At 43.5% G+C, this 71296-nt stretch overlaps 2 protein-coding genes across 3 annotated transcripts in view; both read left to right on the top strand.

Annotated features, from left to right (window-relative positions):
* The window catches only part of Yipf1 (Yip1 domain family member 1), a 40213-nt gene extending 22564 nt beyond the window's left edge, over positions 1–17649 (top strand). For both annotated transcript variants that reach the window (XM_028786619.1, XM_028786626.1), the window contains exons 7-10: positions 1118–1284; positions 1641–1823; positions 7415–7539; positions 17323–17649. In XM_028786619.1, coding sequence (XP_028642452.1) covers positions 1118–1284; positions 1641–1823; positions 7415–7504 — 440 coding nt within the window. In that variant the 3' untranslated portion in view covers positions 7505–7539; positions 17323–17649. The remainder of the gene's footprint in view (positions 1–1117; positions 1285–1640; positions 1824–7414; positions 7540–17322) is intronic.
* A 7153-nt stretch (positions 17650–24802) lies between these two features.
* Positions 24803–69653, top strand: Ndc1 (NDC1 transmembrane nucleoporin). The gene is made up of 18 exons (XM_028786178.1): positions 24803–25194; positions 25824–25944; positions 28695–28796; positions 31387–31561; positions 32299–32437; positions 35330–35438; positions 36386–36437; positions 39267–39402; positions 40717–40809; positions 42571–42652; positions 45094–45249; positions 45929–46168; positions 46255–46376; positions 48490–48540; positions 50398–50461; positions 51327–51427; positions 64361–64521; positions 67234–69653. The coding sequence occupies exons 1-18, from the start codon at positions 24826–24828 to the stop codon at positions 67295–67297; spliced, it is 2337 nt and encodes a 778-aa protein (XP_028642011.1). The 5' UTR covers positions 24803–24825; the 3' UTR covers positions 67298–69653.
* The last annotated feature ends 1643 nt before the right edge of the window (positions 69654–71296 follow it).

Below are 71296 nucleotides of genomic sequence, written 5' to 3'. Positions count from 1 at the left end.
TTCATACCTGTGCTTACTTGTTTGATTCTCCTAAGAGACTCATAAGGTAATCTTCCTTCCATTTGCAGACAGGAAAACTGAAGCAGGAAGTTTATGTAATTCTCTACCCAGCTTTGCTTTGCCTAGAATTAGAACCTACGGCCTGGAGGGCCCTTTGTCTTAGACACCACATTGCCTCTCAATAAAACTCTGAATGCAGTGTCTGATATCCAGCCAGTGCTTAATAAGCAGTGGCTACAGCCAAGGTAGAATCTCCTTCCCCTCCTTACCTACCTAATGAAAAGGAATTATGTCAGCAAAGCTACATGTGGCTCAATAAGGCCATTCCAACATGGGAAAAAAAAAAGAGACCTGCTATGGAACCTCCGAGGCATCTGAACAACATGCTTTAATCAGAGTCCAGCTGTAATTACCAGGAGGGGCCTGTTTTTGTGGGAGGTGCTAATTTAATTATTTGCCAGTTTTCATGTTGGAAGGGCAGGTGCCTTGGTTTAGCATGCTCTAGGATTGTCACTTCAGAAGGAAGGGCAGTCCTGGGAATGCTGCTCTTCAGGAGAGGACAGAAGACCAGGAGAGCAGCCAGCAGTGGTTCCCAGGAGCCGCTAACAAGCGCCTCCACCCCCGACAGAGTTATTTATGTGGGAAGAAACTAGCGTGGAGATATTTCAGGCCTCCGAGCTGGAGCTCCGTATTTTAGAGACGGATCACTCGGTGGCATGCAGAACAAGTTAATTTGCACCCAGGGCATTTTAATACATTTGCTAAAGAAATCAGTGTCAGCTCTTGTTTTGCTAGGGAGGAAAAACGTGTTCTTCCAAGGGGGTAGTTGGATTTTATTTGATCCAAAAGCTAAGTATCTTTAGACACTTTTAGTACGGCTCTCTGAAGTATTTCAGTTACATAATTCAGTTGTTTCTATTAGAAGTTTTTAGTCACCAAGTCCATTATAAAACCATATGGGAGACACTAGTCACTACCACAAAGACACATGCCAAGGATTCATTCGATCAACAAATGTTCATAAAGCACCTACTGTGTGCTGGGCCCAGGAAAAGTATGTGAACACCCTGACAGTGAGCTTGCTAAAGGCTTGATGGGACTGCCCTGTCGTCCACAGTGTCCATCGCAGCAACTGTCATCTACGCCTATGCCTGGCTGGTTCCTCTGGCCCTCTGGGGCTTCCTCCTGTGGAGAAACAGCAAAGTGATGAGCATCGTTTCCTATTCGTTTCTGGAGATCGTGTGTGTCTACGGCTACTCGCTCTTCATTTATATCCCCACAGCAGTAAGTACCACACGGACGAGTAGGCAGAGCCTTGCTGTTTTGGGCGGAAAATTAGAAAATGCAACAAAGTATTCCACAGGGCCTTGTTATTTCCAGCCTAATGCTCCCACGCCCCTGGAGGCTCCTTTTGAACTTAGATTGCAGGATGAATGGGTGCTGGGAAGGCAAGAGCTTTGGCTGTGTCGGGAGCTCTTGGTTAAGCCAGCATCTGTCTGCATGCCGCTAGCGTGCTCTGCAGAGCCACATGGCAGTACATGCCCAACTGCTGACTACCGGCTCAGGAGCTTTGTGAACATATGTGCTGGGAATGAGCAGACACCTCAGAGGAACTCGCCTCACGCTCTCTCCTTTCCCAGGTACTGTGGATCATTCCCCAGAGAGTGGTTCGTTGGGTCCTTGTCGTGATTGCCCTGAGCCTCTCAGGGTCTGTGTTGGCAATGACATTTTGGCCAGCTGTTCGTGAGGATAACCGGCGTGTCGCCTTGGCCACCATTGTGACAATCTTGTTGCTTCATGTGCTGCTCTCTGTGGGCTGCTTGGTATGTTCTTACTGTACCTGCTTGGTACTCTACTTATTTATTTATCTTGGATGTACAAGTGCAGGCACGTGCAAGCCACAGTTCACGTGTGGAGGTCAGAGGACAACTTTCAGGAGTCAGTTCTTTGTTTGCACCGTGTGGGTTCTGGGGATCCTGCAGACACCTTTACCTTACAAGGTATCTCTCCGACACTGTGGGTGTGTATCATGCACAAATGTCAACATTTTTTTCTGCAAAATCCTTAAGCTTATTAGACATTGGTGTTTTTAAAACTGACCCTATGAACTAAACATCAAGAATGTCCTGGAAGGGAAGGTGTGGTAAAAGTGGGGATTTGGTTGTAATGTCTGGGTTTCCTTGTTTCTGTGATGTGGCTAAGATTCAGTGTTTAAACCAGGCAGTGGTGATGTACAGCTTAAATCCCAGTACTCTGGAGGTAGAGGCAGGCAGATCTCTGAGTTCAAGGCCAGCCTCGTCTACAGAGTGAGTTCCAGGACAGCCAGGGCTACACAGAGAAACTTCTGTCTTGAAAAATGAAACAAACAAAAAAGGATTCAGTGCCAGGGAGGTGTGAGTGCTCATGTCTCTGTATGGGGCTGGGGAGCAGGGTGTGGCTCTGGTGACTTTTTGGTTTCCTGTGCACACCTAGACAGATGCTGGACATTAAAAGTTTCACAGCTGGTTAGAATGAAGAAGAAAAAAAAGATTTCATGGGTGGAAAGCTTAAGACTGGGGTCAATTACAGACAACTGGGCTGTTTTTAAGGTGCATAGTGTGTGAAGGTTATTTGAGTCCCTGTGCCTGGGGACCTTTTGGGAACCACATGTGCTTTTGAGTCATGCAGGCCCGGTAGGAGACCAGCTTTGTCATGCGGTGGCTCTGTGAGCTTGGCTGTGGCTCTGTGCTCCTGAAAACTACTGCTTCATCTGTCATGTGACTGGCATCTTCCTGCCACAGGTTGACCCCAGAATCAAACAAAGCAAGGCACAGGAAGAATGTGCTACAGAACAGATCCACTGACTGCCTAGAGAGCTGGTCTGACTGTGGGTCCTCCTAAGGAAGTGTGTCCAAGCTCTTGGGGTGTGGCAGTGTCCCTCAGCCCTTCTGTCCATGCAGGAGCATCCTTTCTTTCCTCAGTAACCGCCTAGCTATACTGCCTCCCCTGACAGCTTCCCACCTCCTCTGGGTTTTTAACATTCTTAGGTAGGCTGAGAAGGGGAGAAGGAGGAAGAGGAAGAAGAGGAAGAAGAGGAGGAGGCAGAAGGAAATGCTGTTTTATAATCAGGAAGCACTAGAGAGGAGCAGGGCACACTGAGTAGGGAAGCAGGGATCTGGCATCAGGGATGATATCATCATCATCATCATCATCAGGGATGACATCATCATCATCATCATCATCATCAGGGATGATATCATCATCATCATCATCATCAGGGATGATATCATCATCATCATCATCATCATCAGGGATGACATCATCATTATCATCATCATCAGGGATGATATCATTGTTACTATGAACCCATTTCTGGTGCTGGAGAGATGGCTCTGCTGTTACCACTTGGTGCTCTTGCAGAGGACCTAGATTCAGTTCCTAGCAGCCACATGGAGGCTTACAGCCGTCTGTAACTTCAGTTCCAGGGGGTTTAAGTACCCTCTTCTGACCTCCCCGAGCACCAGGGACACTTGTGATTCACGTACAGTGATACAGGTGAAACACCTTTACACATTAAATAAATAAATAAGTAAATAAATAAATAAATGGGGAAAAAAGAAGAAGAACCCATTTAGGAGGAGTAGGGATATGGCCTAATGGGTTAACTCGCTTGCTCTACAAGCACGAAGACCTGAGCCTGAATTCCCAGCACCCACATAAAAAGCCAGGGATGTGGGCGTGGTGGGTGCACACCTTGAGTCCCAGATCTTGGGAGGCTGAGGCAAGCAGATCTCTGTGAGTTCCAAGTCAGCCAGAGCTACATAGTGAGACCCTGACTTATAAGAAAAAAAATAAAGCTGGACATGGCCACATGTGCCTGTCACTCCAGCCCTGGGGCTTGGAGGCAGGTTGATCCTGGGAGCTCACTGGCCAGTTAGATTTGCCCAGTGGCAAACTCACAGCTCAGTGAGGGATCGTATCTCAAGCCAGTAAGGTGAAGGTACATGATGTTCTGCATGTTCTCTGCGTGAAACGTGGCATGCATGAATCTGCACACTTTTTGCATCTCTCTCTCTCTCAATGCACGCATGCACGTGCGCGCGCACACACACACACACACACACATACACACTACCCAAATAAAGTCAAAATAAAATTTATAAGAACTTGTTTTGGGGTTGGGAATGTAGCTTTGTTGATACAACAGAGAGTCCTGGGTTTGTTTCCCTGTACCACAAAAACAGAGTGTTGTGGTATGTACCTGTAATTCTCTTGTTTGGGAAGTAGAGGCAGGTGGAGCCAAAGTTCAACATTGTCCCCAGCTGCCTAAGGAGGTGGAGACTAGCCCAGGCTAGAAACCTTACCTAAAACAAATATAAACAAAAACTACATGGCACCTGTGTCAGGACCTTCAGGATCTGCCCATGACGCATCAGAACACTTCTGAAGGCAGAACTTTCCTGCCCATTGTGCCGCTCAAGATTTTCTGGACGAGAGCCGATGAGATGAGCTGGTTCAGTGATTAGAGGTGCCTGCTGCCAAGCTCCATGATCTGAGTTCAGTCTCCAGAACCCACACGATGGAAGGAGGGAACCACATTTCTTTCCATTGTTCTCTGATCTCCAAGCATGCACTATGTCCTTGGTTACACACACACACACACACACACACTCACACACAAATATCATTTAAAAGTAAAATAAGTAACTCTCTAAAAGAGAGCATTATTATGAAGCAGAAAGAGCCCTGACCTGGGAGGTGCTTCATAGTAAACTGAGGCACCATAACTGTCACGACCTCAGTTCGTTTCTTTCCGGGCTTCCGTGACAGGTGACAGGCTGTGGAAACCCCACCTTTACATAAGTGTCAGAGGCATAAGCAGATCCAGGGCCACTCTGTGCAGTTTATAACCTAATGCTCTCACAGGAGGGACCCAAGTCACACAGCTCATACATGGACCAAGGCTCTTGTGTCAGACGGTGGCTGTGCCCTTCCCTCTCCCTGGACCGTCTCTGACCTGACCAATCACATTGTATAAGCCTGAGAAGTTGGTGGAGAGGCAGAGGTAGGAGAAAGTCACCTTCTTCCAGCTCTGAAAAGTCTCCTAATCAGGGCGTGCTGGACTCTGGACCAGAAGTATCTGCTGGGAGAAGGGCTGTTCTTGAGGAGAAGCCACTGTGTTCTCCTGAGCAGACAGCCCTTGATGGCCAAATGTTAAGCCAGAGCCCTGTGTCTGAACTGTCTTCTTTGTGTTGGACATGGTTCCTCCTTTCTCTTCTGGAGAAGGGGTAATCAAAACAGAGGAGGCTGGGGGTCCTGTCCGACTCACACACCCACACTTTGGTTATAGAGGAAGTTGGGGATCCTGTCCAGCTCCCACACCCGCACTTTGGCTATTGCTGTGGACGCATTTTTCTTTCCTTAGATACAGGAACTGACCATGCACATCGTAGCATTGTCTGTCCTCTTGGGAGGTTTGGATAAGTTTTGCAGCATGAAAATTCTGACAGGTCTGTCTGGTTATCCCAGTACTCAGGAGGCTGAGGCAAGAAGGTTTCCACGAGTTTATGACCTGCCTGGGTCTCATAGTGAGTTCCAGGCCGTTCAGATGTATAAAACAAGACCTTGACTTATGAGCAGGGGATTGCTGGGAGGATAGCTCAGCTGGTAAAGGGCTTTCAGAGGAACCTAGTTCAGTTTCCAGAGCCCACATAAAAGGAGTTGGCCATGGTGCATGCTTGTAACCCCAGAACTGGGGAGATGGAGACAGGTGAGGCTCAGTGTTAGCCTGCGTTGCCTTCGTGTGAGGGGGACCTGGTGTGATTTTCGAGGAGGAGGAGGATAGTATCAGAGGAATAAACTTGAGGTTGTGCTCTGGCCTGCACACACATGTACATGTGTACCTACACACCACACACAGGTAAACATACACGTAGACACATACATACAGAGGAAGAAAGAAAACTGTCCATGTAGTCCGAAGACATTATTATTATTATTATTATTATTATTATTATTATTGTTGGAAAGTGGTGGGAGGAGTCGGCGGGGGAATCACTGGAGCTGAGGGCACCAGCTGAACCAGACAGCCTAGCCGGCTTTCTCCGGCTCCCCTGGGAACTGTGGATTAGTGCTTTGGTTTCGGTGCAGTGATGTATGTGGCAGCCTCACATCTGCCAAGGTCCCTCGGTGACTGCACTGGAAAGTGATCTCCAGGTCTTCACTGAACACACCTGCCAGGGACACTGAAGGAAGCACAGAGCGTGGGTCCTTGGTGGGTTGTCGAGAATCAGACAAGCCTACGTTTGAATGATTACCACTGAGCTCAGAGAGAAGGGTACCTACTGACCACAGTGCCTCAGGCTGGGCTGAGCACAGACCCTGTGCCACATCACAGGCTGTGCAGAGGCTAGGAGACAAAGCCTTTTAGAGATTTGTTTTTTTAACAGACAAAACTGAGGAGGAAGAGAGGCTGTCTAGAGGTACAGTGTTAGTAGCTAGTGCATATGAGGAACTTAGTCTGCTCATCTCTGAGCCCCATAGAGTCCTGAAGAGCATTTCCTCAAGTGGCCTGGAAGAGAGCCACTCTGTCACTGGCGGTCCCTCCGGAGGAGCCAAGGATGATATAGATACTCTGGCCTCTGTCTTCCTCATGTCCCCCAAGTAGAAGAATTTCTTTCCTTTGTGCCAGAAAACAGCTGCAAGAAAAACCTTCAAACGTAGGTTTGCTTCGAGGCTGTGATAAGCTGGAGGGAGTTTATGGGGGAAAAGCAGACACACTAAAGAAAGATCTGTTAAGTATGAAGGTTGGAACTGGCTGGGAAGCCCAAGTGTGTTGTGTTGGCGCCCTCTTCTGGCTAATAAGGGCAGAGCTGCTGAAAATGGCTTTTTACCTTTGCTTCTTCCTGAGCCACCAATGCCAAGGGAATCCTGAGTATCTAGTGGCCCTTGGTATAGTAACAGCTTCACCCTCCCTTTGAAGGGGAGCTCAAGGCTAACAAGATGGGTGTTTTTCTGGGCTAACCTTATCGTCCTCCGACCTTAAGGCAGGAGGGAAGATCTTCCTTGCTGCCTCCTCCGTCCCACCACCTCCTCCTGGTTCTTGGCAGCTAAGGATGTGAGTGGAAGCTCTTGCCACACTCCTATTTAAGTCCTGGCTCCACTGCTCACACGCCATGCTCACTTATCCAGGGACAGCCTCTGTTTCCACACCTGCCCCGTGAGATCATTGTAACAGCCCCTCAAGGTCGGTGGGAAGAGTCAGGCATGCAACATAAGCATAGTGCGTCCAGTGAACGGAGCTAAGTGTTAAAAGGTTGAGTCAGGGAGACACACAGAGAGGTGGCTACAGTTTGGTGTGATAACAAATATGACTGGGGAGAAGAGGCCCCAAAGGCTATTAACACGGCTCCCTCGTGCGTGTCTTTCCCTGCAGGCTTACTTCTTTGACGCTCCAGAGATGGACCATCTCCCAGCAGCTATAACCACTCCCAACCAGACAGTAGCAGCGGCCAAATCCAGCTAACGAGGAAAGCAAGTGGTGGCATTTCATCTTGCGTGGTATGTCACAAATGGGAAGGTGCATCAGCTCGGCAGGAGCATCAGGGACCAAAGGCTAGACCCCGCAAAGGCTAGAACCCGTGTCTTTCTGCACAGCATTTCTGTTGCTGAAAGGTCCATTCCGAATGTGCCTCTTCCCTTACAGAGTTGAGAAGTGTGAGCTCGTAGATGCTGGGGTAACGGGGTCCCTGCTCTGGGCATCACACTCACCTTCTCTGCTCCCACTACCTTGTCAAGCAGCACAGAAGGGTTTCTTCCATTTCCTAACTGTCCCAGTGATTTCTCTGCATTCTGTGATGTCTCAGGCTGGTCTCTGAAATCCGTGTTGCCCTCTCTTGAAGAATCCCTGGATTTCTCTGAAGGCTTCTAGGTTTTTGTGCTTCATGTGTTCAGGGCCTCTGAAATTATTCCTTTATGAATGGTTAGCTGAGCAGGTTAGAGTACAAGGAAAATGTCCAGCTCCATAACGTATTCCTTGCCTCCTGTTCTACTTTCTTAGTGCCTTTTTTTTGATTGACAAGTTCTCATGTAGCCCAGGCTAGTCTCTAATTCACTGTGTACCCAAGGATGACCTTGAACTTGAACTCTTGTACTTACATCATCCTCCTGCCTCTGGTTCTCAAGTACTGGTGTTATAGGTCATCATGTCCAGGATGCCCTTTTTCCTTTTGCCTGTCTTCGAGGACTGAACCAGAACCCAGGGCCTTGTACAAGCTAAGCAAGTACTTTCTCATACACGCCATGATGAACTTTGGTGGGGAGGGGCACCTACTGATTAGGTCACAGTTACTCGTGCCAAGCATATCTGATCTGGGTCTACACCTAGATTTTAGTTTTACAGAGCAACACACATTAGTGAAGGGGTAAGGAAGGCTGAGAATGGACATGCAAGATTCTTTTGTCTGTTTCTTGACTTTAGCATGTTGTTGAGCTTTTTCATATTTAGTGACTTTTCCAGCACCGTGCTACCTTATTCCAGATGATGGAACAAGATGGGAGAGTTCCCAGTTTGTTTCCCCCCTGCTGGAGAGCCAGAGATATATGTGTTGTCAGTGCCGTTTACACACTTGCTGAAGGGAATTAAACCTTCAGTCAAAAAGAAAAGATAAGGCTGTAGCTGGCGGCTTCTAACCCTAGAAGAGCCTGGTACTTCATGCAGGACAGGGGAGGCTTCTTGTGTAGCACCAGCGCTGGTACTGACCCTGGCACAGCGCTGTCTGTCATGACTGTTCTCGCCTAGACTCCCTTGCCACCTCGGGGCCACTGTCCTCAGACCAAGGCCTGCTCCTGCCTGACACAGACTGAAGCAAGGGTGCACTACATCTGGCAACCAGCTGAGGCCCCTCAGGGGTGACGGGAGCATGGGAGTCCCCCAAGTTTGTGTCCCCTCACAGGTTCTGGGTCCTCTCTGCTTCCATGCTCACACTTGGCCGATGCCATTGCTGGAATGCACACACCAGCAGTTCCGTTGTCTAGAATGCTCTTCCCTTCCCACAGTATCGGCTTCCTGGTGATCCTGACACTCCCTGTATTATGTTCCCCTTTGGTGCTCAGAGCACTGTCTGCATGTCCGTCTGTCCATTCGTTAGTATGTTCAGTCATTTAGCCATCCATTTGTCCTCTGTGTACCAGTGTGACTCCCGGGTTAGCGTCGGCTCTTTGAGGACAAGGGGTAGATTTCTTTGTCCACCACATAGCCTGGTATACAATGAGTGCTCAATAAATGTTTGTATGGGACATACAACTGTGGGACATACAACTTTACTCTGCTCTGTAAAGGCTGGCTGTCCTGTCTCCCAGGGCAAAGGAGATATGCAACCAGCAGCCAGTTAGTGGCCACATAGAAGGAGAATGAAAGTTTATTTCTACCTGGTACTTACAAGGTGCATTTGAGCCATAACTCATCTATAAAATAAGGACACAGCCCATATGAGATCGCAGTCAGGCTTAGAGACCGTGGCAAGTAGGCACTCAGTGGTAAACTGAAAGCCATTGTTCCACTGACAGCGGCTGCTCCTTATTGAATGTGGGAGTCCCCTTGACTCTGCTTTGATATTTTAGTTCCCTTTTGTGAAACGTGGGGATTTTCTTTCTTCACTGAGAAATTCAGTTGTAAGCCCTTCAAGTTAAGATATTATTAAAGGTACCTCCTGTGACCTTGGGAACATCTCCCTGGCTGACATAGTCCTTTCTTCTCAAGGATATGCAGTTTAGAATCAAAGATGGCCAGAGTAGGCTGGGTCTTCCTCCTCAGCTGTATGAATGGAGCCACGGCCAAGAGAGTGCAATTCCTTGCTCACAGCCCTGAGTTTGGTGGCAAACACGCCTATCACACCCTATTGCACAGAAGGTTCCCCAGCCTTCTCTCTCACTGCCATCTCTTCCCAGCCTTGTCCGTCTGCTTGCGTAGATGAGGAATGTGACTATGTGTAGTTGACTGTGGTCACCTGCTGCTGAGAAGCAGAACTGGGACCAGAACCCAGGTCTCAGAGGGGCAGCCTCCATCTTTGCCCATCCTTCCCAACATTCTTTCTACCTCTGAAACCTATGGGCCACGCTGCTGCCATTCATAATGTGGTGCCCTCTTGTTTGGTCTTGAGAGCTGTAGTTCAAGGCACCTGCTTCTTGACTACTTGTCTTGCTCATGGTGAGTCTGATCCTGTGTCTGTTGCTGCCTTCCCCCAGTTTCTGTGGGCTGGGGAATCTGGGCACAGCTCCCCTGGCTCCTCCTGACTTTCAGGTCCTCTTATAAGGCTGTGGCATGTGTAGGCTGGAGCTGGGGCTCATCCAGAAGCCAGACTTGGGGAAGAACTTCCTTACTCCTAGGATCGTTGGTGGGGTTTAGTTCCTTGTGGCTGATGAGAATGAGGGAGCCTTGCAAGCTGTTGTCTGGAGGCCACCGTCAGCCCCTTGTCATATAGGTCCCCTCTTCATATGATTGCATACTTCATCAAAGCCAGAAGTGGACAAGGGGTCCATAAGAATCTGTTAGCAAGATGGAACTGACTGCCTTAGATAGCATAGACCCGAAAATGAGTCTTTCCCTTGCTTTGTTCTGTTGGTTAAAAGCAAGTCACAGGTCTAGTCCACAGTGGAGTGGGGAGGGAGTTATATAAGGGCATGAGACATCCACCGTTGAGTCCCTCTTCCATTCCTTACCCAGTGCAAACGAGTGATGTATGCATTACTATTATGACATACTTTTGTCAATCCATATGGTAACTATTGAAACTTAAGTTTTTGTGGAAATGTAAATAGAGGTTCTAGTATTCTCTTTTCACTCTGTCAGTGGGTCAGTGTGGCTCACTTAGCATCAACCTGTATCACGTCACTCATTCTGCAGATGGACTCCTCGGATGTTGCTGGAGATAGCCTTGCAGGGCTGGACCTGTCCTTAGGCCAGAGTTCTTGGGGATGGGACAAAGTCTTTGATTTGGCCTCCCTAGCAGCAGGCCTGGGGCCTGGTTGGAATGAACAGCACAGGTGAGTAATGCATGCTAGGAGGGTGAACCAGCCTTTGTGAGGTGAGGGCATACCTAGATGAGGGCACACAGGGATGGCAGTTTTACATCGAGCTCAGACATTCATTGCCTCTCATACCCTCACTGGGGCAGTTCGATGGGACCTAGAAAGCCAGATCTCAAGGCAGAGAGTAGTTAGTGAAGTAGGTTGTTAGCTGAGCCCTGTAGGGTACAGGAGGGAGTGACACAGGCTTCACAGGAGAGTCTGGTTTGAATTGGGTTCTGACAGTAAGTGCAAGCAACTAGTTCCGAAAGATCTGTCCACTTCTCATGGCTTGGGGAAGGGAACCATCTGGGCTGTTCAGTGGAACACGGTGGTACCTCAGAGGCAAGCATTTCTGAGAAGAAGACACTGAGTCCTGCTAGAGACGGAAAGAGAGAACACAGGCAGCCACTGTCTCTGGAGTCTAGACTGCCTACCATCAAGTGCATGAGTGCTCCTGACTCCTGAGCAGGGACTTAAGGCTCTTTTTTTGCATCTTAGTACAAAGGAGCCGGATGCACTACTCCTGGTGCTGTGACCCTCTGGATAGTTAGTGCAGGGTCTGGGAAGAGATTTCCAATCTGGTCTGCACAGAGCTGGCACTCTGGCCTGTGCATCCAGTCTGGTCTGCACAGCGCTGGCCCCTCTGGGCTGTGTGCAGATCTGTGAGCTGGGGTAGCTCCATTTAGGTGTCAGGTCTCCAAATGAGATAGTGATGAACAGCTTCTTGGCTGCCTCCCTGGCAGAGCATCCATCGCTTTGCCAATAAGAGGGGCTGTTCAGAGGCCCGGGCACTGTGGATTTACGAGCTGGCTATGCCTTCTACTGTAAGCTCTGGGCTTCTAGCTTTCACTGAAGAAAAATGACTTCGAATCTCAACAGTAACTTTCCCTGCATAAATCTGTGCATGGGAATGGCTCAGCCAGAATGGGTTCTTGTGAGAACATTAACCTCTCCTCTCCCGGGAGCACTGGTCTCCTAGGGGAGCCTCTAATTACTGGTAAGCAGGAAGCTGCCCCAGACTAAGTCAGGCGGGGAGTAGAGGGTCTGCATCTGTCCTTTCTTGTGCACTAACTTATCACCTGGGCTCAGTGATGGGTTTCCCGTGTCAAGACCCTGGGAAGTTCCAGAAGCTATGTGGGAAGGCCTGCTTTGGCTTGTGGGATTGTATGAAAGACCACATCTGGGCCGAAGTACCTCCCATGGGCAGTGGCAAATACGAGTACACAGAGGAGAGCAGCTAGCACACAGTCAGACTGCACTGTGATGAGGGCTTTAATAGATGAACAAAGGGTTGCTGAAGAGGCCTTTGTATGGAAAATCCTCCTGACTGGACACATGGGCTTACAAGCTGCCATCCTTCCTCTCGCCCATCCCATGAGCACTTATTTTTTATTCTTTTGAACATGCATGCATGTAGATCTGTGTGTATGTGTATGCATTTGTTGTGTGTGAGTGTATAAATGTGTATGTGTGTGAGTGTGTGTGCATGTGTGAGTGTGTGTGTGTATGTGTGTGTGTATGTGAGAGAGATGGCACAGTGTGGGAGGCCAGAGGATATCCCTAGGGAGTTGCTTCTCTCCTTCTACCATGTGGGTCCTGGGGATTGAACTGATAAAGACAACAAGTTGCTTTGTCCTCGGAGCCATCTTGCTGGCCCAAGAGTTCTTATTTCATAAGTTGAAAGTACAAACCATTTCCCCAGGTTTCTATACTTTAGTTCTTTTATTATCAAATCAGCTTTTACTTTGTACTGCAGGCTATTTCCCTCCCATTGTTAAAAATATGTTGTGTATGTGTGAGTGAGTGTATGTATGTGAGAGTGTGTGTGTGTGTGCAAGTGTGTGTGTTGGTATGTGCCTTTAATCCAAGCATTTATGGGGGCGGAGGCAGGCAGATATTTGTGGGTTCAAGGCCAGCCTGGTCTATGTAGCAAGTTCTGTGCCAGCTAGACCCTCTCTTGAAAATAAATTTCTATTTTATAGTATTTTAGTTAATTCCTTGAGAATGTATTCATTTATACAGTGTGCTTTGGTCGGATTCACCCTTCACGGCTTCCCTAGCCCCCGTCAGGTCTACCCTCCCGGAATCTCCCTTTATGTCCTCCAGTCTGCATGTCTTTACCCCGTCAGCTCCACTGTGTCCTGTCCTTTCCACAGCAGACATGTTAGCGGTGGCCTGCTGGAAAATCTTCCCAGTCTCTGGACCGCTGCTTTCTCATCTTTGTTCTCCAGTCCCTTTTTGAGGTAGACTGGAGGACCTGGGATGCTAACTGGGTCAGCACAATCATTCTCTTGTTGACAGTAGAACGTTTTCACTGAGAGGTTGAACAGGTAGCTGTGGACCTCCAGCCTGACAGGACAGTTACTGTCTTGGAGTCAGACAATTGTAGTTATTTGCACTCACAAGACCCTCATAAGGTTGGACTGGCTAACATTCCCATGTGGGGGGAGGGGGTGGGACTCACAAGGCTCCACCCCTCCCAAAGAATATCTAAGCAACCAACAGTGGCTCACAGGAGAGTCTCCTTCCATGGTACAACTGGCTGACCACTGCCCACATTTCTCTAAGTAACCTGGTTAAAACCATGGGTTCACCCAACTAGAATTGGGGTGGAGTTGCTTCTTTTTTTCGTTTTTTGTTGTTGTTGTTTTGTTTTTGTTGTATTTTTTCTGTGTAGCCCTGACTGTCCTGGAACTCACTCTATAGACCAGGCTGGCCTTGAACTTGGAGATTCACCTACCTCTGCCTCCCAAGTGCTATGATTAAAGATGTGCCCCATCACTGCCTGGTTCACTTTTTTATTTTTATAGTGCTGGAGAGAGAGCTCAGCAGTTAAGAGCACTGGCTTCTACATTCTAACATCATATCACACATCCCACAGAGCGAAGCCCTTCTAAATTAAAGAGACACTTCGGTGGAGACCTCCGATTGGAACACTGCAGGCCAGGCAGTGGTGGTGTGGGTGCGATTCAGACTCTTTTGTGGTCTAGTCCAGTACAGACAACTGAACATGACACTGCCCTGGGAAGCCCTCCATGGAGGTTTGGTATCTTCATCTGAGGAGAAGGTTGTGCATTTGAAACACTTCCTGCCATGTGCCCCCCTCTCCTGTGCAGCCCTCCTTTCCCTCTTTCACAAATCCCCAGCGAGGTACCTCAACTTTGCTGCCTCCCAAGCTAAAGTGGTTCTCCAGGATACTAGTGGCCCAGTATGCTTCTCTGCTGTGACAAATGGCATTGCCATTCACACTTGCCTCTGACTTCATACAAGGGCAGAGTCCTGCAGTGCTCTATTTCAGCCATTTATAGTCATAATTAATTAAGTCATGCTATGTGAGTTTCTCTGTCCTGTTCCTTCCGCTGCTAGGCTAATTTTCTTGAGAGTTGAGAGCATACCTAGCTTATTCATCGTTGTGCCTGTGGTCTGGGATGGGACCTAGCACATGGGTCTTCAATACGATTAAGAAATCTATACACAGAAGCTGGACATGGTAGAGCACACCTTTAATCCCAGCACTCAGGAGGCAGAGGCAGGTGGATCTTTGAGTCTGAGGCCAGCCCGGTCTAGTGTGACCAGGCCAGCCAAGGCTACACAGAGCTATGATCTTGCCTTGTTGGGCGGGAGGTGGGGGGGAACAAAAACAAAACAAAGTCAGACAAAACAAAAATTCATTCATAGGTCTGGGGTTTTATCTTCAGTATCAATAAAACAAAACAAAAGTTACCCAGTCACCAGACTTGAAGGAGCAGGCTGTGATCCCAGTTACTGAGGTAGTGGAGGTAGGAGGAGTGCAGTGTTACAGACAGCCTGGGCAACTTTGTGAGAAATTGAGAGAAGTTAAAAAGGCAAAAGGGCTGGGGACATAGCTCAGTGGCTGAGGACTTGTCTTATATACACAATGCTCTAAATTTAATCCCAGATGGAAAGGAGGAGGTAGAAGAGGATAAAGAAACCTACCCCTCAGTCACTGTGAGGGTTCACTTTGGTTGTCAGCTTGGTAGGATTTAGAGTCACCTTGGAAACAATTCTGGGCATGCCTAACCATGTAGATTAGGGTCCTTGTGGCCAGTACTGTCCCTTTGTGTGCAGTACTGTCCCTTTGTGTGCAGTACTGTCCCTTTGTACACAGTACTGTTCCATTAGCTGGGATCCTGGACTGCATAAAAAGCAGAAACCAAGCTGGGTGCCAGCACTCCTCTTCCCAGCATCCTGCCTGAGGATGCAGTACAACCTGCCAAACCTCTTTTTCCACCATCCCTGTCTTGCCAGGGTGGACTGTGTGCTCTAGAACTGTAAGCCAATATAAACCATGCCTCCCTTAGGTTACACTGCCCGGCATTTTGTTATAGCAACAAGACAAAGAATTAAAACACCCATCCAGGCTATAAATCCCAACACTATCACACTTTCCTCCCCCTCATCTTCTACATTGTGTGGGACTGTATAAGGGTATCCTGGGTCATGGTTGAGCAGGTACTTAGAACCCCGAGATTCTCCGTGGAATTCTGCGTGAGAACTGGCAGGAGTTCGGTCCCTCCCATCATCTAGGATCCTGAAAACAGTCACATTTCCATAGAGTCACATAGGCCAGGCTTTAGGCCTCAGGCCCTAGAGATTTACATACTAATGAAGGCCAGAGGGCAGAGCAAATTAAACATTCCTCCCCCAGATCCTCCCCTAATCCTCCCCCTTCTCCCTCCCTATATAACTCGGGACTGCCCTGAGTTTTGAGGGGGTACGCCTAGATCCATCTATTATCCGTTATGACAATAAATCTTTTTAGAACCAAGGACTTCTTCGTGTTACTGGGGCCCGCCGCCGCCAAGGCCCTTAGGCCGCTGGAACCATAGGATCCTCTTCCCTGATGTGGGACCCGCCACGGCGGCACAACCTTGCGCCGCTGTGGCGGCCTTTTTTAAATTTTCCCCACAACATTGTATCACTAAGCAAGTGCAATCCAAGTCTATCTCAAAACACACCCACCCACACCACTTTTGAAAATCTAAGCTCCCTGGTTTGTCATGATCTGCCTTAATCTTTGTGTCCTTCCTCATGCCCTTATGTTTAACCTCTTGTTTCAACTACTACAGTTAGCTTTCCAGGCCTGTTTTGTGTCACTATCCCTGGGAGACATGAATAAATGTCTACTTGCCCCAGAGAGGGAACCAACAGGTCAAAGAAATGATACATCCAAAGTGTACCTCAGCAAACTATGGAATTTGTTGGGTTTATTTATAGAAGTATGGGCGAGGGGGTTCTTACAGGAACAGAAACAACTCAAAGACAGCTGTATCACCAGAAGCATCACATGAGTAATAGCTCAAAACAGCTGGAAACCTGGAGCTCATGCACAACTTGGCAGGCGCTTGACAGGTTGGAAAGTGTCTCTTCCAGGCAGCTCAGCTGGTCTGAGAAATTTTCTCAACAGTCCCAAGTTCTTCTGTCAATTTGGAGAGGGAGGGGCTAGTAAATCTGGTAAGTTTCAGGAATTTCCTGAAGCATTTTGAGTTGTTTACTTGTGTCTTCATGAAGCTTCCCTGCCTGAGGGAATGTTTCATCTCCATTTAAAACATCTTGAGTATGAGGAGCTTCTCTCCAACAAGTTCCCAGATCTTTTTCTTTGTGTTGTGTGTATGTATGGTCACGTACGTACGTGGGAGGTGTGGGTGTGCGTGTTTGTACACATGTATAGGCATGCAGAGGCCAGAGGCTGAATCAGGTGTCTTCTATCATTACCCACCTCATTTACTGAAGCCAGGTCTCTTGCTGAATCTGGAGCTCACTGATTTGGCTAGTTCACCTAGCTGGCTTGCCCTGAGTTTATCCTTTATTTCTTTCTGCTGGGCTCTGGGGTTACAAGCATGGGGATGTGGGGTCACCACATCCACATGGCTTTTATGTAGGTTCTGGAGATCTAAACTCCAATCCTCATGATTGTGTGGCAAACACTTTATCCACTAGACCATCTCCCTAGTCTCAGATCTTTTTAAGTCCCTCCATATCTTATCATACCTCCACCTTAATACAATGGTGCCACATGGAAGTGGGTGAAAGAGGAGTGAACAAATCTTGGGGGTCCAGGTTGGAGAAGGTCATCTGGGTTTCGAGAAAAGTAGAGGAAAAACGTAGGCATTGCCATACCCTAATGTTCTGCATTGTGGGTAAGTTCAGGATCTGTGGCTTGGGAGCAGCAGGCAGCCCTGATACTGAAGTTGAAGATCCTTTCTGCTTCTTAGCTCCGGGATCTTTATCTTGAACCTCACTTTTATTTTTCAGCTCTCTAACTGCTGGGGAGGTGTGGCTCTTCTGGACACAACATCAACTACTGGAAAGCAGGATGGCCAGCATCAGCAAGAAACTCATTGTCTTCACACTGAAGCCTCGAGGTGTGGCTCTTCTGGACACAACATCAACTACTGGAAAGCAGGATGGCCAGCATCAGCAAGAAACTCATTGTCTTCACACTGAAGCCTCATCATCCATTAACAAGAATTAAGAGTTGGTCTGAGGTGTCAGGCACGTAGTAGAACACTTGCCTCGCATGTGTGGGGCCCTGAGAGCCCAGTCCTGAAAGTAAAGTGCAGTGAGGATGCTTAGCGTGTATCATTGGCTCTTTCTTCCTGCGTACTGATCATCACCATGACTAAAACCAACTGGGGAGGAAAGGTGAGGGTGGGGCAGGCAAGGGGAGGGCTTAGGTGAGGGTCACTGAATCTAGGAGTTGGAGGCCAGTCTGGGCAGCATCAGTCTGGGCAGCATGGTAAGACCTGGATGCCCAGCACTTCATACCTGGAGAAACCCTCACAGAAATAAACACTTAGACATACTCTTATAAGATGAATGGATTTTTGTTTTGATTTATTTCTTTGAGTCAGCACCTTTCTATATAGCCCAGGTTAGCTTTAAACCAATGTCCTTGCTTCAGCCTCCCAAGTCCTGTGATTACAGATGAGTCCCAAGTACGTAGCTGAAAGCATGGGATTTCGTAGTAGAATCCACGTTCAGCAGAGTCGTAAAGGGATTTGGTGGTAGAGTCACAGTGAGCAGAGGCATAAGAACAGAAAACAACATGTTTATGGGACAGTAAGTAAGGGGTCTATGGGGAGGGGTCTATGAACAGGTACATTTTAATGTCTTTGTATGCTGATGCCCTCAGAGGTCAGAAAAGGGTGTTGGATCCCCTGGAACTGGAGTTACAAACCAGTTGTGAGCCCCTACATGGGTGCTGGGAATTGAACCCACGTCCTCTGGAAGAGTAGCTAATGCGCTTAACCACTAAGCATCTCTCCAGCCCCAAGTTTCAGTTCCTTAGACCTCTGCTTCCTGTCGTAGTCCAGTGCCCAGGAAGGACTTGTAAGCAGAGCACTAGTAACCAGTTCTTCCAGGCGTACTGCTTGAATACCCATTAGGACAGGGAGTGGCTAAGCATGAAGCTTGACTACCAGACAGAAGCATCTAGCACAGTGCCTGGCTCTACTCTTCGCTTAGTGGATGCTGGGGAATTAAATGAGCAAAGTGGAGCAGAAAACAAGGTACTCAAGGACTGAAGCCAGCAGGCTGCTGTTCAGAGACAGGTTCTTGAGAGGGAGACACTGCAGAGATAGGAAAGTTCAGGATCAAGGGGTCTTGCATAAGCTATGTCTTAGGCCCAGCAAGAAGTATGGAACCTTATATACAGTTTTTGGGGTAGGGGAGGATGGGACAGAGTCAGCAGAAAGCTATCATACAGTGAGATGAAGTCTACAGGCAGCTAGTCAAGTAATGTTACCTTATGCACTGAACACAGCAGCCTTGGGACTGAGAGCTCTGGTCTCTTCACAGGAAAAAACCAGGTTCCCAGAAACCAAAACCTTATTTCCTCCAAGGCCCTAACCCTGGTCCCAGACTGGAGTTTGCCAAGTCTGCCCCTGGACAAGGACACAGATCTACTTCTATTTGTCCTTTCCTCAGGGCCTCTGAGCAAGCCTTGGGAGCAACCTGGCTCCAAACAGAGTCTTCTGAATTTGTCAGTGCTGTTTGAAAGGGCAGTATGTTATTTTATGCCTTCCATCAAATCCAGAGTCCCAACATAAAACGTCAGTGTTGTATTTCTTGTTCATATTACAAATTCATCTCAAATCAATGGGGAGATGGTTCATTCCACTGCTCAGGTACTGAGACAGGTACAACCAGTTCTAAGACCTTGTTGGTCACTATGTCAGAGCAAAGATCTCTGAGGCATCTCAGTGCAATGAGATCTGTTGGCTGTAAATGAGACGGCACTCCTGCTCACAAGAGCTCATATGGCCCTGCTGGCAGGTTATTTGAAAGGTGGATGACTGCTCAGGACTCAGTTTCAATACATTGGTGGGAATAAACCGTTTACAGTAGTGTCCTCCTTTACAGCTGAGTTACTCAACACTGAGGCTGAGACACTTGTTCAAACTCTTGCTATTCACAGGGTTCTGGGGTCTTTCTCCCACATCTGTTTCACTCCAGGGCCTTCTATGGCCTTGGACACTACTTCTATGGCCTTGGACACTACTTGGACATCTCGAGTGTCCAGATGGAGAGCTCTGTGGTGCAGCCTTTTTCTCACAATCCTGCAGTTGGGTATGCTCTTGACCTGTGGGTTTCTTTTGACCATCTGTGTCATAGGCTTAAATCTACCTTTGTAGAAAACCTGTGTAGTATTGGAAAGGGTGAAAATCTGTGTGTGTACCTTTACAGAATCTTACATGGGTTTTCCCATGGTTCTCCTCTCAACATTGGTTTCTTGAGAGTTCTGACCCCCATGAAACACATGGTCCCAAGGAGTACAGCCTGTCCACTGGGGAAGAGGGAGGAGTCTGAGCTTACCTACCAGTGGACTGAACTTTTCCAAGTCTTTGTCAAGGCCTGGGATTGGATATTTAGAACAGTGGCCTGCTCTTATCCTGAGACATGTGCTCCCTACACCACACAGGAAAATCTCCCCCTTGTGTTTCGAATTCCCTTTCTTGCCCCATTCACTAAATGTAGCTGTGCAAGAGATGCTGGATATCCAGGGAGCAGTCCTTCAAAGTAAATGTCTCTTATTTTCCTCCTGCAAAGGCTAATTTCATTCTGTTAAGAGCTTGTGACCTGGGCTGAAGAGATGACTCAGTGGTTAAGTGCACTGACTGCTCTTCCAGAGGACCCAGGTTCAATCCCAGAGCCCATATGGCAGCTCACACCTGACACAGTTCTAGGAGGTGTTGGGAAAATGCACACATATTAACTGTCTTCCTTGTGTTCTCAATTGTTAATTGCTGTGCTGGCACGGCAGGCTACCAGGCTATGTAAATATCACGTCCTCATCTGTGCACAAAGAAAAGGCTGGTTGCCTTCTTGAAGGAAATATAGCCCTGACCTCCTCAATGCCAACTGGATTGGTAAGGACTGTGGCTCTTTACATAATAAAGAGTTGGCAGCTGGAGCTGGGGCTGGAGCTGGGGAAGGACAGGGGAGTAGACAGAAGGGAGACAGGGCTGGAGCAGGGAGGCAGAGCAGGGAGGCAGAGCAGGGAGGCAGAGCAGTGAGAGTCATGTGGAGAGATGCTATGGCGGAGGAATTGGCTTAAGTTAGGTAGATAGGCTAGCTGAGAGGCTACCCCAGCAAAAAGGCCAACAGCTTTAGACTATACAGATGTCCCTGTGTCTTTACTGTTAGTACCTCAAGTGGGACCCTGAAAGCCCCACAATAAAGGTTCTGACACTCTCATAGTGATATACATGTAGGCAAAACACCAATTTACATGAAATGTAAATAAGTAAATAAATATAAATAAATAAATAAATAAATAAATAAATAAAAAGTAGAGCTAGTAGTGTAGAGTGAAAAATTATAGATACTGGGTATATAGAATCCTTTTTAGACATAAAATATTCTTTAGGGTTTCTTTACAAAGACATGGAGGCATGAAGCAAGTTAAGAATGTGGATAGACTAATTACGGGAACTGGCTAGAATGCAATTTAGCCAGGTGGAACCAAGCTGAGAACCATAGTGACAGGGCAAGGCCGAAGTAACAGAGCAGGACCACATTCTTGAGAAAGATAAGCGTACGGAGAGTTTTCACCTGACCCTGACTCCTGTCTTCAGTAGCCTTCTTTCTGGGAAGGACTGAGCCTGAAGCTAACCAAATGGGGAGAAAGAAGAGTTATTTGCCACCCCAAGCCCGTTTACTAGTTATAAAATATAAAAATCTAAGCCGGGCAGTGGTGGCGCACGCCTTTAATCCCAGCACTTGGGAGGCAGAGGCAGGTGGATTTCTGAGTTCGAGGCCAGCCTGATCTACAGAGTGAGTTTCAGGACAGCCAGGGGTATACAGAGAAACCCTGTCTCGAAAAACAAATAAACAAAAAACCAAAAAACAAAAAAATTTAAAAATAAAATATAAAAACCTATACAATTCAATTTGAAATGAATGACTTAGAAATTTTTACTATTTTAAAAATATCAGAGCAATTTTAAAACAAAAAGAAATCCCCGCATTTCTATGTGTGGTTGGGTGGCTTAACCAGAGGGTTCAGGATTTTCAGCAGCTCCGTTATCCAGAAGTGAGATCTTCTGTGCTTAACCTCTCTGTTGGCTACTTTTACTTACTTTTAATACAGTCTTCCCTAGAGATTAGTTACTTCAAAAACTAAAATATTTATAGATTTTTTTTTTGCAAGTATGTCTGTGTACCATGTGTGTACAGTGCCCTTAGAGGCCAGAAGAGGACGTTGGATCCCCTGGAACTGGAGTTACAGTTGGTCCTGGTAGGTTCTGGGAATCAAACTCTGATCCTCTGGAAGGGCAGCCAGTGCTCGTAACCACTGAGCCGTCTCTCTGGGACTCTCTTAGTCACCTTGCTTTTTGTTTTTGTTTTTTTTCTATTAGTCACTTTTATATTTTTAGTTTCAGCCTGCCCTTTAGTGGCTGAGCCATCCCTCTAGTCTCCTGCCAGTCACTTTTTTAAGATCCTTTTTTGTTTCTTTATTTTTTATGACCAAAAATCCTTTTGCTATTGTGTTTTTTAGCCCTTGAATTCCTTCTAGTTCAATTCTCATTTATTTTTATTTTTCTCTAAATTCTATAATTACTGAGTGGGCCGGGCAGTGGTGGCACATGCCTTTAATCACAGCACTCGGGAGGCAGAGGCAGGTGGATTTCTGAGTTTGAGGCTAGCCTGGTCTACAGAGTGAGTTCCAGGAGAGCAGGGCTATACAGAGAAACCCTGTCTTGAAAACCAAAAAAAAAAAAAAAAAAAACAATAACAACAACAACAAAAACAACCCACTCAGTGGCATTGATTCATTCACATCAGACTTTCTGAATCCCTGTTTAGTTTTCAGAGGCCGGGAAAGAGGATGTGACTTAGCAGCTCCTGAGTGGCTGGGGAGTTAGTTACAACATGGTCACCCAACAAAGATCCTGTAACTTCCTATAATGTACCAGATAATGTCCAAGCAAAACCTCATTCAATACAATGGCTTACAAATGGTCTCATCATTGACAAGGGAACTGAAACTCACACAGGGACTGTGGATGGTGTGGGCACTTGTGGCCATTTCAACCTCTTCAGAGGAGTAACTCCTCAGTTTCTGCCTGATAGCTGTGGTGAGCAGGGAGCATCTCCCTCACCTCCCTCTGCAGCCTGGCCCTGGGCATGGGCTCACTGGTGTGTGCTGGGAAGCAGTGGCTCCCTCTATGTGGGCAGTAACTCTCCCACTCGATTCTGCAATCTGTTCTTTGCCCGCTGTGCTGCTCAGCCTTTCGACACTCCGCTCAGTTCTCCATAGTACACATTTCTTTGAACTAGATATCAAAAGTCGTTCCGGATGGACATTCTCTGATATTATTTCTTTTGTCTTCATTATTTTGTCTATTTAATAAGCATTCTTAGATTTTTGTTAATGTGACAAGTACTCTGGAAACAATAAGCAGCAAGGCACATAGGGTAAGCAGATACTTTCAAAAGATGACTTAAGACTATAATAAACAGGGCACCCTGTCCACGCCTGGAATCCTAGCACTGAGGTAAGCTGAGGCCAGTCTGGACTAACAGCAAGACCCTGCCTCAAAAGTCCAAGCAGAGCAAAGCAATGTGAGAAATTCTATAAAAAGTAATGTCTTGACTCTCAAGACTTCACCTTTCCTGTGTAAATTAACTGAGGAGGTGAAGGTGGCTTCCTTAGGATGCTGCGGTTCTTTAAATATCCATTTCCTTTAAACTCAATGATTTATTTTTCCACAGTCGTGACCCTCGTCAGTAGTGTAACATGGCCCTAGTCCCCAAGCACACCCCAAATTCTGGCAGATGGAAGGAGGGAGCGATTAAGAGGTGAAGACTGAAGCAGCAGTGGTGAATGAGTTTTATCCAGCAGAGGCAGAGACAGGCCAATCTCTGTGGGTTCAAGGCCAGCCTGGTCTACAACATGAGTTTCAGGACAGCCAGGGCTTCTAGAAATCCAGTCCCCACTACAACACAAACAAACAAAACAAACAAAATAGGAGACCAAGTACTGACTCATTTAGCTCCATGTCTGAGAAGCTGCCGTGCAGCAATCAGAGAGGGGGATTTGAGCCAGTGAGAAGCTGTGTGTATGTGTGCATGTTTGTGTGTGTGCGTGCACATTTGTGCATGTGGGTATGGAAACAAAAGGTCTACTTCATGTGTTGTTCCTCAGGCTTCCTCTATCTTGTTTCTCTCAGTGGTCTACAGCTCACAGAGTAGGCTTGGCTTACTGGCTGTAAGCCCCACAGGGCTCCCTATCACCACCTGCCCAGCACCTGCCCAGCACCTGCCCAGCACCTGCCCAGCACCTGCCCAGCACCTGCCCAGCACCTGCCTAGCACTATGTTCAGGTTTTCCACCTGGGGTCTGTTCGGGTATTGAATGTTGGTCTTCATGCTTATGTAGCAAGCACTTTGCTGGCTGAGCTACCTTTCCACCTATGGGAATCTTCTTTTAGGAGACAGCTGTTTCACATATTCCAGACTAGTCTCAAACTCACTAGCTAAGAATGGCTTTGAGCTTTATATCCTCCTGCCTCAGTTTCTTGAGTGCTGCCATGTTTTGGGAGGCGCTGTAGATCAAACCTAGGGTTTGGTACACATCAGTAAAGCATTCTACAACTCAGTCACACCACAGCCTTCAGTGGTTGTCTTATAGCATAGTAGTTACATCTTCGCCCCATCAACAGGGTGTTGGGCTTTTATCCTTATTTTACACTTGAAGAAACAGAGGCTCAAAGAGGATCAAGATGCTGCACTTAACAAGTATAATAGCTAAAGCTAAAAACCAAAACGTACCTTCCTTATCAATAAAACACCCATTTTTAAATAAAAGGAATTCAGTGAAATTACTGAGTATTAAGACAGTTTCAGTATCCTGTGATTTTACTTTTAGAAAGATGGCATTCTGAAAAAAAGTGAAAAATCACATTTTCAGTTCTAACTGTATAACATCTCTCCACACTTCCAGTGGCTATTACAGCTTTAGTTTAAAAAAAAAAAAAAAGAAAGGAAGGAAGGAAGAAAGAAAGAAGGAAAGAAAGAGAGAGAGGATCTGGAGAGATGAGTCTCATAAGAGCACTGGTTGCTCCTTTAGAGTATCCAGGTTCAACTCCCAGAAACCACATGGCAGCTAACAACTGTCTGTAACTCCAGTTCTAGGACACCCCAGCATGCTTCACGTTACACCGCGAGCCTGTACTTTGGAACTCCAAGTTCCAGAATGCAACGCTCCTCCTCCCCTTGGGTCTCAGGGGTCGTCGAGACTACAGTTCCCAGCATGCAGCACCGTCGCCCTTTGTTTTTGACGCCCCGATGGACCCTGCTTCGGAAGGACTTTTTGGACTCCAGAGGACGGTTCCTCGAGTCACAACCCACCTGGGGGCATGTGGCTACGGGGAAGTTCTGGCCGGCTGAATCTGTTCAGGCGAAGCTGCGGAGAGATGGTCTGGCGGCTTTGCAGGACGCTGCCCAGGCAGCGTTCCGGGCAGCCCCAGCTGGGTCCTCCCGGGGCCTTCCTACCTTTGAAAAGTGGTGGCGGGCGGGCACTCTGTCCCCGGCACGCTTAAGAGCGGGGGCCACCATCTCCATGGCCACGGCTGCGAGCGGGCCCTGCGCCGGCGGATCGCCGCGGGACATCCTTTGGCGCGTGAGTTAGCGCGCTGTGGCGTTCCCTGCCTCTCTGGTGGGGCGGCCAGACTTTGGCGGTGCCTGCGCTCTTGGCTAATGGAGCCTGTCTTGGGGCGGTTTAGGAATAGAGCGTAGGGACCTCTCCGCCTTGGAGATTGGGTGCATGGGTGTGTGGGCGTCCCGGAGTGGAAGTTAGATCTGGAGTATTGAGCTGGAGTCCGAAGTGGAAGTTTGTCATAGTGGGTGGGATGACCTGAATGGAAACTTGGACAGGGTAGAAAAGATGTAGAGCAAAAGGTTAGTGATTCGAGCTGCTACGTAGTAAATGGCTTGATTCCTTGGGATAGGAAACGGGAAGGGGTGCTCTGTGTTGAAAGAATGTGTGACCTTAGACGCTGGGGTTGTGGAGACGCTAAACCGGGCATATATTTTTGATTTTTTTAAGACTGCCCACTCCAGGCTTCAGCTAAGGAGATCTCACCTCCCTGCACCCATTCTGTGTTTGGGTGTCTCAAACAGAGAAGTAAATATTCTTTTTCAAATGCAAATAGTAGTGGTTAATGTTTATAGCCTAAATGAAGAAGCAGGATTTGCATGACTAAGTTAGAGTAACTGACTTCATGTTTGAGGAGTTGTGTTTAATTTTAGGTTTTGGGTTGGAGGATAGTTACCAGCGTCGTTTGGTCGGTACTGCTTCTGCCCGTCTGCATCACAGCCTTTATAGTCTTCAGCAGCATCGATTTATTCCACCCTATACAGTGGCTGTCAGGTGAGTGGTAATTTTCAATTAAAACATTCACTTTGAGATTACATAAAGACACTCACTCCCTGCGTTTTTGTACTACAGAACTGCCATTTTTGTTATATAAAGTCAGCAGATGTGTCAGAGATTATGTATGATGACAGGACAGACAGATCATTAGAAGACTACATAAACAGTTAGGTGTGATGGTGTGACCCAGTGCAGAGGCAGGAGGACCTGAGTTCAAGGCCAATTTGGGGCATGTAGTAAGACCCTAGATACATAGTAAAAGAGAAAAGGAAGTCACACAAATATTTGTCCATTTGTCTTTTCCTTAAAAAAAGAAAAGATGATTTTTTTAAAAAAAATTTTTTTTAGCTTTATTTATTATATATACAGCATTCTGCCTGCTTGTATATCTGCAGGCCAGAAGAGGGCACCAGATCTCATTACGGGTGGTTGTGAGCTACCATGTAGTTGTGGGGAATTGAACTCAGGACCTCTGGAAGAGCAGCCAATGCTCTTAACCTCTGAGTCATCTCTCCAGTCCTATTTTTATTTTTTATATGTATAAATATTTTACTTGCATGTATGTATGTTCATCATGTGCTTGCCTGGTGCCTATGGATACCCCTGAAAGAGTTGCAGATGGTTGTGAGCCCGCATGTGGTGGTGGGAACTGAACCCAGGTCCTCTGGAAGAGCCATCTGCTGAGTCATCTCTCCAGCCCCGAGTTCCCTTTTTTTTTTTGTCGGTCTTTCCTTTCCCTGTCATCCACTTAAAATTGTAGATGGAAACTGTGACCTGTATTTAAAAAAAAAAAAAAAAAAAAAGTCTTAGCTAGCTACTTGTAGTAGCATATTCCCATAATCCAACTCTTAGGAGACTAACGGGGCTCTGGAGTTTCTGGCTAGCCTGGGTACATACAGAGAAACAATTTCAAAAGCAAGAAGAAAAGGCTATACAAATATTTAAAGAATATTTTATTCTTATGTTGTAACCAACAAAGATAAGAGAGGCCAAAAATAAGGACTGTCAGGGAAGACTTAATACAAAGCCTGCTGAGGAAGAGGAGATGGAAGCAGGCTGGAAGGATGCTGAGATGGTGAAGTGCTTGCTGCTCGAGTTTGAGGACCTGAATTTAGATTCACAGCACACAAAAGCCAGCTGTGTGATATGTGTCATTACCCAGTGTGGTGTGGGGCTCACTGGCCAGCCAGCCAGCTGCTGAGCTCGAGGTTTAGTGAGACCGAGAGCCACAGAGGAAGAGAGCCAGTGTCACTGTGGCCTTCATGTGTGCGTGCTCCAGCAAGCACACTCACACTCACACAAAAGCAGTTAAGATCCATGAGTTCATGGAAACAGGTATTGTCTTATGTCAGTGGTAGCCATGACTGTGTACCAGGCCCTGAGTACCTTATGCATATTACCTGTTTCCTAGAAAACCACTTAATAAGGTGCCATTAAATTTGCTTTGTAAATGTAATACTAAGGTTCAGGTTAAGATGATCTGTTCACAGCATCCAGGTAGTGAGTAACTGAAGTCTCTTCAGATTTTGTTTACCCACAGTATGACATAATAGATAATTAAAAAAAAACTTAAAAAAGCATAAAGGTACAGAATAGGTTTTGAAGTCTTAAAAATATTCCCTAAGATTAAAAAACACAAATTACTTTGGGAAATTTTTTCTCAATAATATATTTCTTTATTTTTCTTGTAAGAAAGTGTAGGTCATCAAGGAATTAGAATTTGTCCTTGTTTGGCCTTTGGGAATATTGCTACTAAGCAATACAGTCATGCTTTGGCTGTTATGTGTCATCTTTGCTAAGATATGCAGGACTGATGAAATTAACCTATAAGCTAGTGCAGAGATGGCAGATGATTAATTGTGGAGGCTTAGGAAATCTGTGATTAATTTTGGTCTCTGAATTCTACTTTGAAAATAATTGCTTTCATTATTAAGTGAGTCTATTCAGTCAACATGTCCCATGTCTCTTTTGTTCATATTTTTAGATAGTAATATACACACAGTTTAAACTTGGAAGCATGTTGGTTGTTGAGTGTTTTTAGTTTTCATGAGGACCTCATTGGTTTTTGTTGTTTAGACCAGCCCTTTTGATGACTGATAAATTACACTGTTTCCACATTACTTTTACTTAGCTGTAGGCACTAATTGCTTTTACTGCATAGAGTTTAAAAATGCTGTTTAGATTTTGAAAAGAAACTTGGTATGTTACTATGGTAGCTTTTCTATGATGAAATGTTTGCATATGGTTGTATTTTCTCTGTTGCTAACATCTGTGTGATTTAAAAGAAATTCTAATACCATTTTCCAGTACCCAAAACAAAATCTGAATAAGTCATTTTGGAGTTCTTGTGTTGATGTCCTATTGGACCTGACAGCAGCATACAAGTAAATTCTTTAAAAAAAAAAAAAAAAAAAAAAGACAGACTTTGAAAGTTAAAATTATAGTTGAAGAATCTGCTGAGATGGCTCAGTGGTTAAGGATGTTTGCTGTAAGTATAGGGACCAGGGCTTGGATCTGAACACTCACAGAACAAACTAGGTATCCCATAGATGCCTGTAACACCAGCTCTGAGGTACACTCTCAGTCCTGTACCATGTACACAGGTACACTTACATTCACAGATACATCTGTATACACAAATAAATGAAATTAAAAACATTGTAGTTGTATTCGAACTCGTTGTATTGCAATGTGCTGAACACAACTGGAAGACCAAGCATTACTAACTCATTTCTCTTGTGTTTTAGATTCTCTCAATGACTTCTATAGTTCCCAAGTAATCTTTTACCTCCTGCTGCTTGCAGTGGTCATTATAATAATAAGTATTTTCAATGTGGAGTTCTATACAGGTAGGTTTAATCTTTTTAAAAGTTTGAGCATCAAGTGTGGTGGCATGTGCTTATAATCCTAGCACTGAGTAGGTTTGAAGGAGAGGCACCATAATTTTGAGGCCGGCATTGGCCATGTAGTAAGTTAGACAGTTAGCCTAGTTTAGATGGTAGACTTTGTCTCAAACAAAACAAAACAAAAAATAATTCATCCTACCTAGGGCAGAATTTAAGAAATGTGTGTGCATAGCTGTATTTTGTTGTCCTTTCAGTTTGTACAATTATTTTGGTGTTTCTCTTTTGAAGAGACATTTAGACCTTTCATGATAGACGTTCATGAGTCTGTTTACGGAAGCTGGGTATATAGAGAGGTCAAGCCATAAAGACAGAGTGGAGTGTTGGTGCCAGGGGCTGCAGAAAAAGGGGTCAGGAGGGTCTGGGGTGACTTGCCAGCAGTGTGAATGTCCTTCTGTCTCAGAACTGTGCATTTAAAATGATTTAAAGGTAATTTTTAGTTTATATTTTGCCACAATGAAAAAATGAACGTAAACCTTTTAATAGTTCATAGCTAGTGTTAAAGCTGTGAGTTAGCAAATGAGTTATTAGATAATTCCTTGTAAAGTAGGGGACCACACACATCTGGGCTGACCTCAAAGTTACAACAGTCCTGCTTCAGCCACCTGCATCCTGGGATTGCAAACATATGCCACTGTATTTGTGGGTGTTGGTTTATTTATATCCCCCCCAGTAACAAAGTCTGTGGTTTTGTAATATTTAATTTAAAAAATTGGCTTTTCCTTGGGAGCATCCTAGATTCCAGAGCATCCTTTTCAGATTCATGAGTTGATCACTTAAGGTTTTTTTCTGATTATTTACTTATTCATATATTCTATTTTCTTATTTTTTTTTTCTGTAACATCTTTTAGCTCTTAAATATTAAAAGAATTCTATATTAAAAAATAGTATGTAAAATTTTGAAGTCCCTACTGGATATTGTAATGTGTATCCTTTTTCTTTGCTTTCTTAGTGCTTTCCTGGTGGCTAGGTCTCTGTCTCGTCAAGCCCTGTTCATTACTCTTTGGCCTGTGCTCTTTTACTCTCCTATGCTCCTGGGCCATCTCTATGTAGGGCCAGGTGAGGGCGCTCGAGTTAGTGTTTTTACTTTATGTTACTTTATTTTTATATTTTGAGGCCATTTTTCTTTGTGTAGCCCTGGCTGTCTTAGAATTGACTCTGTAGACTAGGCTGGCTTCAAAGTTAAGAGTGTTTGGAGTTTGCCTCTGCTTCCTGAGTGCTGGCATTAGTACACTAGCATTTTTAAAACCTCACTGGTGACTTGGCTCGTCTGTAGGAGTAGGCCCTATGTGTGTACCATGTGCCATGCATCCTGTGCTCCCAACTTCTCCTGAAGACTTGTGAAGTGTACACTGGGCATGTCTGAGGGAGTACTGAGGCACCTTTGACAGAGCATGGCAGCTCCCTAGAGGAGCTGATGTCCGATCAGACTTTGAAGGAGCTGTTTTAAGCAGACAAAGAAGAGAAGTGATTTTTCTAGCGAGAAGATGGAGCTTGAGAGAACATTGAGTGACATGGCAGGGTTTGTCACGTTAGGAAGTCAGTCACATGGGGAAGAGGAGGCGTTAGCCACTTCTTTCCTAAAATGCCACGTATCTGAGCTCTCCCACCCTTGGCTGTTGCCCACACTGCCATTGCTTTCCTTGGGTGTACTGAAAGGTTGTTACATGCCTGTCAGGGACCTAGGGCTGCTGGGTCTCAAACACCTTCACTCCTTTACTCCTTTCCCACAGCTGCCCACCATGTCACTTCCAAAGAACTTTTTTGGATTGTTGGAGAGGTCCTAAAAATACCTGTTAGGAGCTAGTGTGAAGGCTCAGTGGGTTGAGACCCAGCTCTAATTTTTGCACATACCTCCCTGCAAAAAATGACTTAATGTAATGAAAATACCTATTCAGAGTTGGGTGTAGTGGTACATGTTTGTGATTACTCTATAAGCATTTGATATTCATTATTGTGATTTATGTCTTTGTGGCTTATTTTTCACAGATGGACTCCTAATGAATCTCAAATGTTGAATTAAAGTCAATTTGGAGCTATCTTCTAAATTATTTATGTCACTTAGGAAAAAGTCAGATTTGGCATTATACTAACTATCTGGGAATACTAATTTAAAGAAATGAAAAGGCCAGTTGTCTGAGGACACATCTGTAATCAGGAGACAGAGGCAGGAAGAATATTAGTATTAGTAGTTCAGATACGTCCTCCACTGTACAGTCAGTTTGAGGCCAGCCCGGGCAACATGAGCCCTTGTCTATAAGACAAACAAAAACAAGGAAGTTGAAAAATGTTAATTATGTCCCTTCAAGGCCCTATCTAGAGTCCCTAGTTTGTTTGTTTGTTTGTTTTTTTTCTTTTGTATGTGTGTTTCTCTATTTTTTTTCAAGAGTTTTAAAGTTAGGATCTTTAGCTTGAGTTTTCTGTACTGGATTTACATTGATTGATTGATTGGGTGTGTGTCTGGTGAGAGGGAAGGCACTGGCTCCTCAGGCTCCAGGTACCAAAGTTAGAAAGCTGTGCTGTGCTCTCTCTGCAGTTGTGCCTTCCATCCCCGGCTCCCGACTGGCCCTGATAGCACGGATCCTTCACCCGCAGCAACTCACACACTCCTTCATACATGCTGCGATGGGAATGGCAGTGGCTTGGTGTGCAGCCATCATGACCAAGGGCCAGTACAGTTCTCTTGTGGTTCCCTGCACTGGAACTGAGAGGTATGGTAAAGTTTTCTTCTTTTCTTTCTAGGAAGGCTGTTTACTTGTCAAGTCAAAGGAGACCCATGGAGATCACTGGTGTAGCACAGACTCTCACAGGAATTCCTGTTTCTGTGTATCAAGTTATTAAGTGATATTTTATGTTTGAAAAAATTAGCAAAATTTTTGTGTTATTTGTGTGTGGAAGGTGCTGTGTAGGCACTGATGGGTTCCTGAGAGTGATTCAGGGACAGTCTCTAAGCTGCTTCAGAGTTGAGAATGCTATGACATGGCTGCAGACAGATACCTAGGTAGAGGGTCACATGATCCACACGAGTCAGGCGTGGGCTGTCCTGATTTAGAGGCTCGTGCTCCCCAGATCTGCTATCTTTCCAGGTGTCAGAGGCCCTGAGAAGGCTGTCTGGTTAGGAGAGACATCAGAAGTTCAGAGCTCCAGCACCTCCATTAGGTACATGCAGATTATTTATAGCTTCAGATGAAGTCAGCTTGCCTTGGAAGCAAGGTGACTGTTATACACATTCTTACTTAGATTTCCAAGGACACAGCAATAGTGAGAATCCATGCGTCAGGGGAAAATGCTTCATTATCCGTTTGCTCCTGTTTACCTAAAGTGAGTCATTTGGTTAGAATTTGGGGCATTTCTTAAGTTATTAACTTGGAATTTTGCCTTCTGGCAAATAGCCTTAAAACAGTGATAATGTGTTTTCAACTATTAATAGCTTAACTTTTCCCCTCAGCTTTGATAGCCCTGCTGCTCAGACCTGCATGAACGAGTATCACCTGTTTTTCCTACTGTCTGGAGCATTCATGGGCTATAGCTATAGTCTTCTGTACTTCATTAACAACATGAATTATCTTCCATTTCCTATTATACAGGTAAGATACTATTTAAGCATTTCCTAGCTATAATTTGGAATTATCAGCACTGCTGTGTCTGTGCATATGGCCAGCCTCATCTGATTACTCAATATTTGACAGTAAAATGGCTCTGTAGGTAAAATCGCCTGACAGCCAGGTTCAGGTCCCTTGAAAGTGCAGTAACACAGGTATCTGTAATCCTAGTTGGCTCTGAGGTCAGCTAGCCTGGTGGGTAGCAGTGGACAGAGTGTACCTTAAGCACAGCTTAAGATGTATGTGTCTGTGAGACTTGAGTCTGTTTGAGAGCTAAGCTGTGCTTTCCTGCTGCTCCCTCTTTCCTGGTCAGTTGCTGTGACATGGCAGGTTGGAGGAGGGGAACAGCACCACTCACGGGAAGTGTCGTGCACAGGAAGTATCGTGCAGCCACCTGCTTAGGGATGTGCAAGTGATTTAAGAACATTCAATTATTGTCTCAGACATTGACATTAAATAAAACGCCTTCGCTTGGTTTGAGTGGTGTAGTAAAAATTATGCTTCAGTTAGGTGTGTGTGTGTGTGTGTGTGTGTTGGACACATGTGCATATGAGTATGCTTGCTTATGTGTGTGTATTGAGACCAGAGGTTGATATTGGTTGTGTTTCTCAATTAATTGCTTTTCACTTTAGATTTTTGAGACAAGGTCTCTTACTTAATTTAGAATTTATTAACTTGGCAGAGTGGGCTCCAGGGATTCTCTTGTCTGGCCTACCTAGTGCTAACAGTATAAGCATGTGCTACCATTTCTGTCTTTTCACATGAGAGTGGGGAAACCTGAACTCAGGCTCTCATGCTTGGATGGCAAACACTTGACTAAGCCATCTTCCCAGCTTAGTGACTGGGTTTTTTTTGGTTTTTTGTTTTGTTTGTTTGTTTTAAAACCTAAACTGAAACAGGTGAGATACTCAGCAGTTAAAAGTACTTGGCGTACAAATAGATGATGTACACTCAGTCTCTGCCTGCCACAGTGGATCGACTCTAACCTCCAGATGTGCATTTTGACACCTTTACTTGAAGACATACACAGACACATTTAAATTTTAAAAATTGAAAAACAAAACCCCAACTAATCTAGTAGGAGTAAAGCTTGGATCTGAGCCATGTGTTTGTACTATTTCTGCTTGTGTATTTATGGACTTCATTTCTGCTCTGGCTGGGAGGCCTGGGCTCTGGGGAGAAGTGAGGCCGTAAAGCAGTCGTGTGGGGATGAGGATGTCGTTCATGAAGAAGGTACGCTAGGGCTCTTCCAGCCTGGCTTGCCACATGCCCATTGCATTGGTGAGCAGAGCTGGGGAGAACACATGTGTGAGGAGGTCATGCCCTCACCTTCCTGCAGCTATGAGTGTGTGAACAAAGCTTCCTCCTTAGGAGTGACAGTGGATGCACTCACAGCATCTCAAGGAGAAAAATTCCATACATAAACACAGAGAAAGAGAAAAAGAAAGTGCTGGAGAAAATAGGACATCTTGCTGGGTCTTGAGGTGAAATCAACCAATGTATAACAGATATACACTGAACACAAGAGCTAATAATTGACATTGCTGATAAATTATTATATCTACCATATAGTGCCAAATTTTAGTACTTATTTTTGTAATTTCTTTTGATAAAATTTTGGATTCTTGTATCTCAAACGTTTATTCTAAGATGATAAACTTTCACTTTAGATTAACTTTGTAAGATTTTTTTTTTTTTTTTTTTTTTTGAGGCAGGTTCTCAGTAGTCCTAACTCTGGATCTTCTTGCCTCAGCTTCCCAAGTGTTAGTTACAGGCATGTGCTACCATACCTAGCTTGTTTACATCTTCACTCCTTGGTTTTGTCATCTGTAAGATGAAACTAGTTAGTAGTCCATCTCCCTTAGAGGGTTGTGAGGTATAAATGACTTAAACACGATCAGAACAACCTGCGATAGAATTGGTGCCAGAAAGACATTCCCTGCTGTTGTATGCTTCCCTTTATTCGTGGGTTTGATTTCTGCAATTTTATTCTCAGTAGTTAACCATAATCTTACTATCATAAATAGAAAATTCCACAAATAGTACATTTGAATCCAGAACTAGTCACTAGTATTTTATTTTTATTAGATTTTATTGTTATTTTACTGAAACATTTTTTATCATAGGTATGTTTTATATGTAGGAACAAGTACAGTATATATAGAGTTTGGCATTGCCTGGCATTTTTTATTAGGTCTTGGGATATATTCCCCATGGAAAAGAGGGGGCTACTAAGCTATTATGTTTTCTTGTACATTCCTGAACATCTGGGCTAGAGAGATGGCTCAATGGTTAAGAGCACTGACTGCTCTTCCAGAGGTCCTGAGTTCAATTCTCAGCAACCACATGGTGGCTCACAACCATCTGTAATAGGATTTGATGCCCTCTTCTGGTGTGTCTGAAGACAGCTATAGTGTACTTACATTTAGTTCTTAATATCATATGAATTGGTATTGTTAATTTTCTTATTTCTGATCTTATATAGTGTAAAAATTGTTATTTAAGCATCAGAATAGTTTGTCTTTTTGTACCGTTTTTAAGTTCTAAATTACATTTCTCTGTGTGTGTGTGTGTGTGCATGCACATAACTTATGGGAGTTGGTTCTCTTGTACTATCTGGCTCTCATGTGGGATAGAGCTCAGATCATCAGGCATGGCAGCAGGCATCTTTATCCACTGAGCCATCTCATAGGCTTTTGTTTAGATTTGATTTTGGGTGGTGGGGATTGACCCAGACCTCACACATGCTAGGAAAGCTGCTGCATCAAGCTGCAGCCCTGCTCTGAATGCCTGTGTCTCACCTGCCTGTGTGAGTCCTTGTTCTCCCAGGATGATGCTGAATGTGTCATTTGACTTTTTTCATGTTGTTTTTCACAGCAGTACAAATTTTTGCGTTTCCGGAGATCTCTCCTCTTACTAGTTAAACATAGCTGTGTGGAATCCCTGTTCATGGTCAGAAATTTCTGCATCGTATATTATTTTTTTGGTAAGAATTTCTACTTTCTAATATAGATTATTATCAGCTCATAGTGTAGAAAATGTCAGTCACAAACTTCCTCTTTATTGAGTTAGTATTTTTTTATATTGTCCTTGATCAGCCCAACTGATTTCATTGTCAGGATTTGGTAAGGGAGTTTTTTATTAAAGGAAATGGTATGTGTGTGTGTAAAATTCCTCTCTTTAAACAGAGAGGAATCTCTTGTGTTTAAGTACAAGGTAAATTGTAGCAGTTATGTTCACCTCAGGAAGATAGGCTGCACAGCTCAGAAATGAAGAGCTGTTGTGGAGGCTGACAGCAGGGCAAGGGGAGCTGCTCAGGGGCGGTGTTGAGTCACGCAGAGTGAGAAAGTTCTGGAGATCTGCGCACAGCAGTCGGGGCAAAGCGCTTGTACCACACCATTCAAGATGGTAGACAAGTCAGAGCCAGAGAGCGGCTGCAGGAGTTGGTTCTCTCCTGTCATCAGGGTTCTGGGAACAGAACTCAGTTATTAGACCTGGTGGTGAGCTCTTTTACCTGCTGAGCCATCTTACCCGCCTTGAAGCTCCACAACTACGTGCTTTGCTCTCTGCATGAGTGAGAGGCAGGGCTGAGGGACTTCTTACCTGGAGATTGAGACAGTAATGGAATTGGTCATAGTTCGTGATGCAAATCTCTTATCCACATGCTTTGTGTACTGGAAAGCTGGAAGTGCTGCACACAGCCCGTCATAGTTGTCCTGCTTTGTTTTGTTTTAATAACCATGGTGACTAAAACGTGTATGTCAGAATTGTACAAGAAAAGACTTTCAGGATTTAGAAATTATTTTCTTCTCTATTCCTAATTAGACAGCCTATCATTTTAACTGAGGTCTCCCTGTGTACTTGAATGTCATAGTTTAAAGCGTTGTGAAGAGTTGTTTTACTAACTTCTCCTGTTCCTTATTGTTCCCCCAGGCCATATTCCCAAAGCGTGGATTAGCACTGCACTGGACCTTCACACAGATGAGTGAGTCAAGTCTGATTTGATCTGTTTCTTTCCTTTTAAATTTCAATACTTTCTAGCAACTTTGTTTAGGTTTATCCTTTAACTTCTTTTAATTGAAATAAAAATCAACAGAAGAGAGAGAGGTATTTGGTATGATAAGAAGGTGCCGGCTCACGCTCCTACTCGTCCTGTTTATAGGTTGAAAACACAGTTGGTCACTGCTTAGCTGCTGTGTGGTCAGATGAAGGCTAAGCATCCCTTGGCTCCATGTTCTCTCTGGCTTCCTCAGCAGTCTGTCCTGCGATGGGCTTACTAGCTTCTCATGATACGCTCTGTGCCATTGCGCTAGTCTGCTTCACTTTAGCTACCTAAACATGCCAGTATATTTCAAGGTATATTTGAAAATCACTAATTTTTTGAGTCATGCACTGGTATGGACAAAGATGTGTATGTATACACACATACAGTTCTCAGAGGGGAAAAATGCATTTGTTTTTTAATGCATGTAGCTTTCACAGTTTAAAAATACAAAGGTGTTTAAAAAGAGTATGGCACATAGCTTTAACCCTAGCATGAGAGCACATGCAGGAGGCTAGCCTGGTCTATCTAGTGAGTTTTAGGTTAGCCAAGGCTACATAGTAAGACCTTGCCTTAAAAATACAAAACTAAAACAAGAGAGCAGGTGATAGCCTCCTGCCTGTCTCCACTCACTTAGAGCCTCTCCCAGATGTAGATAGTGATCCATTCTGTTGCTGTGCCGTCAGTTACCTTTATACTAGAGAAGGGTGAGCTTTCTGAGATGCTGTGCTGTCAGTTACCTTTATACTAGAGAAGGGTGAGCTTTCAGAGATGCATGTCCCATGTCTTTGTCATTTATTATGTGTCAGAATTTATCCTGTTGATCCTATCTTTGCTTTATTAAAAATGAGTATAATTGTTTTAAAAGCTGGGTTGTGGTGACAGATACCTTTAACCCCAGCACTTGAGAGGCAGAAGCAGACAGGTCTGTTGAGTTTTACAGAGCCACTTTCAGGACAGCAGGACAGCCAGGGCTACACAGATAATCCCTGTCTTAAAAAACCACAACTAATTAAATAAATAAATGAAATTTTTTTCTCATAGAACTTTTTACCTTTCTTTCTTTCTTTCTTTCTTTCTTTCTTTCTTTCTTTATTTATTTATTTATTTATTTGGTGTTTGTCTAGCCATCAGAGGCCGCCTTGTGGTGGTTCTCTCCTTCTACTATGTTCTCCTTTTACCATGTGAGTCCTGAAGTTTGAACTCAGGTCGTCAGACTTGGCATCAATACCTTTATCCACTGAACCCTAACACCGGCTCTCTCATAGAACTTTTGATAATGTACTGACGGTTTAATCGTCAAATAAATACTGAAGACATTTGTGCTCTAGTAGTAACACCTCATTCCTTTGCGCTTGCCTGTGAGGCATCCTATGGTGAAGGTGCAGGCAGGTGGATGCCGTCAGGGCACTGCTTCAGTCCTCTTACTCCTGCTTCACACACAGCTAACTGCTCATCTGAGCTGCATGGAGCTGTAGTCCTACAGCCCTAGGACTAGTGAGGCTGAGGCAGGAGGATTATGAGTTCAAGGTGAGACGGGATGTAAGAAAGATCCTGTTTCAAATAAACAGAGACCAAAAGGGTTTAACCTGTATTTGCTGGATAAAATCGGTTTCCTTTGATGTGTATACTTTTAATATTTTGGTTACATCAGTGTGAGAGTTATATACATATCTGGATATTTAAAAAATACTGTAGATTTCAATTATTTTAAAAAGTTTCTAGGTTTAGTTATGTCCTCTGCTTGGTTATTAGATGAGAAGCCAGATGCCTTGGGGCCATTTGTCCAGTTAGCCTACCTTGCCTACCTTGCGGACTGTGTCAAATGGAAAGAAGAAAACAATATTTGATAGAAATTTGAGTTTTTGTTCTTACAATAAAAAAAAAAAAGACATTCAATATGGCCAAGTGCCTAATATTCTTGCATCATGCAAGCCAAGCCCTCAGTCAGTATTTACTTAGAAGCTGAACATAATTCTGTCATTTATTGGCCTTCCCCACAAATACTAAGCACTGCGTGGACAGTCCTGTTCTAAGCTGATTAGAGAGAGCCTGAGAAGTCTGAATGAAGAGAGCATGCTCTGGTGTATGGATAAGGAAATGAAGGTGGCTGTAGGTGGTGACTCTCCTGATAGGAGCACATAGGCCCAGTCAGATCCAGGTCCTAGTTTGTACAATTGCTAGTTTTGTGATTTAGGTTTTAGAGCAATACTAGCTGAATTACTCAAGGATTTGTAGGTACTCAAGGATTTTAGCTTCTTAACATTCTAATAGTTTCTAAAAAAAATTTTAAAATGCAGAGACCATTGTTTTTTGTTTTTTTTTTTTTAGCATATGCAATATTCTGAAATGATCTATATGGCACACAGGAAGCTTCTGTCTGATCCATAAGTCCTAATCATGTTTTTGAGACTGGGTTGGTCTTGAACTTGAGATCCTCTTGCCTCCCTTCTTCCTTTCTTGTGTGCTGGATGACACACATGAGCCACCATACCCTGCTCCCTACATGTTCAATAGGTTAAGGAATTGCCATGAACTAGCAGTAATAAACTTTGACCTGTCAGTTGTAAGTAGTTAGACATTGCTCTGGTTTCCACAGTACATGACACTGCAGGGCCAGTCCCTGCCCGAGGTTTCCCCCTTGGTTTCCCTACATACCTCTGAGGGAGTGTTAGGGAAAGAGCTTCAGAGAGGTGCCAGCAAATAGGGTATGTTTCTCAGATGGAATCCTTGTCTTTGCCGTGGAGTTGATGGTACTTGCTGCTTTCCTAGGCAGGCTCACAGGCCTCTTGACACGATAGGCGGCCTCCTGAACATCTCATTACTCTACCATGTCTGGCTGTGTGGTGTCTTCCTCCTGATGACTTGGTATACCTCATGGATACTCTTCAGAATTTATGCCACAGAGGTCAGTATTGGAGGTTTTATTGTCACTACTGTTGTGTTTCAGAGTATAAAAAGTTGTGCTCAAAGACACGCTACTCAGTTGGTTTTCAATCTCATTGCTCACTCTGTTTCTGAGGGACAGAGTATCTGCAGCTTAAATGGGGTAGCATGGGCTGTGCTTACTTAGAGCCTGGGTTTCCTCCTGGGATTTTGAGTACAAGGTAGGCCTAAATTTTAAATTTTTTTATGCTGTTAAATTAATGAATCTTATGCTATAAAAATAGATACTATCAACATATAAATATGTAGTTATACAATATTTGCTTTTTGGAAAATATTTTGGAATTTATGCTGAAGAAATGATTCTGAAAATTGAATTAATATGGACAGTTTTATGTGTATGAGTATTTTGCCTGGATACACACACACAGACACACACACACAGACACACACACACATGTACTACATACATGCCTGTTGGTATGAATCCCCTGAAACTGGAGTTAATATACAATTATGAGCTGCCAAGTGGGTGCTGAGCCTTGAACCTGGGTTGTCTAGAGGAGCAACCAGTACTTCAAACTGTTGAGCCATTCCTCCAGCCCTACAAAAGTATTTTTAAGGGAAGAATTGCCTTTTTTTTTTTTTTTTTTTTTAATGATCTTGATGTGTTTGTCACAGAAGTGTTTTATTTGATCTTACTGTCTTTGTGGTCATTTTCAGTGGTTTTACAGGATCTCTGTTCCTGGACTTTATTTCTTTTTTCTTTTTCTTTTTTTTTTGTTATTTTGAGACAGGGTTTCTCTGTGTAGCCTTGGCTTTCCTGGAACTCACTCTGTAGACCAGGCTGGCCTCGAACTCAGAAATCCACCTGCCTCTGCCTCCCAAGTGCGTGTGCCACCACTGCCTGGCCTTTATTTCTATTAATAGATACCAGTTTAATAAAATTGGGACAGCGACACTTTAGAAACATCATGTGTGTGAGTGTTTTGCCTACATGTCTTTCTACGTATCACAAGAGTGCCTGGTGTCTGGAGACCAGAAGAGACCGCTGGGTCTCCTGGGAGTGGAGTTAAAGACACACCCTCAGTATGCATATACTGAGAGTCAAACCTAGGTCCTCTGCAAGAGCAGCCAGTGCTTTTAACTGCTGGACCATCTCTCCAGCCCCACACAGTAGCACTTTTTTTTAAACAGTGCTTTGCAAGGAGGATGCACTGAGGATGTTGATTTGACTGTATTTGTTTTTTTATAATGTTGACCAGTGCTTACTGACTATAACAAGGTCAGGAACAGAATTCCTTTTACGTTCTTTGTATCTGATTGTATCCAACAGGCTTATGTGTTCCCTGTTCAGCCACCGTTTGCGGAAGAATCAGATGAATGCCTTCCTAAAGTGTTAAATAGCAATCCCCCACTCATCATAAAGGTACCAGAAATGTGCATCTTTTAGCTTTGCAGTTATCTTGGACTTACCTTACGGAATTAGAGATCATACTTAGCATAGCTAGGCATCTAGATATAGTTTTTGAGGGCCTAGAATAGTGACTTTCAACTTGTAGGTCGTGACCCTCTTGGAGAATCAAATGACTCTTCCACAAGGGTTGCCTAAGACCATCTGAAAACACAGATTCATAACAAAATTACAGCTATGAAATAGCAATGAAAATAATTTAATGGCTGGATGTCACCATAACATGAGGAACTGCATTAAAGGGTCGTAGCATTAGGAAAGTTAAGAACTACTAGTCTAGAATCTTCTAATATTGGTATTGTAAAAATTACCTGCTAGTCTTTTTTTTTTTTAAATTCAAGTGATTAAATATGAAAGCAAAGGACCCTGTGTATGTACCTGCTATGTATGTATGTTTCCCAGGATGGCTTTCAACTCCTGGATTCATATTGTCCTTCTGTCTCAGCTTCCTGAGTAGTGAAGACCACTGGTATGTGCTACTGCACTAGCTACCGCACCTATCCATAGAAGACATGTATAAGATGCACCTCTCGCAAACATAAGATGCAGTGGTAGCCAACTAAATGCATAACTTTGATGAACCATTCCTCCAAATCCAGCAGAAACACTGGTGTCCTGGATCAGGAGATGCTTTATCCATGTAGTGTGTGTGGTCAAAGGTAGTGTGCTTGATTGTGCATTGATATGCAAGTTATTTGTAGTTCTAAAGCATCATAATCATAAAAGTTAGAGACGTTTACAAATCAAACTAAAAGAGAGAAAAATTGTTTTGATTCAAATTACAATTTGAAATTGAAAAGGAAATCTAAATATAACAGGATATGTCTTACCCTGTTAAAAGATCATAGTGCCTTTTATATATATTTGTTTTTGAGACAGGATCCTGCTATGTAGGCCAGGTTAGACTTGATTTTGCAATTCTCCTGCCTAAGCCACATTCTAAGTGCTAAGTAAGAGAACAGGCATGTTCTGACATGCCCGGCTGGATTGGTACTTTAAAATTAGTTAAAAGGAATTGTTGGGACCCAGTGTTTTTGACACAGTCTAGAGAAGCATGAACAAGTAGGAAAATGAGCTATCCAGCACTAATTGCTAGTAAGTGTCAGCCACTTACTAAATCTTTATTAGAAGGTTCATGTCAGGTGCTGTGGGTTATGTTGGGTAGGACGGTGGCTAAGACTCATAGCAGCGCTAAGTTTCTACTGGCGAGAGCAGTGGCACCACCAACTCCCTGTGGTCCCAGAACCAGACTGCTCAGGACTGATGCTTTGAAGAAGTAAAGAGGCTTGCCAGGGAGAAGGTAGATTTTAGGAAAGCACCATAGTTGTGTGTTTTGTGTGTTCAGCCCTGCCTTTGGATGAGCAGTGGTGTGAGCAAGGCGACGTCCCTGTTCCTGTGGGCCTCACACTCCTGAGTAGAAGCAGATGAAGCAGCAGGCACCTGTAATGTCCAGAGCTGTGAGTGTGTGTGTGAGGACAGGAAGTTACAGGAGGAAGGGATATTGATTGGAATTAACCCTACAGACGTGAAAAAAATACAGAGCTCTGTAGTTCGTGTGTGAAGCCAGAGCCTACAGTGTAGGGAGGTAGAGGCATGGGTGTTGCAGAGATCTAGAAGGAACGGTTGTGGTTACTCTTTTTCCTTGGATATTTAATGAGTCTAGTTTTTACGTATGATTTTGTTAAAGCTTTAACAGTCTTTCTTTGTTCCTTTTAGTATTTGGCCTTACAGGACCTGATGTTACTTTCTCAATATTCTCCTTCTCGAAGGCAGGAAGTTTTCAGCCTCAGCCAACCAGGTATTGCTGAGAATCATAGACTTAATTGGGCTTGTGTGTGCTCAGAGTGCCTGAGAGCCTTTGGAAGAGAGGTATGGTTTATCCATGCCGCAGACCCTGAGTCCTTAGATGAGCACTGGACTGAACCTTACATGGCTTTAGTGGTGACATACTGAGTAGAATTTATGTCACCAGGAAAAGCATTGATTTGTGGATATTCATTTTTTTTTCAGCTCCTTAAATACCTGAACCTGAAGAAATTGTGTAGTAAATGTCTTATCAGAAAAGTTCAACCTAAGATTCCTAGCTCTGGTAATGCTGTTAAGGACTCTAAAAACCAGGTGGCTTCATTCCTGGATGGGAGTGAGGATTGCAGTCAGATCTATCTTTTGACTCCATGGACGTAGCTCTATGCTCCTGCTAGGTTACGCTGCCTCCCTTAGAAGAAAAGTTAGGCAGAAACTGAATTTGATAGTGACTGAGGGTGACTTTGGCAGGCCTGGCGTACTCTACTGTACTTGCCAAGACTGTACAAGCTCAAGACTAACTTTGCCAGAACTCTCACCATGTTCTTGGCATGGAACTGGTCCAGCCCTAGCCCTATCCCCAGTGGGAAAGAGCCTGAGTAACCTTTCATCTGCTTTCTAATTAGCTCTCAATCATTTTCCAAAGCTTGCCAACTCCCAGACTGTAAAAAGATCATCTGTAGTTAAAGATGATGTGAAAATGAAACCCAGTTATATAAAAATATAATTGACCAGAGCTGCTTTCTTTTAGTGGAGAAGAAGAGCCCGCTGTACTTTTCTGTCACACTTGGGCTCATCTTCTGCACTTTGTTATTCAAGCAACTGACAAAATAGCATGTGCTTTGCCAGAGAACTGTTCTGGGGCATGTGATTAAAGTTTAATTAGAATATTACACAACTCCTAGTTGTCCTGAGTTACATCTTAGTCTGATGAGTATCTTGTATGTGTTTGCTTGTTAGGTGACGATCCCTTTCCATGGTACTAAAAGCGTGTGTTTCAGAGGGATCTCTGACGAGGGAATGAATGACGTGAGACAGGAATGATTTACAGTGCCTTCTGCTGTTGTTAACACGCGATGGCTCATGCTTATTCTTTATGTGATGACTCTAGTAGGCAAAGGTCTTGGAAAATCAAAGACAGATGAGGGTTTTTTGGTTGTTTTTTTCTTTAAGAATGAGAACTATTAGTTCACATTAAATAACATAATGGCATAATTTTGATGTATAAATTTTTCTTTGCCTTTTTTAATATACTAAAGTTTAAAATAGATATTAAAAATTTTAAAAAGTAAAGATTATTATCAAACAGCCAAGTCACTCCTAGAGATATGATAGCAAATGCTGGCATTTTTCTTTTCTTCTTTTTTTTTTTTTTAATTTTTGAGACAGGGTTCTTCTGTGTAGGCATGGCTGTCCTACACAGGAATTAGCTCTGTAGCCCAGGCTGGCCTTGAACTCAGGTGTACCAGCACACCTGGTGTGGATACTGACTCTTACACATGGTCTCTTCCTTATCTATGGAACGTGTTCCAAGATTCTCAATGGTGCTTAAAACTGTCGATGGTGGTGAACCCTCTGTATCTGGTGCTTCCTAATGCATAAATACTTATATGCCTCTATACCTATGATAAAATGTATGGATTAAACACCATCAGGGTTGAGCAGCAATAAGAAAAAATAGAACAGTTATAATAATATATTGTGATGAAGTTGCTGCCATCTCTACTCTGGTGCAGTGGGGCCATTGTGAAATGAAGTAGGGGTGTTTGAGAACAAGCATTGTGACGCTGTGACTTAGAGGCTCAGTCAGTGACTGTTGGCATGAGTGTGTTGGATGTGAGGGTGGTTCATGTCCTGAGTAGTCAGTTGTGGAATTGCACTGGATTAAGTAATGCTATTCAGAATAGCCTGATTAAATGTAAGAACCTTTTTGGATGCCTCTGCTTGCTGATTTTGGATCATGAGTGACTGGGGAATGCGGAGTGCAACTGATAATTAGGAGGGGCTCCTGTATATGCACATGTAGGGAGGGACCATGAGTAGACAGGTAGCGGAGCATCCCCTGAAGGGATCGTTAATCATTACACATCCTTGCTTTCACTGCCCGAGGTCGTTTTTCACAGACTTTTAACAGTCTTAAGCGTTGCTAGTGAAGTAACTCTGGTCTTAAAAAATCATGGCCTAGTCCTTGGCTTAATTTTGGCAACCAGTTTAGGAGCTTTTTAAGGGTAAAATCGAAATTTTTGCTTGTAGGCTTTTGAGCAAATTGATTGAGCCAAGAAGTTCTTAAATTGCTGTGTTAGTTGGCATGAGTAACAGTAATAGCTTAACTGAGAAAAGTGGGTCAGGACACAAAGTGTAATGGCATTTTTCTTGTTGACCGCCTCTACACCAAGCTTTCGGAAGACAATATGGGTTTTTTTTATATTTTAATAGGTGGACATCCCCATAACTGGACTGCTATTTCAAGGGAGTGTTTGAATCTTTTAAATGATATGACTCAGAAACTGGTTCTCTACCAAGAAGCTGCTGCTACAAATGGGAGGATGTATTCATCATACTCAGTGGAGCCCAAGAAACTGAGTTCTCCAGGTGAGGCCTAGTCCTAACAAAAGGGGAAATGTACGTTTCCTAGGGAAGTGACAGTAATTAGTTCCTGACTAATCGCACGTGTGAGGTATACATATCTAGCATTTTTTTTCCCTGCGTATCTTTTCCATAAATTTGATGTGTTTAGTTAGTGGTTAAAATAGGAACACAGAGCCACACTGGGTAGACTGATGCAGTCAAGTGCAAATGCCGCGTTTATTTGACAGTGCTTAGAGAAGTGAGCCTTGGAAATCAAGCTGCTGGAGGAAGGAAATGAACCCCACAGGTCTGACAGAAAACAGGATCTGCAGGCTGGTGATGTGACATAGCAGCTGAAGGCTCTCTCTCTCTCTGCAAGCCTGACAATCTGGCTTGGATTCTGGAGCCCACAGTGAAAGGAGAGAACCAACTCCTATAAGTTGTCCCATGTTCTCTCTACATATACCTGCTCTGAAGCACATACTCACAGTAATAATGCAGAAAGCAAACACATCTAAAACTCCTTATGGTTCCTGGATTACAAAAATAAAACCTGGACATTGGGACTTAACTCTAAATGGAAGCTATCTACTGTGCTTTGTTTAATGCCTTAAGGGGTCGGGGTGTAGAAGTTGAACCCTTGTATGCTGCCTGCCTGGGCCAAGCTTTTTTATCAGCACTGCATACATATGCTCTATTACAGAAGAAACTGCTTTTCAGACTCCAAAACCTAGCCAGATGCCCTCTGTGCCGCCACTAGTTAAAACTTCACTGTTTTCTCCAAAATTATCCACACCCAATGTTTCAAGTCCTTTTGGAACCCCGTTTGGCTCCAGTGTAGTGAATCGAATGGCTGGAATTTTTGATGTAAACACCTGCTATGGATCTCCCCAGAGTCCTCAGCTCATAAGAAGAGGGCCGAGACTGTGGACTCACACTTCTGGTAAGGGCTGTTTACTTTCCAGATTTGACATGAGTAGTTGTAGATTAAACAGCTTACGTTCTCACCTTATCATTTCTCTTTTCTAGATCAGCAAGTGCCTGCAATTTCTAATCCATCTCCTTGTGCCTCTCTTACTGCTGAGGACAAGACAGCCTCAGTGAGGCAGCCCAGTGTCATCTACTCGTGGATTCAGAATAGACGTGAACAGGTAGGAGGACACATTTGTAGGTTTTATATTTATGTGGAGGACAACTGGGGGATCAGGGCTCTCACAGCAGGAGCCTTTTGCTTGTTTTATGCTTCCGGCGTCAGATCGACTCAAGAAATCACCCACAGTTGAGTGTTTTGAATTATATTGCATTTCACATGACTTAATTCTTTAAGAATTAAGGATGTATTCATCATACTGAGTGGAACCCAAGAAATTGAGGACATAAGCTGTTAATAGTTGAGTTTTAGGCTCTGGGCTAAACAGCAAGTAAAATAAAGCCCTTTCTCATATGTTTCTATCTTAGAGGAAGTAGATAAATAAGCAAGTATATTACTGTGTGTATCTTTAAAATTTAGAATGTCACTAACTGAATTAATGTCAGGGCTATTCTAGGAAATATGAAGAGCAAAAGTTGCTTAATGCTGAAACATGGTATTAAATCTAAGCTGCATCCTGATAGATCATGTCCAAGATGGGAAAAATATACTCAAAAGAGAATTTTACTGTGTTAAGTGTTATACAGGAAGAGTAGAGCAGATAAGAAAGACTGCACTTAGAGGAAGGGGGTAGTATTTTACGTGGACTGCTCAGAGAAGTCTCATTGAGAAGCTGATGCCTGAGAGTGGCAGGGATGGAAGGTGCACACACCCACAGGAGGGAGTGTTCTCCACCTGTGTGAGCAGCAGTGGAGACTAGTGTGTCTTCAGCTCAGTGAGGGACAGTGGTAGGGACAGTGTTTGGTAGGTGTGAGCTCAGAGAGGTGTCAGGAACCAGAGTTCAGGCAGCACTGGGTGGTGCCGAAGCTGGCCTTCTCCTCCGGTGAGGTGGAAAGCTGCCACACTGTTTTGACCATAGGATGTTCTGATGTTACTTGTGTTGTGGGAAGCTTTTCTAAAACACAGTTAAGGTGAGACTTTTCTGTATCTGGAGTTTGAATCCTGAGAAGCATGGAAGCTGAGAGCCAGTGTTAAAGCTGCTGCAGTCACGTTGTAGGAATTGGGAGCGTGATCGTGGGATTTTTGATGGGCATTCAGGACAAAGTTCCAGTGTTTCCTCTCAGGCTTTTGGCCTGAGGCATTGAAATAATGAACAGTTCCAGTTGATTGGGGTGATTTACCACTGATTCTGAAGGCATTGACAGTGGTGAAGTGGAGATCTTGAAGTTTAGTTTTGGGTATGGCAAGTCTGAGGTACCTGTGTAGAAAGTGAGTGAAGATTAGATGTGTGTATGGAACATAGTTGAAAGCCATGACAGGCGGATTTCTGAGTTCGAGGCCAGCCTGGTCTACAGAATGAGTTCCAGGACAGCCAGGACTACACAGAGAAACCCTGTCTTGAAAAAACCAAAAAAAAAAAAAGAAAAGAAAAAAGAAAGAAAGAAAGAAAGCCATGAGACTCAGTGCTGTTGAGTGTGGCTGTAGAGGCTGAATCAGGAAGAATTAGGAGAGAAAATGAACCTCCAGAGAAGCCAGTCTCTCAAGGGCTTTGCTTTTATTGAAGAGAAAATGCCCTGTACCTGTTAGGAGTTGAGGCGTCAAGGACTTTAAAGAATCTTACTTTTTTAAATGGGAGAAATAGAAACATGTTTGCTGATGAAATGATGAAGTTAGTACAGAATAAAGGAGCTGATGTGACCCAGTACCGGTTCTGCTAGGTTCTGAATAGTGACCACACAGCTCAGCCTTGTACGTCCCTGTGCTTTACTGCCGCTGTGGGCTTAGAGTCTGACATAGAAAACTTATTTTCTGTAAATGTCACCTTATAGGAAATGTCTTAGGGAGGTTGTGGTGTTAAAGGGCCAGCGGTTGTACCTAGTTGAGGGGAAAAGATAGGTTTAAAAGAAATGAAAAAACTATACAACAGCTTTCCTTTTATTATGGCAAAGATCTAATTGAGTGTCCAGTATATGTACATGGGAACAGGGCTAAGGTAAGATGGCTCATTGTGGTTACCTAGCCCGTAGCACAGAGGAGTTTACTTAGCTTATTGTAAATATTGTTCATTGCTACATTTTAATTTAGAAGATTTCTCCAGGAAGAACTTAGAAATGTGAACTACACTTGAGTAGAATTGAAAGAATCACCATATTCATTCTTTTTTTCCAACTCAGATTAAGAATTTTTTGTCAAAACGTGTGCTGATAATGTACTTTTTCAGTAAGGTAAGACTAAAATTACAGTCTCGGGAATGGGAGGGAGGAGGGTGATGTGAGATGAAGGTGGAATCTGACTTAGAGGACTTTATAGACACTCCCTGCAAGCTGTGCTGCCTTCACTGCCCTCCCCTAGACACACATACCACTGTGGTTCCTGGGCTTTGCCTCCGTGGTAGTTCCCCTGAGACTGTTGGCAGCTTTGTGCTAATTTCAGCTTTACCCTTCCGTGCTGGCTGGTGAGCAGTCCCGCTTTTGGGTGCTCGATGACTCATTTTCCTGCTCACATCTTTGTGGCTTGTTAAAAAGGAGGAGACTAGATTAGATGATAAATGTTGAATTTTTGATGGATTAAAAAGTTGTATTTCAGGCCACAAAGTTGTATTATGTGCCAGCATGGTGGCTTACATGTGTAATCCCAACACTCCAGGTGCTGAGGCAGGAAGATGGAGAATTTGAAGCGAGATCTGGCAACTTATGAAACCCTGTCCCAAGAAACCCAAAAACACCCCTTAAAAAAAAAAAAAAAAATTCTAGATCAAACCTTTCATTTGGCTTATCACTTGTTTGAGCTGTCTCTGGGCAGTAAATCTCAGTTGTAGAAATGAAAGATTTATTTGTGTTTTCAGTTAGATGTAGCAGTTTTGTGTCAATCCTTTCTCCAGCAGATCTTTTGTCCACAGACAGGGCAGAGTACTTTTGCCTTTAGTGTCCATCCATGCCTTGCCTCTTTCTGTATGTACTCAGTGTTAGTGACTGGGCTGTGGAGCCTTGCATACCCAAGCAAAGGCTTTCATTCATTTTACTCTGAAGCCACACAGTGATGGGGAAAGAATTGAGCAACCCTGATATGAACAGGTGACTATGCATGAGAGCCATTTCTGCCTCTTCACGTTGCTTCTTCACTCCAAGGGAAGGGAAGGCCTATCTAATGATCAGATCAGTTCTAAAAACTAGTCTAGCTAGGATTATATTTTAGCAACAAGGGTCTTATCTTTCACCAAGAAGTTGAGAATTCTCTGAAGTTTACTGCAGTTCTTGGTCTCCACAAGGGAAAACAAACTTACTATGAGTGTCTTATGTATGCTGTGCGCTTTCCCTTAAATTCTCTCCTGTGATTCCAACATGAGTCCCCTTAGCTATGTCTTTGGTCTTCATTTTATGAAGAAGAAAGTTTCTGCTCCAAGCAGAAAAATCTTTCCCTCTGTGAGTAAAAATCTACTTTGATTCTCATTCTGCAAGAGCTGTTGTGTGGTTAGGTGTAGATGATGCTTAGAAGCGTTGTAGCAACCAGCCCAGTCTTCAAAAGGTACTTAAACAAAGCCAGTGTTCCTGTTTTTAGTTTGGGTTTTAAGATGGTCTCAATAAGCTGCAGTTGGTCTTGAATTCATTCTGTAGCCCATGTAGGCCTTGAACTTCAGATCTTCCTGCCTTAGTTTCCCTAGTAACTGGGATTGCAAGCCTGTGCAGCCCAGTCCTGCCAGCATTTATTTAGATGGGCCAGTTGTTGCTTCATAATGTCTAACCCAGGGCAAATTAAAGAAAGTTACATGGGGTTTCTTTTTACTGGGTTGAAAGGAGTAGACAGTTATGAGACATAATCCTAGTTAGGCAGATCTTTTGTTTTAAAAAGAACTTTAACAGCTCTCTCCCTGAGTGATGGCTGCTGATTTCCTTAGCTGGGGAACTCTTACTTTAATTGAGGAAGTTTGGATGTTCTCTTGTACTTAATCTTTAGATAAGAAATTATTTCAGTTTAGAATTTGGAAGCCTGCTGTGAGCCTTGTTGTTACAGACCACACAGCTGGTACAATGGCAGGTTTTGCACAGGGGACTTTACTTAGAGATTTTTTTTTCTATTTGTAGCACCCAGAGGCCTCCATTCAGGCTGTGTTTTCAGATGCCCAAATGCATATTTGGGCTTTAGAAGGTAAGTAGTATTTTTGAACTATAATCTGAGACTGTGACTTTAATTAGTTAATTTTGAAGTCTGTCCATGAGAGGTCAGCCCTGGTATTGGGTTTTCAATCCGTGAGTTTTCAGAAAAATTTTATCTTTGTTTTATAAGGATATAAAGGATATATAAGGGCTTTCTTATCTTCCTTCCTGGCCTGCCAGTCCTAGGCACAGTACCAGGACCTCATAACTGTTAGGCAAGCACTTCTACTGAGTTGTAGCTATAAGCCTAGATGGGTTTTGATTTGGGTAGAATTTTTCTTGTACATAAAGAAGTTGAGGCTATGGGCTGGAGAGATGGCTCAATGGTTAAGAGCACTGACTGCTCTTCCAGAAGTCCTGAGTTCAATTTCCAGCAACCACATGGTGGCTCACAACCATCTGTAATAGGATCTGATGCCCTCTTAAGACAAGTGTACTCGTATACATAAAATAAATAAATAAATAAAAAGTTGGGGCTAAGAGTCTTCCATATCTTTCTATATAATCAAAGTGCAACCAGTAGATAATCTTTACCTTATGGTTGCTGTCATGCACATACGAAAACTTGGTTGGTAAAGAACAGTTTGACCTTCGTGATACAGAGGCCCAGGGAGGCCTTTCTTGGCCGTGCCATGGAAGTGTTCTCACAGCTGTCAGGCCTTCTTTGTCTTTGTTTTGTGCTGTTAAGGCATCTGAATGCTTCTTCGGGGCCTGTTCCATCTACGGTCTAGTTTTGTATTGTAGCTTTTCTTTATAATTCCCTTTATATCCAGACTATCAACATTTTTCCAATAGATATATTCCAGATGGGTTTGTCTCATCTTAATTTTGCTTTTCTGTCTTCTCCCCCGCTTGAGGTCTGTCTCACTTAGTAGCAGCATCATTTACAGAAGATAGATTTGGAGTCGTCCAGACCACACTCCCAGCTATCCTTAATACTTTGTTGACTCTGCAGGAGGTAAGTGACAGTGTTTGGTGTGAGTGCAGGCTATCCTCCAGTGCCCAGCATTTATTTCTCCAGTCTAGTAGCAAAACATGTTGGAAATGAAAATCCTGTTCTGATCCTTAAGAAATTACAATCTAAAAGAGAGAACAAGAAAAACTTAACTTGCTTAAAACTTTTCCAGAAACTGAAGAAGAAAGTATGCTAACCTTGTGTGATAGGCTGCTGGGATCCAGGTGGAGAAGCCAGACTGTTCTGTCCAAGTTTGGGTTCCTGTTTTTGAGACAGAAGCTCGTGTATCTCAGACTGGCCGTAAACTCACTAACTCACTGTTTGCCAAGGACAACCCTGAATTTCTGATCCTTCTGCCTTTATCTCCCAAGTGCTAGAGCACTGGGTATAAGCCACCTTACTCCACTCTTTGTGTGTGTGTGTGCGTGTGTGTGTGTGTGTGTGTGTGTGTGTGTTTTATTGTTGTTGTTTGGTTTTGAGACAGGATCTCACTGTAGTCCTGGCAGCCTCTAACTGTTAGAGATGGGCCTGTCTGCCTCCTTAGTGCTGGGACTTAAGGGAAGTGCTACCACACTTAGCCCTTTCTGAATTTAAGTGATTTGTTTTATTCTACCTTTTGTTATTGTGGCTATGGGAGGTATAAACAAGGAGCTTGGGGCATATAGAAATAGTGTTTTGAGCACAATAGGCTCTTTATAGGAGGTGCTAAGCTTGGCCCAAGGAGTACACTTATTGCATCTTTTTGGTCTGAGGAACCATTTCAGGAAGCAGGAAGAAGCTTGCTTCATCGTTACTCTGTTTAAAATGTAGTTCATATCACCACTTAGGAAGTTGTACTCACTAAAATGAGTGATTTTTTTTTCTTTTCCTTTTTATCATTGTTGCTTTGAATATTCTGAGTTTTTTTTATTTTGGGTGCTTTTTTTGAGATAGGGTTTCATTAGGTAGCTCACATGACCCAGTAAAGTCCTAATCCTCCTGCCCTTTCCTTCCAAGGCTGGGATTATTAGGCACCACCTACTTCCAGCCCAACACTGCCATACAGTAGAGCAATTGGCACTCGAGCGTGCTTTCTATCCTTGCAGTCACTCCGATGACAGACAAGGAGGCTCACTAGTGCAGTTATGTAATCCAGGTTTACACACCAGCCTCCGAGAGGGCAGCATTAGGACTTGACCCTGGACTATGCAGGGTGCTGACAGTGTAGTGGCCCCTGGGAAGAACAGCAGATCATGTCCATCATCCTGTCTGACCTTGCCTACCGTCATGCACAATCCACATAGGATTCTTGAAAGAATCATTCTGTCCTTGAAATGTTTTGGCTCATGATCTATATAGTATGTTATGTTCAACTCATGCATGTGTGTTTTGTATGTGTGTGTGTGTGTGTGTGTGGAGTAGAATCAAGATTCCTGGCCCAGTGCTTAACTTTGTTTGCAATGTGTTTTAATATTTGGTTGTTTAATTTCCTTAAAAAGTACTGACTAGAACTCATTGAAATTGAGTATATGATGCTGTGAGTGAGCCCGGTGACCTCACTAACTGACTACATAGAGATCTCTCTCTCTGCCCTACAAGTGTCATGTGATTCAGATATTCCGGTCGCACTTTCCCACCGTCGAGATCTACAAGAAAAGCAGTCTACTTATATTAATTGCAGTTATTCATGCCTTTGAGTGGGAAGATAAAATTTCAGATTTGTCAAAAAGTCAGTCCTTCCCTTGAAACACAGAGGAGTTTAGATGGAAATATTGAAGGGCAGAATAGAGAGAGGCAGAGGCCTGTGCTCTGCAGTTGAGAGTCAGAGAATAGGACCGGGGGCTGACCCGTCACTTGTGAGAATTCAGGTTCCTTTGTGAGGCTCCTGTTGTATTCACAGATATCCTCAGGCCTGCACCCCAGCACTACTGCCTGCTGAGCCGTCCTACCAGTCCAGGAATGTTCTTGAAGCTCTTAGGGCTAGGAAAAAAATCAATTCTATTGAGTTGTAGTTATTAAGATACGAGTTTATGCTATAGCCCTATGTGCTTTCTGATTGTTTAAGTATGAAACTCTGCCCATGAGTTTATGCTTTGTCATCATTTTGAAGTAGTTGGGTGAATGTTATTTTGAGATAACTGTAACAGTAATAATAGGATGTGAAGATAGTAGTGACTTCTTTAATACAGAAACTGCAAATGTCATTGTTATTTGATGTCCCTATTCATAATTAAAGTCAACACTAAATTCTAATTTAGAGCTTTGGGAAGGTAAAGCCCGGATGAGAGCCCATCCTCCCAGCCCAGCCCTCTTGTGCTCTTGGCTTACAGATTGTTTTCCTGGTTCCTTGTCCTCAGCTTGCCTTTGAGCTTCCTCCTTGGCTGTGAGTCTCTCTCTCCAGGGCAGGCCTTACAGTCTATTACTTCAACCACTTTAGTTCTAGATCCTATATCTTTGTGTTTTTTGTGTTCCCCACCCCCAGACCCACAGATCCCTGTATCTGCTACCCACCCTTTCCTTTACCGGTTGTTCCTTTGCCATTCCTTCTTCCTCCTGCCTCTTACCTGAGAACCCTCTCATTCTGACTAGACACTGCCATTCCTCCCTTGAGCCATCTCTTTCAAGCCACTGAAGATCATTCCATTTTCCCTCACGTGTGACTTACATGACTGTTCTTTGTCTTGAATGGGCTTTTCTTTTCTCTGGCTCTGCTTTGTAATTCCCATGCCAACACTCAATTAGTAGAACAGAGGCCAGAATCCATCTTCTCATTTTCTTACTCCTGGCATATGATATGGACCTGGCTAGTGACAGGTGCTTATTAACTGTTTGCTGTATGCCTGCTGATCTGCTTCATGACTGGTTAGGCAAGAGAAACCGTCTCTCTGGGTCTTGAATTGAGTGGCAGTTCTGACGTTGTAGGCTGATTATAATGACTGCTCCTTACTTGCAGGAGCAGAAATGTTGTGGCAATCCTATTAGTTCTTTTTATGTCTTTGGTTTTATATTCTATGATCTTGAAGGGATAGGTACTCATAGTGAGGAGAGTAACTTGTATCTCAGCAATTCATGGCAAGTTGTGTAATATTAGCTTCTAGCTGGCTACTAAGAGGCATTTGTGAGGTACTAGTCTGTCTGTCTGTTTTACTTCTCAGAGGCAATAGCATCAGTCGTTTAGCTGTGAGCCTTTAAAGGCAAAACCAGAAAGGACTGGGAGGCTCTCACCCTTTAAGTGATTCGAGGGCAAGGAATGGAGAGATGGTTATCCCAGGGTCGTTCCTGCTGATGGCCAGGTCATCTGAGTTAGTTAACTTGTATCCGGACAGGTATCCAGCTGTTTCCCCCAAGTTTTGATTAGTCAAAATAAAAATTCATTTGAGAGCATTGCTGAGTTTGTGGCAGTTAATTTGTCATCAGTGGATAGGGAACAACTGCCATCTTGCTTAATTTCAGTAATTGTTGTCTTTCAAGAGGTCCTTAGAGGTAAAAAGTTGTGGGCCAATATGATTTTTTGTTTGTGTCCTCCCCACCCTAACCCCCCAAGACTGAGTTTCTCTGTGCAGCCGTGGCTGTCCTGGAACTTGCTCTATAGGCCAGGCTGGCCTCAAACTCACAGAGATGTGCCTGCCTCTGCCTCCGCAGTAGTGGGATTAAAGGTATGTGCCACAATCACCTATGAATTTTAAGTATGTATATACACACATATACATATACATATACATATATAATAAAACATTTTTATTTTGAGGCCAGGCATGGTGGTACACATTTTTTAATTTTAGCATTCTGGAGGCAGAGGCAGATGGATCCATGAGTTCAAGGGCAGTCTGATTATATTGTAAGGTCTAGAACAGCCAAGAAAGAGTACATAGTGAGACCCTGTTGTTAAAACTCCCCTCCCTCCCTCCCTCCCTTCCTTCCTCCCTCCTCCCCCTCCCTCTTTCTTTCTCTCTCTCTCTCCCTCCCTCCCTCCCTCCTTCCCTCCCTCCCTCCCTCAAAGGTGTTTGCTAAGGGCTGAGCCATACCACAACTAGAAACAGGTTTTTTCAGTAAATAACATAATCTCAGGGTTCACAGTGTGATCAAATATCCTGTAAAACCCTCATGGATGTACAGTGAGGTGTGTCACCTAGGAGATTCTTTTTTTTTAAGGTTTATTTATTATATATGTATATGAGTACACTGTAGCTGTTTTCAGACACACCAGAAGAGGGCATCAGATCCCATTACAGATGGTTGTGAGCCACCATGTGGTTGCTGGGAATTGAACTCAGGACCTCTGGAAGAGCAGTCAGTGCTTGTAACCACTGAGCCACCTCTCCAGCCCTCACCTAGGTGATTCTTAATCCCATCAAGCTGACAGTGAAAATTTACCTTCATAAAATCCCAGAGTTTTCACCAGAATCCTGCAATCAGAGTGTATGTCTCATTTCTCTAGAATTTTATGTAATTTGACTTAACTTAGGTATAGTACTCAGAAGGAAATGCTTTATAAAAATTTAACAGCTTGGGAGGTTAAAACAAGACTTGTTTTGCATGACTGAATTGTTCTTGAAAGACTACATATTGCTATGATTTATTCAATCAAGGTCATGCCCAGTAAATGATTGAGTCAGAACTGGAAACCAGGCTTTTGGACCCCAAGTCCTGAGCAGTCCAAGTATCAGATTACCTCTTTAGGGCTTGGCAAAGGTGTACATTTCTTCACTTATTTTCTTAAGAAGGAATGGCGATCTTTCACAAGTGCCAGGGTGTCAGATCTGGAGTCAAACAAGAGTCGGGTTTTATTGGAAAAGACATTTGTTGCATTTCTTTACATTCAAGATTCCATTAATTAGAAGCTACATCTCCATGTGAGAAATAATGCAATGCACAAAAGGATACATTATAGGACCAATATATATCTGCGTGCCCACATCTGGGTGGTTGAGTAATTCCAGCCTCAGGAGGTGTGGAGAGTCAAATGTCCACCCTGTACAACACTCAGGTTATCTGACCTCGTAAGTGGTTTTTAAGAGCTTGTTCTCATGACTGTGCTGTCATCACTCCTGTGCAGTGCAACAGATCAACATCAGGATTTCTCCCTCAGAAGTCTTTGGGAGTGCCATCAGCAAGCAGTCTAGGGTATACAGCACCGGACAGCTCCACATTCATATCCAGGCCTTACTGCTTGCTGAGTGGCCAGACAGAATAATTAGTTCTGCTTTCTGAGATCAGTGTCATATCTATCCATAAAATGGAAATACGTGTCAGGTGTTACTTCTGGAGTGCCTGGTGCTGAGATGGTTTCAGATTCTAAGGATAAGGGGGAATAGCTCAGTCAGTCAAGTGTTTCCACACAAGCATGAGGAGGTGAGCTTGATCCTCAGCCTATCTAACCAGTGACACCCTCCCCCACCCCCAGCTCCTTGTAAGGGTCCTCATCTCATGAAACAGTGGCTGAAGAATGCCACCTGAGGTTGACTTCTGGCACCCACACACATAGTGTTTTAGATTTTGAGGTGTTTCAGATTTGAGAGTATTTGGGTAGACTTCAGTAATTGAGGCTCTCTCATCTGAAATATCTCGGAATCCATTTTGGAGCACTTCAGATTTCAAAGCATTATGAACTTCCAAAATTTTAGATTAGGATATTCATAATCCTGTATCTTATAAAATTATGAGGTTTATCAGGAATCATTTAGCTATAAGGATCTAGAATGATTTCTTTACCTGTTGAGAGTATGGTTAAATAGCAGGTGCTATTAACATGAGCATAGCTTGTCATGCATGGCTGCTTTAGCCAATTGTTATGTGACACGGTGCTTTGGAAGCACTCACCTCAGTTGCTGGCACCCAGTAACTCTAGTCCCTTACTTCAGTCAATCATCACTACTGAGAGTGCTTTCAACCACCGGCCATTTTTTCCCCTTGGAGACTCTTAGTTAGGGTTCTCCTGCTGTGAACACACACCATGACCAAGGTAAGTCTTACAAAGGACAACATTTAATTGGGGCTGGCTTACAGGTTCAGAGGTTCAGTCCATCATCATTAAGGTAAGAACATGGCAGCATCCAGGCAGGCACAGTGCAGGCAGAACTGAGAGTTCAACACCTGAAGGCTGCTAGTGGAAGACTGACTTCCAGGCAGCTCAGATAAGGATCTTAAAGCCCACACCCACATTGACACACCTACTCCAACAAGGCCACACCACCTAATAGTGTTACTCTCTGGGCCAAGCATGTACAAACCATTACAGAGATATTTAGCAATGTCTGAAGACACTTCTGATTGTCTTTATTTTGGCTTTTGCTACTGTATGACTGGAAATATAAGTAGGCAGTTACTTTCATAATAGCAGTCTTCTGTAGGCTTCCTTGGGCCCAAAGTGTAAGTAGTGGTAGATTTTTGGCCAAGGGTATTTGTCCATCAGTGTGCTGTGTTGGGTGTCACTGCTCATGCTTCATCTGAGGTACTTGCTACTTATGCGAGACCCTCCTCAGGAATGTGGTCTGCATGGAGAGCCATGCATGCAAGGGATACTTGTGTGGAGTTGGCTGATGAGTATTTTAGTTCTCCTAACTGCAGGTACCGCATTGAGTGAGCCGCAGTGGCCTAGGTTGAGTCTGTTGATAGGCTACATTTGAAAACCTGATCTTAGCTGTCCTCACCACATGCTTTCACGGTCCTAACCTTACTTAATTACTTGAACTTCTATCCGTGTGATATTTTAAGTCATCCATTTTAACTTAATTATTTAAAAGGAAACATAACTATTGTTAAAAGTAGAAATCTAATTTGGCTTCCTGTAGCTAGAATATATGATAGTATGGTATCTCAAACCTTATCATATATTTTGAGAATTTAGATTAAAAATTCTATTTTAATGATTTGTTTTTATTTTATGTGCATTATTGTTTTGCCTGCATGTGTGTCTAGTTGAAATCCCCTGCAGCTGGAGTTACAGTGGTGAGCTGGTGTGTGGGTGCTGGGAATTAAACTTGGGTCCTCTTTCCAGTCCCTAAAGATTATTTTAAGTGTACCATTTTAGACTTATATATAAGCAAACTCTGTTATGCTTCTTACAGTATCTGAGGTAGGTCCCCTAAGAAGAAAAATGCATATTTTATCTCCTGTGACGTAGCTAAGCATGTGTGGTGGGTGTGTAAGGGGATGAGGACTATAAATAACCTGTGTCAGGTCAGGTAAAGTTTTTCTGCCAGATAAGGGAAGTTCAGGTCAGTTTGGCCACCAGAGAAGCTGTGAAAGTTTCTAGTTGTCGGTGGATTTTTTTGTTGTTGTTGTTGTGGGTTTTTTCCAGAATTAGGGATAAGGCAGTTAAAGTAAGAAAAGACAAGGGTTTAATTTCTCCGTAGATACTATTGTTTGCTGAAGTCCCTGAATCTGCGACCTTGTCCTTTGTTATGCACGGAGATCAGTGAGGGTCAGAGAGATGGTGAGGATGATTGGTTCGTATATTTAGCCCTGATGCATTTCTTTTTTGAGCAGTTTTAACTGTGCAGATTGCTTTGGACTGGAGTAAATGTTTGCCTGTTGTAAAAGCTTTGGGTCCTGAATTTGGATCTTTAGGGCCCAGGAGAAAAGCCCAGCACGGCTCATATGCTGTAACCTCCTCCTTGGTGGGGAGAGGAGAATGCAGACAGAGTTCTAAAGCATGGTGCTTGGCCAGCTGAGCGGCACGGAGTTTGCCTCAGAAAGATAGCAAGATGGAAAGGCACTGAGGGAAGACCTCAGTGATTGATGGTGACCCAGGTCTCCACAGGTGTTCACACCTACACACTCAGTTGTACATGTTTCATACACACAAGAGATTGGTGCTTTTGTGGTTTTATTCTTAATCAGGAGCCTTTCAAAAAACAATTTACTTACAAAAGTTCAATAAAGTCAGTCTCTTGCAGTTACACATTAGATGTAGTGGGTCCTTTTAAAATCCAAGGACAGCGCCCCCAGTGGTGGAATAGACCTTTAACCCTAGTGCTCAGGAGTCAGAGGAAGGTGACCTCTGGCTTATAGGCCAGCCTAGTTTTCAGGTAGGTTCCAGACTAACCAGGACTATACAGAGAAATCCTGTCTAAAACAAACAAACAAACAAAAAACAAAAAAAAAACCAAAAAACCCAAAAAACAAAAATTCATGGGCAGGTGTATTGTAGAGCATAGTGATTTAACATTTCAAGTGGTTTGAACAATTTGTTGCCATCCTAAGAATTATTTCCTTTTTAATCATACTTTCCCCACATTTTTGATAAAAGACTACTAATAAATAGAAGAATGTTAAAATCCTGTGATAGTTGTGCATTTCCAAGAAACATTATATAAGGAGTCTGGACACAGGTCTTTGTGATTGTTATTCATAAAGGTTTTATTGAGGACAGGTGGTAGTGCAGGTCTTAAGAACTTCTTTAGCTGAGTGTGCGAGTGCACACCTTCAACCCCATCACATGTGAGGCAGAGGTGGGCAGGGTCTGCATAGCAAGTTCCAGCATAGCCAGGATCACATCGAGAGACCCCATCTTAAAAATAAACAAAACACCTACATGTGTATTTTAAATGTGTATGAATGCTTTGCCTGCATGTGTATATGAGCACCATGTGTAGCTCGGTACCTGTGTAGGCCAAAAGAGCTCATCAGAGTGCCTAGAACTGGGGTGACAGATGATTGTGAGCTGCCATGTTGGTGCTGAGAACCAAACCTGGGTCCTCTGCAAGGACAGCATGTGTTTTTAATTGCTGAGCTGCTAAGCCATTAATTTCAGTTTTTTTTTTTTTTTTTTTTTTTTTTTTGGTCAAAACAGCAACAAAACTCTCGTGCTGATGATGGCAGAGGGTGGAATGCTGCCTCCTTAGCAGTTGCTTAGACAGAGCTGGAGAGAGCAACCAGGCAGCAACAGCTCAACCAAGTGCAGCTGTTAATAATTTAAATTAGTGTTCATTTATTTTAGTTAGCTCAGTCATTTTACTGTGATCAGTATACAATTGTTAATGAGGTACTTTGTATTCTTTTCTTCTCACTGTCTTTGGAAGTCCTATGTGCATCTCACTGTACAGCTCATCTAAATTCAGCCTTGTCACATTTCAAGAGCTCAGCAGCTATGTCTGACCAGCGGTTGAATTCGGAAGCATGGTTCTGAAATTTAATGATTGTGACATTGATTATCTTGTAAGATTTGTAAATCAAGCATGGCAGCCCATGCCTGTAATCTGCCTCTTGGACAGCTCAGACAGGAGAAATGCTTGTTTGAGGCTAGCCAGTACTACATACTCATTGAGAGATAGACTAGCTTTAGAAACATGGAAAGACTCTCTGTCTGAAAAACAGGTCTAGGAAGATGGTTTTGTAAAACACTTGCTGTGTAAGCATGTGGACCTAGTTCAAACCCGTGTAAAGCTGAGTATGGTAATGCATATTATTTTTATAATTAAAAATTAAAATTATTCTATGTGCATGGAAATTTTGCCTACACCTAAGCCTGTACACCATTTGCATACTTGGTGCTTACAGAGGCCAGAAGAGTATGTTAGCTTCTCTGGAACTGGAGTTAAAAAGGTTGTGAGTTGTTCTGTGGGTGCTGGGAATAGACCATGGGTCCTGGAAGAGCAGCCAGTGCTCTTAACTGCTGAGCCATCTCTCCAACCTCGGTGTACAGCTTTAATCTCAGTATGCCTATGGCAAGATAAGAGGCAGAGATGGGAAGATTCCTGGAAGTTCATCTAGCTTGGCATATACAGTGACAAGCATAAAGGCACTATGTCATATGTGTAATCACATACATGATAAATAGCTCTGACAGAACAATAGTCTGTGTATATGTGTATATATACATGAATACACACATATGCTGTATGCACATGCATGTATGCACACATGCCTGCAGAGGCCAGAGAATATTCTCTTTTTTTGGTTTTTTGAGACAGGGTTTCTCTGTATAGCCCTGGCTGTCCTGGAACTCACTCTGTAGACCAGGCTGGCCTTGAACTCAGAAATCCGCCTGCCTCTGCCTCCCAAGTGCTGGGATTAAAGACGTGGGCCACCACTGCTCGGCTGAGAATATTCTTAGGTGCCAAACACTTTCTTTTTTGAGACAAGGTTTCTTCATTGGCATGGATGGCCAGTGAGGCCCAAAAATCTGTATGTCTTTGCAGTTCTAAACATGTCACTATTCCTGGCTCTAGAACAATTTTTATTACATTTTTTTGTATGTATATGTGTACAAGTATGCATTTGCCACTTTGACAGTGTGGGTCATGAGAATCACACTCATTCATCAGGCTTGGCTGCAAGGTTTTTGCTTGCTGCTCTATCTTGCCAGCCATAGAACAATCTATTCTTAAGAAGAAAGAAAAATATATGTGGATTCTCACTAGTAAGTCACTCAGCAGCAAGAATTAATATTTTATAAGGTCATCATCTATTTTTCAGAGACTATACATGACAGTTTCCCTTGATATTTTATGGTATTCGTGCCCCAAACTTAATTTATGAGAGTATGGCAAGTAGTGGAGATGCTCAAATAAGGACAGGGGCAGTGATGAAGTGGATGTGGCCCTTGTATCAGTCCCTGGGTTGTCTCTATAAACCTGACAGTGAACTATATTGCAAAGGAAATGTTTATGTTTTCTTCAACAAGATCCTGAAATTTTAAAAAGTAACTGCATTTTGATTGTACAACACGAACTGTTGGTGAGCTTGATCATATTAGGAATACATCTTTGATTTTAAATCAGTATTTACAGATGAGATGTGTTTCAGATTTTGCATGGCAGCTGTTGGGCAGCTAATTGCATACAGAGGATACTTTCCCATTTCAGTTGCATCTTACCTTTCAACTGAAAAATGTGAGCCAGGTGTGGTAGCCCAGGCCTTTAATACCAGCAAATAGGAGGCAGAAGCAGGGGGATCTTTGAGATCAAGGTTAGCTTGATCTACACTGCAAGTTCCAGGCCAGCCAGGATTGTATAGTAATATCCTGGTTTGTTTGTGTTTATATTTTATCTTTAGGCTAAAACTGCAAACTGCTGGATAAAGGTTTGCTACCTTTATGTTCTGACTTACATTTGAATAGTTATTTTACATTATCTTGTCATTCTTCTGTCAGTGTTTTGTAGGCTTCTGTATGTGTCTGTGTGGGTGTGCATGCATGCATGTGGATATGTGGCACTAAGGGTGGAATCCAAGAGGTAATGTAACTTTAGACTATAGAAATGGCAAGTGTGGTGGACCTACGTAGTAACTAATGATGACTGAGAACATTAGAGCGAGAATAATTTGTCCATCATGACTCGGGGTGACTTAGTATTGCTCAAATGTTTCTCTGAGCACCACCTCCCAGACTGCCCGAAAGTATTCCAAGTATGCTCCAGCCTCAGGAAACACTCTAATAAGTGATTGCTGAGAAAGAACAAATGATTGGACTTGAAGTTAACATGGCAGACTTAACATATGCATTAAATTTTGTTCCTTTTCCAAAATTCTACTGTTGTTAAAATACATAAACCCATAAGCAGGGTTGGAATCAATAGCCCAGTTTATGAAGCTGGAAAGCAGATGTTGAGTTGATATGCTCAGTAGATTCCAGAGGCAGGTCCTACGTGAGCAGTGGGAAAGCTCTGTGTACCTTTGCAACCACAGTTAGGTTCCAAAAGAGGGTGAATCAGAAACCAGTTGGGCTGTAGGTCCTCTGCTGCCATGTGCCCTGTTCCCATGCAGCCTGAGAGTCGCCCTCTAGAGACCAGGACATGGGCCTGGACTGGCAGAGGCCTCCCAGTGTGGGGATTATGCACCAGAAGAGTTCTGCTGAACTGGGCTCAGCCCTCTCACAGGGTGGTCGGTGACTGTTCCCAGGGTGATCTAGGGACAAAGACTTCAAATTGAGGGTGGAGTTCACCTCAGAGTCCATGCTGATCACCTTCCAAGAAGCCTGTCAGCTCCTGGAAGTGTTAGTCAGCTCCTTGGGAGTTTCTACTTGCAGTCAGGAGCCAAGCATCAACAGATCTGAGAAAAGTCTCTAATATGGCTGAAAAGAAGCAAAGGGGGTAAAGTATAAAACAACAAAAGAACTATCATCAAAATCCACAGGAATAGGGGATGTTTTATCCTTGAGCAAAAATAGGGTGCTAAAATAAGAAACAACAAGATGACACACAAGGACTTGAAATTACAACAGGACGGCTGGAGCTGTTTCACACCTGGTGCTCTATCTTAGGTGTGAATAGTGTATGTGATGTGCTCTTGCTGAGCTCGGTCCTGCTGTCAGAGGCTAGTGTCCTTCAGCTTTACTTTTGCTCCTCTGACTGTAATAGTTGTGCTATTTTCAAATTATATTATTTGTCCCTGGCCTTTTTTAGCTTTTGCTTCCTAACTATCAGTTTCACCATGTGCGTTCTCTTGTCTACCTGCTCGCCAGTACCCATCCTCTAGAACTGCAAAACCTAAGTTCAGATTAAAAAGAAAGAGAAAAGGAGCCTAGTGATGACTTTTCCTTTATTAAATGTTACTGTTTTGGTCCTTTTTGCTGAGATTGGGATAAAAGTCATCCCCTGTCACTAGTGATGAACAGAGCATGAGGTCTTGGGGCTCTGCTGGGTCATGGAAACTTGGGATGTCCCTGAACAGGTGTTTTGAAAGTATTGTGATTGATTCACTAGAGAACACACATGACTTTGTAGATGTGTATGTTATCTATAGTAACAATTTCAGTTGTTAGATTGGCTTTTTAAAATTTTTTTACTTAACGATTGTTTTTTTTTGCATGTGTTTATTTTGTGGGTCTGGGCATGCAGTGTGTATGTAGACATCAGAGGACAGCTTTACGAGTCAGATCACTCCTGGGTGGGGTGTGCAGATTGACTCCGTGAACCTGTCTTTACCCACTGAGACATCGTAGGCCTTCTTGCCTTCTCGCCTTCCCTGCCTTTGGTGATCGTCTGAACTAATGTGTTTTCTTTCTTTCTGGTCTAGGCTGTTGACAAGTACTTTAAGCTGCCTCATGCTTCTAGTAAACCACCCCGAGCTTCAGGAAGCCTTGTGGATACATCGTACAAAACATTAAGATTTGCTTTCAGGGCCTCACTGAAAACCGCTATCTACCGTATAACCACCACGTTTGGTGACCATCTGAAGTAAGTTAACCCATCTGATCACACAGGAGTTCTCCAAGAGCTAATGAGAAGGCTTGTGTATTGAAAGTTTTCTTCTAGGTCCTTGATGGGTCTCTGGGTAAGGGCTTACATATGGACTTGGTATTTATATTTAAATTTTTTGCTTATGACTATCTTTGGGAATTTCTTACAAATGACAAAGTTGTAAAATAGCAAATGTGGTATGTATATGATATATATATGTATATGATATATATGTATATGATATATATATTTTCACCAAAGATTCTTAAAAGAGAAAAAATTACTTAGTGCCTTTCTAAAAAAAATATCAAAAATAAATTTCTTGTTACATTTTGGTCAGGAAGCTAAGCCTTGGGGAGTTGGGTGAGCAGAGTATTCCATAAGTGAGGCTGTGGCACTTTGTGAGTCATGCTGGAAAAACACCGACAGATGACAGCACCTTCAGACACCCAGGCCAGAGAGGAGCCACACACGCCAAGCCTGTTTATATTTAGTTTCATTGATGTTTACAGCTTTGCTCTCATGAAATGCTCTAGCTGGACAGGATGAAGGATACTGGCTTCCCAACTAAGCTGTGTTTATTGTAATTAGAAATGAGCTCTAGAAGGCATGAGAGGTTGTTGTGCCTTTCTGCATACAGTCAGTAAACAGAATACTGTATACTGCTGGCTTTGTTTTCTTCTACTTCCGTAACACAAGCAGTAGGAACAGCAAATAGTTCTGGCACACATTGGTTGTGTGTGAGAATAGAAAAGAACTGTAAATGATCCTATATCATTGAGACATTTATTTAATTGCCTAAAAGGAAACAAAAATTATGTATTAATATCCAGACCCATGCTGTCCAATATGATGACTGGACTGTAGCTTTCTGTTTATTTTTCTCAACAATTTAGTGAGAGGTAGGAGTTATCCTAATTGACACAGAGGTGTGTCAGCAGAGATACAGAGCAGTTAAATCTTGTCTAAAAGCATGTTTGTGCGAGAACGTGAACCTGAAAGGAGATCTTGCTTGCTCTTAGAAATCTGTCCTTTTTCCATTTCCAGCACTAGTTTGCCTCTCGGTTGCCCCGTATGGGGGTGTGGGGGTGGAATAAGGATTTATTAGCTAAGAAAGGTGGTAGATGGCTGACTGAGGCTCTGCCTTTCTCCTTCCTCCGAGAAAAGCTGTATTTTATTTAGCTGACATGGATGAGCTGGGTCAGGACAGAGCGGTACAGTAGGAAAAGACTTAGCTCCATTCGGAGTTGCTCAGACACGTGGGTTTGTATCTAGTTACAGAATTGGCTCTCTGGGTTGTGGGTTAGTTACTGAAGCATCTCAGCCAGGGCTGGGCCACACAGGTAGTCAGAGAGCCAGGATTCAGACTAGATCTTGCTAACTCTGATTCTAGCTGCAGTGTCTGCACTCTTAACCAGTGAGGCATGTGGCCCCGAGCTCTGAACCTGTAGATGGTATTTAGGCCCCTACTTTGCTTTGTTTGGTGTTGATAGAGAAAAAAGTGGGATCATGCATATGTCTAAAGCCTGGAATACATTTTGTTATGACTGTGTAATATCTAATTATTTACCTGGAGTTCCACCCTGAGAACCAGGTGCAGATGAGGTAAACTCTTTATTTTTTGAGACAGGGTCTCTCTATGTAGTCCTAGCTGTCCTGGAACTTGCCATGTAGGCCAGGCCAACCTTCATCTCAGAGATCTGCCTCCTAAATGCAGGGATTACAGATGTGAGCCATCATAGCTAGCTCCATTGCCTCAAAATTAGACAAGTTTGGTTTACTTCCAGCTTATAGTATCAAAATGTACTTTAGTAGCTGAGCTTAGAGCTTAGGGCAAGTCTCTACCTGCTAGCAGGGGGGAGTGTTATGGGACAAGTTGATGGTTAGTGGCTCCACTGGAGGTTTCTTCATCGTGTCAGGAGGCAGAGATGATCGTGAGGCATTGTAGAATAATCTGTATCAAAGGCATTAAAACAAGAATTTTGTGGTACTGAAAAGGGTAGTCTTCACCTGTCTGGAATTTTATAATTCAATGATGATTTTATTACTAATTAAGAACTAGAAAACCAGCATTTTTATTGTATTCAATTTTTACCCCAAAAGTTTGCAAAGAAGTTGTATAGTACTTGTAGGGTGTATTTGCCTGCCTTCTGCCAAGGTAATATGCTTTTGTGGTGGAGAGTGAAGGGGGAACTCGTTTCCCTCTATAACATAGTACATGTTCAAAGGGAGAAATAAATCCAAGCCACCAAGCTGTTACCTTTGAAACGATTAATGGAATCTATTGTGTTTTAACCAAACATTTCAGTTTAAAGGATTTTATATTAAAGGCAATTCAAATACTCTACAATTCAAAGATAATGTTTGAATCTGGTTTGAATAAAATAATAAAATCCAGAAAACATACTGCAGGGCCTGGGACTCTGCACAGCAGGTTCCATAGTAGAGCAGGTTAGAGCGATGCCTACACTTGTCAGTCTGAATTTGCTCTGGTCTTTCAAAAGGTAGAAACATGCCATTGCCCAATGCAAGCCCTTGCCTTCATTAGATTAAAAAATGTTTTCATCCAGTTTTTTCAGAAGTACTAAGTAAGTGAAGATTTCTATTCATTTTTAATTGTTTTGAAAAATATTGACTCTGCGCTCTGTGGTTCACTTAATATGCTTACTGTAGAATGAGGCTCATGCTTTGCATTTGTGTTTCATTCAGTGCTGTGCAGGCATCTGCAGAACATCAGAGAAGACTTCAGCAGTTCTTGGAGTTCAAAGAATAGCTAAGTAATATAAACTGTGTTCATTACTCTGCTGATACAACTACAGATGGGACAGTAAATGTTCAGCATTCTTGGATCAGAAGAAAATGGACTAATTAGATGCTTCCTTTGTCGTGGTGCTTGCTTTGAAAACTATACTTTAATGGGAGAAATCATGGAAAGAAATTCTCAGCAGAATAACCAAAAACTGCCATTTCTGTACCAAATGCTTTTTGTGTGTGTGGTATAATAAAATCTTTATTCAGTTTTACAGGAGCTCTATGGCAGCCGAACTGTCTCTTGCTCATATAACTTGATAATAATTACTCACAATTGTTTTTAGAATTTACTTTTGAAAAGAGTGGAGCCAGCTCAGAAGTTAAAGCAGGATGGCTTGACGTAGTCTTTCCCAACTGCTCTAAGAGGTTAGCTCTTTGTAAACCCAAAATACATAAACTTAAGATTAGTTTGTTTACTAAAGGATAAAAATGGTAATGGTGGAGAAAAACGCATAGTAAAAATGTTGTCTACAGGACATATTTTGTTAATCTGTTAGGTTGTGTTTTTGTTTCCAGGGACAAATTAAATTTGCATGATTGTCCAAAAACAGTCTCGATTTACAGATGCTAACTCTATATAAAGGAATGTAGAAAAATTGAAATCTTAAGGTACAGGATTAAGCATTCACATTTGGTTTTTGAGAAATAATTTGAGCCATATCTATGAATTCATTGCGTCATGCTAGTAAAGGATGAGACTGCTTCATTGGCTCCCAGCCAGTTTTGCTTTTGTTTTTGAAATAACATTAAACAGTTGGCAGAGGTGTTCAAATGAGGGGAAAGAGAGGTTTTGTAAGAAGACCTGGACACTTCCCCATTCACCTACTGTTTGTCTTTACCAGATCAAATTATGTTGTGATTCTAGTCTGTCTTCACATGGAGAGCAGCCTCTGCTTTGTTATCTGGCTAATTAAAGTGTAATAGGACAAGCTTTAGAGCCAGAAGCACATGGTCATCAAATAGGCAAGTGCAGCCGGAAGGAATGACAGTCCCTGTCCTCAGGAGCATGGACATTCCAAATGTACGTGTACACGTGGTCATTTTATGACTCATTAGATCATTTCTTTGGAGATGAAACATGGGAGGTCGTGCTGGCTGATATTCATTGGACTAGCTTTGGGCCAAACCCTCCTTCATAAATCCTTTCCTGTTATCTCGTTCTTTAAAGTCAGCACAGTATTGTATATGAATCTTAAATGTGATGTGTCTGCCTAGCCTTTGTCAGTTTCATTGACTATCAGATCTTTACAGTAGTTTATTTTAGCTCCAGATCTACTGCCCCTTCAACCAGCAAGCACATGGCAAATTATAAATGAATCCTGCTAGCCTTAAGAGTCTCTCTGGGGCAGTTCTTCACCTTGATTGTAAAGTTTTGGGTCTTTTAAGTCCCCCCACTCTACCTTGTGTGTGAAGTTCTCTTGATCTTTTTTTTTTCAGTGTGAAAGTTGGGTTTCTGGTGTGTTAGTTTCTTTCAGATAACCAGAAAAGCCTGCTAGATGATGGAGCGCCATCCTACTCCATGAGTTAAAGCTGTAGGCCTCTTATGTTTGCTGGCTGCCTCTGACTGAAGCATTTAAGGAGACAAGTCTTAATGTTGTGTTTTCATAAAGAACTGTGGCATGTGCGTAGCTCACTGAAGAGGGCATTCCTTTAAACTTGAACTTACTCCTATGAAGTCTCTGGTTCAGTTTAGGTTCTTGCATTTCCACGTCCTCTGGGTGAAAGTACATTTGATAGCAGTATGAATTTTTCCGGATGTGCTGTGTCTGAGGTACTGACCACACCATGTCTGCCTGGTGGGGAGCAGGACACTGCCATCCCCTCAGTTCTATATTGTCTTTGGAAGGTGAGGAGTCATTCGTTTTCTCCGTTGATATTGGTGAGCAACCATTTTTTAAAAGGCATCCTTCTGCACACAACAAGGACTTGATTGAGGGAAGCCAGCAGGAGAGAAGCATTTCCTTTGGTGGAGCCTACTGAAGTGATGGCCTGAAATTAGTCTGTGAAAGCCTTTCTCTGGCCCTGAGTACAACCACGATTCTCTCAGCACCTGTGTTTGTGTCTCTGATGGGACATACAAAGCTACAAGCTGCTTTTGCAGAGTAATGGGAAACTCGTAGGCTCAACCTTGTCTTGGTGAGTAAACATGGAGAAGTCACACTACTGGGTTCCTGTGCTTGATTTCTTCAGGAGAGTTTTGTGTGTCTTCCTGTTAATATTTATGATAATCTGTTTACATCCTTCTGTATATCATAGATACTGAATTGGTAGAAAAATAAAGTGACAGTTCTTAACTGAGACTGGTGATTGACTGCTGAGTCTCTGTGTGTTTATTAACCATTGCCGTGTGGCCTCCAAGTTGTTGCTTATGAAGCTTGCGGCCGGGGGGTTGTGGGAGCAGCTTTAGGGTAACCAGCTTTGCCCTACACCAGGCTAGCCTGGTGGATGATACGGGTTTAGTAGTAATTCTGAATTCTGAAACATATACACACTCTCTCCCTCGCTTGTCTGTCTGTCTTGGCTCTAAAAGCCATCTCTTAACAGAGGTTTCTTTTCTTGCCAAAATAGTATTTCTAAACTGATTGTATTCCTTAGGCTAACGGTTCTGTCAGATTTACTTGGATTAGTTTGAACTTCACCTTTAGGTGCTAAGGCTGTCTTTTGCTCTCCTGAAGTCAAATCCCTTAGGCCAGCCATCCCTCACCAGTTTGAAGGCAGAGCCTTCTGTGTGGTCAGGGCCAGCTTCGAACCCATGGTAATCCTCCTGCTTCAGCCTCCTGAGTGCTAGGTTCTCTACAGGTATGTTTCACCGTCCCTGGCTTCTGTTCATCACTTAAAAGTAAGCCGGGGTTACAGGAAGGTGTCACCATGCCCAGTGAGGTGCAAAGGCAGCAAACTGCTGAACTGTTTCTGCAGCCCCCAAACTTCTCAGTCCCAGCTCTTTAGGATGAGTTTATATATCCTTCCTATATAGACCCACGTGCTCCAGCATGATCCCTCACCTGCCCCCACATTGAATGACCATTGAATTGGCCTAGTTGCCATGAAATCAAACTGAACATGGATTTCCCTCCCCTTGAACCCTGTGAGCTCTACTGCTGTGATTTCAGTCAGTTCCTTTAGTAAGCCTTTATCTGCAATCCAGAAATGAAGGGATTATTTGTTTGGATTGTCTTTGTCAGCTGCAGCTTCCAAGAGTGTTTCATCATTAAATGGTATCCTTTAGGTGTCCTGGTGCTAGCCCTCCCTGCTGTGTTTGGCACAGCTCTGTGGCTGCTGCTTGCCATTGGGTGCTTAGGTTCCACTTGGCCTGCACCCACAACTTTTACTGGATACTGATCCCGCTGGTAGTGTGGTTTTGGAAATCCTATGGAATATCGCTGGTGGAGAAATGATTGGGAAATGGCTGCTCAGTCACAAACCTTTTACTTGATGGCTTCTTGAAGCGATGTTGACTCTTGATTGGTTCATTCTCTTGTCTCCATTGGTGATAGTTCATTGGTTCCCTCCTCACGGTGTCATCACTCCTAGGTACAAGACAGTTTCTATCCCCAAATGATATAAAAACAGGAAAGTTGATCTTCAAGGCACAGGAAGTGTCAGTGAGCCCAAGGATAGATCACATCTAGGCCCCCTGAAGAACTCAAGCACTGTCAGTATCTGGTTCTCTGCTCGCTTCTCTTGTCTTGCTGACTGGCTTTCTACTCCCTCAGCTGCCCTTTAGTTCCTGAGCTTACATGTAATGGAAACTGACCAGCTGCTTCTGAATGCCAGCCGAATTCCTGATGGAAGGAAACTGGTCCAAGTGGATCAAGTGTCCGATTATGCTTGAGGCAAGGTCATAGGTCATGAGTATGCTAGTGTGGCTTCTGAGAAGCCTACTACCTTTATTAATAAGAGCAAGGGGGAGACAGTTCCCAGAGATTCGGGATATGAGACAAAGTTTAGAACTCGGGGCCTT

This window comes from Grammomys surdaster, unplaced genomic scaffold (assembly GCF_004785775.1).
Source record: "Grammomys surdaster isolate TR1022 unplaced genomic scaffold, NIH_TR_1.0 100, whole genome shotgun sequence".
NCBI classification, from domain to species: domain Eukaryota; kingdom Metazoa; phylum Chordata; class Mammalia; order Rodentia; family Muridae; genus Grammomys; species Grammomys surdaster.
Note: the sequence above shows the minus strand (reverse complement) of the source record. Positions and strands in the feature narration are given on the sequence as shown.

Coding starts and splice junctions, on each gene's coding strand:
- Ndc1 (XM_028786178.1), top strand. CDS start 24,826: ATGCAGCACCGTCGCCCTTTGTTTTTGACGCCCCGATGGACCCTGCTT. Junction 32,438..35,329: donor TTCCATTTCCTATTATACAG/GTAAGATACTAT, acceptor TGTTTTTCACAG/CAGTACAAATTTTTGCGTTT. Junction 39,403..40,716: donor TCAGAATTTATGCCACAGAG/GTCAGTATTGGA, acceptor TGTATCCAACAG/GCTTATGTGTTCCCTGTTCA.